The 72,089-nt window shown below is 30.8% G+C and overlaps 1 protein-coding gene across 1 annotated transcript; it reads right to left on the reverse strand.

Annotated features, from left to right (window-relative positions):
- Positions 1–6,167: 6,167 nt before the first annotated feature.
- On the reverse strand, positions 6,168–29,503 carry LOC129976293 (alpha-tocopherol transfer protein-like). The gene is made up of 6 exons (XM_056089785.1): positions 29,374–29,503; positions 23,001–23,184; positions 18,338–18,580; positions 13,698–13,891; positions 10,019–10,129; positions 6,168–6,388 (listed from the first exon to the last, which is right to left on the reverse strand). The coding sequence occupies exons 1-6, from the start codon at positions 29,446–29,448 to the stop codon at positions 6,221–6,223; spliced, it is 975 nt and encodes a 324-aa protein (XP_055945760.1). The 5' UTR covers positions 29,449–29,503; the 3' UTR covers positions 6,168–6,220.
- Between the last annotated feature and the right edge of the window lie 42,586 nt (positions 29,504–72,089).

Consider the following 72,089-nt stretch of genomic DNA (forward strand, 5'->3'; position numbering starts at 1 on the left):
ATGTATCAAATAGAATTAAAAATATTTGTTTTAAAGAATAAATTGTGAAGAAATGAAACTGACATCTAGTCTTTGACTGTTTTTCAAACTCGGTTTTAAAAAAAACATGTGTTTTTTTTAAAGTCAATTTGTCACATTTGAAAACCTGTTTTCCTGAACCCCTGGATTTTCATCTTCTTCAAAAAACAAACAAACAAATATTTTGAATTTTATCGGTTGGGACCAATTTGCCTAGCAGCTGAAGACTTAGGCGACAAGATACCAATTTGTTAGCAAGAAAAAGTATATCTGAATTTCTGCTAAATGAACTAAAAAATTTAATCACTGAAATAAGTTTGAAATTATTATATGCTTTAGAAGAACGAATTCAAGTAAAAAGTAGAATTATCAACTATTTTGCTGTGTTTGCATATTTCTAGTTCAGCGAAGAAATTTAATGTACTTTCTTTAGCTTCAATAACCAAAATTATTAAGTTATCCGAAAAGATACTGTCTAAAATATTTCAGAATTCTTATGTGGAAACCAATTCTGATGAAGAGCAAATTGAAGAAAGTGCTCATTAAAGTAATGCTTTTTTAAAAGAAGCCATGGAAAAATCAATTCAAATGTTTTTTGAAGACCCTGAAGTAAAAAAAAAAAAAAAATACAAAGACGCTGAAAGATGAATTTTCATTATTTGAGTCAGCGAATAAAAGAACAAAAAACTTAGATTTGTTATTTCATGCCATGAAAATTATAAAACCAAGATCAGTAGATAGTGAACGAGTATTTTCAATTTTAGGCAATGTTGTGTCCAAAATAAGAACAAGACTTGGCCACCTTTCAGTGGATATTTTATGTCTTTTAAAATCCTATTTTCTTAGGAGAAATAAAACTTAGTGAAAATAATATAAATATTATTTGTATTTCAAAAAGTCGGTTTTTGTATACACCTTAGTGATATCCTTAAAAAGATCATTTTTAAGACTTTAGATAATACAAAGAGTATTTATATAAGATAAAGTTTACAGAAAATATGAATATCAATTTCTATAGGGAAGTCATAATGATACGGCTGGACTTAAAATTAAAATACGGTCGCCAAAAATTGAAATATTTTGTGGCGATTTTTTGCAATCTCTAAAAGCCATTTAATACCATTTCTGGCTTCCATCCAGAATAGCAATTTTTAGGCGAGTTTCTGGTCAATAGTAACGATTTGATGTGCTTGGCGAGAAACGGCGCATTAATTTTAAGTCTTAAGATGATTAACTATCTGTGAGCCGTTAAGCCCATATTTGCGCTTGATTGAACTTTTCATTTGAAGTCTATTTCTTTAATTAAGTTATATCCTCTTTCCTCAGACTGAATGCAATTTTTTGTTACATAGCGAAACGTCTCCAAAATATTTCTAATAATATTTTGCAGTTCCAATAATTAGCTGAGCAAAGCGGTGAATTTAATGCACTTGCAAAAAACATTCAGTGAATGATCAGTCTGAAATTCGTATGATGGTTTGTTGATATTTGAATTTCGCCATTCTATCGTCTATATACTTATAATAAAGCTCAATGTGTGTGTGTGTGTGTGTGTGTGTTGGCGCTCTACAGGCCAGACCGTTTGACCTACAGCTACCAAATTTGGTACATGTATACCTTGGAGGTTGGGAATGTGCACCTGGGGTTCCTTTTTTCGAATTTTTAATTAGAATATAATTATTAATTAAAAACTATCTTTCCCGAAAAAAAAATCTTCTATTTTCCCCACCGCCAAATAACTAAGGCTTCAGTTTTTTTTTCTCCCAACAGTAATGAGGCTAGGGTTAACATTTTTCGGCGAATTATTTCAAACGATTCTGTTTATTTTCTTAATGTTTGATGCATTTAAAATTAAACATTGTCAATTAATCGATCTTTCAGATTCATTCTGAAGTACTTTTGAATTAAAATAAAGCAGAATAAAGGAAATTAAAAATATATAATCCGTATAGCGTTACCCCAACTGGCGTAGAAAAAATCACGTATTTGCGTTACCATAACTGGCGTTGAAAATTCACACATGCGCATTGTGTTCTGAATTCCGTATTGTGTTGACAATTATTATCAACGGATGCGGACTAGATTTAAATTATTTTTAGGTTCGTTGTATGCTTTTGTAATTAAAATGTATTTATGTTAGTTATATATTTTTTGTATATGCTTATAGTTTTAAGTACATCGTTTTTTAAGTAGTTTTTTTAAATCCTGTTTTCAACCGTTTATTTTAAACGATTCGTTTTATTTTCTTAGTGTTTGATGCATTTAAAATTAACCATTATTAATTAATCTATCTGCTCATAATGAATCTAAGAAAATTTTGTTGACAAATTCTTGAGATTTTAAATAAATTAAAAAAGATATTCTTTAGTGCCCATAAAGTTTAAACGCTGAGTGTCTCTATTTTCAGTAATCAGATTATAAAAAAAAATGCTTTGTTTCAGTAAAAAATATTATTATATTAATTGAAGATTAATTCTTTCCACTTTAATTTAAAGCATAAATTCTACGGGTGATAACAGATAATAAGAGAGATACATATTACGTTATGACTGAAGGCCTTTATAATATTATGAATGAATTATATGACAATCAAAATTTGAAGTTTTAAAATATTTTGATGAAGAAGCTATTAAAGTAGGAATTGCATAAAATATTTAATTATTAAAATTTTAACGAACATTAAGATTGGTGAACCGGCTGGTCGCCAAAGGCGGCTAGTAAGTAATAGGCGCGATTTGTGTGCCATGTTTATTAGTTTTTTATACAGAGTGTTGCCGAATTCGACCGACATATTCAGAGGGGTGATAGTAGGCATCAAGAGAATAAAGAAACACCATACAACATGGGGTCTCAAACGTAATTTAGGGGCTGAAAATCGCAAAAATATAGGAAGTCGGCGAACTTTTGGAAATTGTAAAAAATTAATAAAAAAATAACAAAGGGTGTTTCAACTATGAATTTATTTTTAAGTGAAAGCACATTCTTAAAGGCAATTTTTCATGTAAGCAAATGCTGATTTGGTGAACCCGGGGGTCTTAAATTATTGAAAACGAAAAAGTAGTTTAGAAGCTTTATCTGCACAAATATCAAAACTTTAAGAAAAATAAAAGCTAGAAAATATACTGAATTTTATACTCTTTAATTTGATGTAAGTCTGTAGTGTGAAAAGTCAGGAGGTTTTGAGATATTAAAAAAAAACTAAAATGTTTGTGGGAAACATCGCTGCAACATCGGCACCGATGTTTATAGAAAGTATTGCAAAATTTTACTGAAATATTCTGAGGAGTGATAGTAGGCATCAAGGAGATAAGAATTTTCAAAGAAATATAAAGTAGCAAACGACAGTGAAATTTATTTGCTGGAATACAAATACAGCATAGATTTACAGCACAGACATTTTAACATAAGAAAGGAGATGATGAGAAATTTTTATAAAAAATTGCTCAGTGTTGAGGCCGCGAAGGTCATTACACAACCGGCACCGACGTTTAAGGGACCATCGGACGCGCTCAAACATACCAGATGTGCTTGCGAATTCTCCAGCAGCTACGACAATCCGTGCAACGAGATCTTTCAATGTATCCAAAGGTGTCTGATAAACAAGAGATTTCATATGGCCCCAGAAGAAGAAATCCAAGGGATTGGGGTCCGGGAAACGTGGAGGCCAATCAACAGGTCCGCCACGTTCTAACAATGTCCCAGGATATGTATCATCTAGGTAGTTACGTACAGAATTAAAAAAAAAAATGCGCTGGTGCACCAACATGCATTGACCACATGTTCTGGCGTGCAATGGCTGATATTTCCTACAGTAAATCCGGAAGGACGTGCTGCAAGAAAACAAGGTACTTTGCGCCACTGAGGCGCTCTGCTCCTGCACTTGGCCTTGTTATTTTAAAGGATGCTGTCTCCAGCAACCGTCTATTAATATTTGCAAAGGTGCTGTGACGAGGACAACACCTACTTGGATATTGCTATTGGTATATTCTTTGTTTTAGCCGTCCATTACCATTCGCTCGGTCGTAAACTAAATGCATATCCGCATATTTGTCATTCGTGATATCTGACATGTTGTTTGCGAATAAAACTTATCGACAATTAATTATGCACTGCTCTTTAATGAATGTTTTTATGTTCCTCGAACCATCAATTCTGCAATGCTCGCTGATTTTTATATTCCTCGAACGCATGGAAAATTTAGATAGGAGAAAACATCTTCTCGACTACCTTGTTCCAAATCCTTGCATTCTTCGGGCCATTCTCTTCGCCAGGCCAATTGTCTCTTCGATGTCTGTTTTTGCGATTTTCACAGAATAAACGTCTCTTGTGACCCTATGTTTTATGAAAATTTTTCATCTCCTTAATGCCTACTATCACTTCTCTAAATTTACCTTCCGAATTTGGCAACACCCTCTGTAAACATCGGTACCAATTTGCAGCAATGTTTCCTGGCAAACATTTTAGTTTTTCTTGAATATCTTAAAACCTCCTCAGTTTTCACACTACAAACTTATATCAAATTGAAGGGTCTAAAATTCCTTATATTTGCAAGTTTTTATTTTTCTTAAAATTTTAATATATTTACAGTTAAGGTTTCTAAACAACTTTTTCGTTTTCAATAATTTTCGACCTCCTGGTTCATCAAATCGGCATGAAAAATTGCCTTCAAGAATGTGCTTTCACTTTTAAAAAAATTCATAGTTGAAACCCCTTTTGTTATTTTTTATTAATTTTTTACAGTTTCCAAAAGTTTACCGACTGTTTATATTTTTGCGATTATTACCCCCTAAACGTCGTTTGGGACCCCATGTTGTATGGTGATTCTTTATCCTCTTGATGTCTCCTATCACCCTTCTGAATTTGTCAGTCGAATTCGGCAACACCCTGTATGTATGGATAGCTTACTTTCCCCCTATTTTACTTGTTTTAGAGATTAAATATATCGGCAAAAGTAGAAAATGTTCACTGATTTTTTCCGGTTACTTGACATTGACTTGGCCGTAATTTTGAATAAGTCTTTTCCTCTTTAGAAACTATCAATCCAAAAAGCAATCATTATGGAATTCCATTAAAAAAATATTTCCTGAGTCAAACTAATAAAAACTACATTGTATTTAGAGAGCGCTAATGTTGCTACAAATGAACTTAACGAAATTAAAAATAAATATTAATAAATAAATATTGTTTAATGCAAAAAAGGAACCAAAAAGAAATAAATAATGAATTCTGTTTGAAGACTTTCTCAAGGACCAATCTCAGGTAGGAATTCAAAACAGGGATTGTTTCTGTGAGGGGTCTGACTTTTGTCCAAAAGTGTTGACCCCTCGTGATCCGAAAATCCCAAGAAATTGAGATTTTGGAGATAAAATTAGCATCACAAAATTAAGACAATAAATTACACAATAACAAAGAAAATATTATTTCCAAATTTTTTTAATCTAAGAAAGACCACAGCAAAATATAGAAGTTTTAATAAGAGAGGGTTTATCTATTTTCTAGTTCATTCCATTTTTTTCAGAACAAAAGATAATCTTTCTAGTTTATTCACTTTGATTTTTTATCTCAATAGATGGCGCTGAGATCTTCAATTATTTCTTATGATGGTACGGCAATTTGAACAAGCTTGGTAGGTGTATGCAGCTTTAAACGCGGGAAAATGAAATTTAGTTTAACGTGATGCACCTGCACTGATAGGTTTACTTTCTTCACATAGTTTTTTGGAGTTTTACATTCAACTGGTATGTGCTTTGCTTTGAATTTTAAGGATACTTTTTTAATTTTATGATTAAACAATCTTTGAGTAGTTTGGTTTTATTCAATTTTGCTGTGGTTTTGCTTAGATTTAGAAAATACGGGAATAATATTTCATTTGTTATTGTGTAATTTAATGTCTTTAATTTTGTGATACTAATTTTTTCCCCAAACCCTCATTTTCTTGGGATTTTTGGTCACATGGTGTCAATATGTTTAGACAAAAGTCAAAAGTCAGAATCCTCACAGAAAAATTCCTGGTTTGAAACCCTGTCTGAAGGTGACCCTTCAGAAAAACTTCAGGCCGGATTCATCATTTCTTTCTTTTTGGTTCCTTGTTTGCATTAAAATTAATATTTATTTCTAATTTGGTTTTTTCTTTTTAGTCATTTAAAAGATGAGTGACAAAACATATTCCTTTATTTATAAATATAAATTACAAATAATTACATTAAAAAATATTCTTTAAGCCACCTAGCGGAAAATTTCCATGTTCCTTATTCGCATTCCTAATCCAATCGTCCGGGTAATAATCTGTGAGATTTCCACCGTATTCAACAGGTAGCATTGAAACGGGATAATAATTAAGTAGTTCCTTCAGCGAAGAATGGGTATAAAACTGAAATGATAAAAAGAATAAATTATTGAAATGCACAATTTTTAAGAAATGGTTAAAATATCTTACAATTTTTTATGAATTTTTATACACAGTATCCTTTCTCAACACGTCGCCCAGTAGTTAATTTTCCTACGATTAGAGATAGAAATATAATATCGAGCTCAAAATATTAATTATAAAATTATAATTAATAATTTTATAATGTTAAATGATTATATTTCAACTAATTATAAAATTATAATTAATAATTTTTTATAATTTTAAACAATTATATTTGAACTAATTATAAAATTATAATTAATAATTTTATAAAAAAAATTTATTTTATTTTAAAAATGATTTTATATAATTTGAATTACATAAAATTATTAATTATAATTATATAAAATTATAATGAATAATTTTTTTTTTTATAATTTTAAATAATTATATTTGAACTAATTATAAAATTAGAATAAATAATTTTATATAAAAATTTTATTTTATTTTAAAAATAATTTTATATAATTTGAATTATATAAAATTATTATTAATTATAATTATATAAAATTATAATTAATAATTTTAAATAATTATAAATTTAAGTAATTATAAATAATAATTTTATATAATTTATAATTTTTGATGATTATAAAATATAAAATTAAATTTTATATTTTTGAGTTTAATAAATATATTTCTCAAAAAAAAAACAAAAAAAAAACAAAAAAAAAACGACACTTCTTTACCATTTCTTGGTTGTATTAATCGCATTTAGCAAAATATTTTTGTATCATTTGCCAAAAAAAAGTTAAATTACTTATCGATGACAAAACTGATAAACACCAATTTGTAAATTTCTATCATATTTTGAGTGAAATCCGTTAAGTGAAAGTTTATGACCACAATTTTTAGTTTATGCAAATGTTATAGCTAAAACAACCATTCATTTCCAAATTTTAATTATACTTTGTTGTTTTATTGCTTGAAGCCTTTAATTTATCTAATAATTATATGCGAAATTATTTCAGCTGCTTTGGTAATATTTTTAACATATAATTATATTTAACCAATTTTTTATCTTATTTTTACTTTCTTGTATATGAAGTATAGAAATCGTCAAAAAATTCGAAATAGATAAATCTCCATATTTTAGAACTCCCTGAGTTCGAAAAACGCATTTTTGAAAAATGTCCGTCTGTCTATCTTCCTACAAAAAAGATAACTCAAAAATGCTTCGAGCTAGGAGGCTGAAATTTGGTATATCGTCTTTGCACCAATTTGTAAATTTCTATCATATTTTGTGTGAAATCCGTTAAATGAAAGATGTCTGTCCAATGTTTGAATGTAAATTAAGGTGACTATAACAAAACTAGAGTGCTAGATTTATAAGATTTGGTACACATATTTAACATCTTTAGTGTAGACACCTATCAAATTTTGATTTAATCCAACCAGATATTGATTGTCTATAGATCTGTATTTCCAAAAACATGTAAACGGGATAGCTCAAAAACACACTGGTTTAATTATATCAATTTTGGTATGGGATTTTGTATCTACAAGTGCAGTTTTTCGTCAATTTTTGGCTTCAATCGGTTAGAAAAATTCCGCGTCTAAAACACAAATTCGATTTTTTGGCAATATTTATTGCAAGGGACAGAGATTAATCGCCAAATAACTCGCTAAGGATGACGCGATAGATTCAGTAAAAATGCTAAATTCTCGCCAAAAGTAAATGTTTCGTAATTATTAAACCCCAATGTCATGCAGGGCATCCTCAGGGTAAACACTGTTTTCGGAGAGTATGCGAGGAGTTTTAGGATTACCAACTCCACTAGTGAGTCCAATTTTTAGCCGTTTTAGAATGCTACAGTGAGGTGAAGAAGTTGGCATATGGAGTGCTGACGATCTTCGGGTCGACATGTTCGTATGAGCAAGTATTCTCTTGCATGAATATAATAAAAAGTAAATTTAGAAGTCAAGTAACAAATAAAACTCTAGAGTGGTGCTTGAAACTTAAAACAACAAGATAAAAGCCAGATTTAATAAAACTTTCAAAAAGCATGCAAAGCTAATGCTCCCATTGATGTAACTATCGATATTTGTATTTTATATGAATAAAGATTATTCCGTATTTAAAGCCGTTTATTTTAAATCAAAAATCAAATATATATATGCAAATATTATAATATTAAATCGAAAATGTTTAATGGCTCTTTAAAAACTGGAATATTTTGTAAATATTTGCTTTTGGCTCTTCCATTTCAATAGGTTGCCGACCCCTAGTCTAAATCAAAGCGTTTTTCAGTTTTCTTTGTCAAGAACAGACAAACGAGAATTTTCCAAAAAATGTTTTTCGAACATAAAGAGGTATAAAAAGTGGATACTCATCTAAATCTGGTGTTTAAATTCTTTGACGTTTACTAATGTTACGAATCTGTGATGCGGCTTCCCAGTATAGTCGGTTCCATAGGAGGTCCTAGAGCTTGGCAACAAACTTGGCGACCATTTGGCGATGAATTTGGCGCCAAAATAGATTATACCCGAAACATCGAGAATTTTCCCGATCCGTCCAGTAGGAACGGAGATACGCCTCGAACGTTCCTGATTGGTTGAGAGGCTTCTAGCCCCGCCTCCTAAGACCTATAAAAGGAGCTGCAGCTGACGGTGAATTGAGTCGTGGACCAGTGGAGTCGAAGAGTAGTAGGAAGCGACGGTGAAGAACTCGTCTTCCAGGGATTAGCGGAGCAGCGACGGAGTAGAGCTGCTGTGCATACTGTTGTATGCTGTACGTCTCGGCTGAAGATAATAGTCTTCTGTGCTGTATATAGTTGTCGTCTTTGTGCTGCCCTGTCTGTGTTCGTGTAAATAAACGTCGTTGTTTCATTTTCTACTGCCACCTGGTGATTGAGCGTTCTTCATACCATATAACCCCCACTATCCAAACGAACCCCGGAAATTCCGTAACACTATGCTTTCTTTATACTGCATATTCGGGAAAGTAAAAAGCGGATCTTTAATGGATTGATTATATTTGAATTATAAAGACATCTGTGCGCCAACAATTTTTTCTAGTTATTTACACTTTACATCCACGACTGCTTACACGGTAATTACAAAACTTAAATGGTCTGCAGTGTAAGTATCTTTTAAATACTAAAGAAACTGTCACTTTATGCCTTCATAGTCGTTAACTAGAATCGCATTTAAATGTTACTTTATTGTGTAATAAAAACGGTATATTTAGCCTTTCATAATGTTCTTTTTCTACTTAATATGTTATATTATGTTCATTTTTTCTATTTATGTTAAAGTTGAATATCTATTGTAAACTTTTCTGTTTAATTCTTTCAATACTGAACCGTCTTAACCGTCCGTGCAAACTTCATCCTGCAGGAACGGTTTCTCTTTCATATAAAGAATGCAAGACTTAAACCAGATTGGTTACAGTACATTCGATATTTGTCCCATAATTTTTAAATGCATTTACAGAAAATATCAATGACTAATATTTCTTTTATCTTAAAATATCGCTTAATTTCTTTCTTCTTTAATTTTATATGAATGGTATTTTTTTTCATTATATAACCGCTACAGCTGCTAAATAATAATGATTAAAGATGATTAAATGTTTGAATATATACTTACGATTTTTTCTACGTATTGTGGTAAAAATGGTCTTGCCAATGCCAGGAGGATTCTTCCAATAGAGTTGATATTGATCATATGGAACCCAAGAAACCTTGCTGGAAGAGCTTCCTATTGGAGTATAATTTCTTTATTAGAATGTTTTGATAATAATAGTATTGAAAAAAAACATACATTTAATGAATAATAAAATCAGATAGTTTTTATGTTGTATTATTTTTGGTTTGTAACTATATTGTTATGAATATAAAACACTTCATTGTATGTTTAGTTTAGTTTAGTTATATTAACGTCCCGTTTGAAGTAACACAAGGGCTATTTTGGGACTGACCTCGTAATTTTAAACTGCGGTCAGATGACGAGGACGACACCTGAGCTAGCACCCCCTTTTCCACACCACACCAGCGGGAGGACGTTTGGTCATGACGGATTTAACGTGCAACAGACCCCCTTACACGACGGTTCTTCGGTGGAACAGGGTCTCGAAAATGAAACCCTCCGGCTTCGAGCCGAAACCTTACCACCAGGCCACCACGGCCCACTTCATTGTATGATCACACTTGTAGTGTAGGGGAATTGTTTTTGATAGGGAAAGTATACATAATTATATTTATTTTAATAGGTTATGTGTTTTGAGTTTCGATCTGGATATGAAAGAAAAAATAACAGCTTTTAAATAAATAACTATTGATCCAGTCTTAATCTTAAATAATAACTATTTCTAACAAATTTCATAATTTCTTAATAAAATTATTGAGGTATTAATAATAAATAAAATGTATTGTCAAACATTATAATAGTAAATTCTATAAATAAAAAATTTGAAAAAAATATGTTTTAATCTTATTTTTTTATTGGGACGAAATGTTTGGAATTCAAATTAATTTTGTAGTTATGGTTTACAACGAGATAAAAAAAATATTTTAATAGAATTTAAATTTGATATAATTGGAAAATAATACAATAAATATAAAAAAATTAGTTTTTGTTTCTAAAATAACTCAGGAAAATTACAATATTTTAATAGGCGTGTACACCTAATTTACAATTAAATTAGTTAAACTTATTTCTTAACATAATTATATAAGAGTAAATGCATTTTTAATTATTTGTGGAATACCTATTTTTTTTCCAATGGTTCAAACAAATTCGAGGGGTTGTTTCCGAATTAGTAAAAAAAATATTTTATTATTTTTTATTATTAAATAAATTAGACATCTTATGAGAAATTAATAAGTGCCATTTTGAGATTTAAAATGTACTTTTTATCTGTAAAGTCACTTATAGCATGAAGCATTTAGAAACAACCCATCTACACTGATTAAAGGAACGAGTGATTTTATCCAAATAAAAAAAATCATTTCATTCTTCTGTTTATTTTTTCTTCCATTAAATAATACCTTTTTTGGTATGGAAAATTAATAAATATCATTCAGATAGAAGAATACACTCATTATATTCTTCAGTTTAATTATTTTTCAATTCCTATTATTAGTTCGCATTCTCCCTATATATATACATTCATGTCCAAAATTAAGGTCACAAACATAAAATCTGCGAAACATGAAAAACTCTTCACTGTGTTGCCACGAAATTTGGCACAGAGGTACACTACAATGGAAGAAAGAACATAGACATATAAGAACGTGGAAAAGATTTCAATTGGGAGTTAAGAAACAGGATATATCAAAAAGTGTTACATTATGAATCAGAGATAAAGCATTTATCTCGGGGAAAGTCTGTCTAATATGGAGTATGACCACCGTGCACAGCTATACAGGCTTCACAACGAGCTTTCATACTGTTTATGAGGGTGTCAATAAATGCTTGGGGAAACAAAGCCCATTCTTCCAAAAGCGCGGTTTTTAACTCTTGGAGGGTATTAGGAAGGGGGTTACGTTGTGCAATGGGTCTTCCGAGACCATCCCAACTAGGATTGTGATCCGGAGACTTCGAGGGCCAGTCCATACGTCGAATATCCTCTTCCTCAAGAAAATCATCAACGATCTGGGCTCTGTGTGGAAGCGCGTTTTCATCCATAAACATGAAGTCTGGGTCAAACGCACCCCGGAACAACCTCACATGGGCTTTAAGGATCTCATCCCTATAGCGATGTGCATTGACAGTACCCGCATCGAAGACGTGCAGTGGGGTACGTCTGCACAACATTATGCCACCCCAGATAAGGATTTCTCTGCCACCAAATCTGTCGATTTTTTTTTTACGTAGGAGGGATGATAGCGAGCTCCTCGCTCTCTCCAGATGAATATTCGGCGAGTGTCACTCTGTGTGGTAAATCGCGACTCATCACTGAAAAGAACACGCCCCTAATCTTGCTGTGCCCAAGACTGATGTGTTTGGCACCACAACAGCCGGGCCTTTCTGTTGGATGCAGTCAAAAGGACGAACTCAACTGGCCGCCGGGCATAAAGAGCCCTTTCAGCTAGACGTCTGTATACGTTTTGTCTGGAAATTCTTATTCCAGACGCAGCAGCAAGAGCATGAGCAAGTTGAGTAGCCGTTGTCAGCGTATGCCGTCGTGCGCTTAATGCCAAATAGCGATCCTGTGGAGGCGTCTTTGCTCTGAGACGGCCTTGGCCAGCTTTCCTGGTTACAGTACCACTTGTTTAGAATTGATTCCACAACCTGGATATCACATTCGGTGCCACTTGTAACCATCTAGCCACCTCCGCTTGAGACTGCCCAGCTTCAAGCCTACCAACGGTTCTCCATCTCAAGACATCGTCTAAACGATTATGAGAACTCATTCTCACTGGAAACAGGTTAAAAGTTTTGTTTTAATGCAATATTCTCAAAATTGCAGGCAAAAATCCCAAATGCATAAACTAATTTCATTAAATTTTACTGGTAGCCATTTAGAATTACTTTGAAAAACATTTTTGTGACCTTAATTTTGTGGACATGAGTGTGTGTATATATATATATATATATATATATATATATATATATATATATATATATATTGTTCTAATTTTCAATCGCTAATAAAATACTTTTCATTCATCCATTCAAGTTCAAATATATTTTTAAAAACTTGTAGTGGATGACACTTGATGTTAATAAAGTTTTTTAAAATATTAATTAATTAATTAAATTTAGTTTTATATGGGAGAAAATAAATAGACCAATAGATGGCAGTACGATGGTGTCATATTGACTAATAAATCATTTTTGTTGTTAACTTTATTTTAAAACTAATAATAATAATAAAAAAACTTGCATCAAGGAAGGACATATCACTGGCTATGATCTTTTTATGGACTTCTGATATGATTTATTCAGTTCAAAAAATTTCTCTTATATAAGATATTTAGCAGGATATAAATTTAGGAATAAATACTGTCAGTGTCGAAGCTTGTAGATCGCTGGAAAAAATTATATAAAATATTAAAGGGTAATTATTTAATAAAAAGTAACTAAAATAAAAATGTTTTTTTGTTGAAGTAGAATTGACTTAAATTTTATATATATATATATATATATATATTACTTGTTTCTTCAGTTAAATAAACCCTGCTCCGTATGGGAAATTAATAAATATCATTCAGATAAATAAATGCACAACTTCAAAATAAAACGAAAAAAATTATAGTAAAAATGGTCTTATCATTATTTTTATGCGTCTCGAAACAAACAAGGAAAAATGAATGAAACTTACGAAAGAGACGTCATGTATCAGACGTAGATTATAAGGAGTGCCGTACTTGAGATGTCGAAATCCAGAATCTTTAAAGTCGTAAATTATATTGAAACCACTCGCTTGAGTCATAGGATTACGTAATTCCTGTACGTGTACCATGAATATTATTTGCTTCAGAATCTCCAACGGAACTATGTCTGGGTTCCATTTCCCTAAAATATGAAAAGCACCTTTTATTATTGGAACCCTAGATACAGTAGCGGACTTGCGACTAGGAGGATTAAGCAGGACTTTCAGGACTCTAGGCTAAAGGAAATCCCAAAGATTTAGATAAAATAAAGATGATATTAGCTTAGTTGCGAATTAAATAAATCCCCATGAAATGCACATTTTAGAATAGAATAGAAAATGGACTGATTGCCAACCCACGGAAATCATGGGATACGCAGCTGGAGAGTTTAACCGCCATTCAAATGGGAAAATCCATAAAATTGTCAAAGCAATATGTATTTCGGGGAGACAATATTATAGATTATTGATAGTTAAGTAAAACAAAATAGTTTGGCACAATTGCGAAGCTTCAGTAAAATTTACACGATTGTTAAATTTGAATTGTTAAAAGCATATTTTAATAAAATTTGAAACCACCTAAAATTCACTTTTATTTAATACTAGCCGCCTTTGGTGACCAGCCGGTTCGCCAATCTTAATGTTCGTTAAAATTTTAATAATTAAATATTTTACGCAATTCCAACTTTAATAGATTCTTCAGCAAAATATTTTAAAACTTCAAATTTTGATAGTCATATAATTCACTCATAATATTATAAAGGCCTTTAGTCATAACGTGATATGTATCTCTCTAATTTTCTGTTACCCCTCGTAGAATGTATGCTTTAAATTAAAGTGTAAATGATTAATCTGCAATTAATATAATAATATTTTTTACTGAAACAAAGCATTTTTTTAATAATATGATTACTGATAATAGAGTCACAGAGCGTTTAAACTTTATGGGCACTAAAGAATATCTTTCTTAATTTATGTAATATCTTAAGAATTTGTCAACAAAAATTTCTCAGATTCATCATGAACGGATCGATTCATTAACAATGTTTCATTTTAAATGCATCAAACACTAAGAAAATAAAATGAATCGTTTAAAATAATCGGTCTAAAACAGGTTTAAAAAAACTACTTAAAAAACGATGTACTTAAAACTATAAGCATATACAAAAAATATATAAGTAACATAAATACAATTTACTTACAAAAGCATGCAACTAACCTAAAAATAATTTAAATCATCCGTTCATAACGGTTGTCATGGCAACAATCAGAACACTGCGCATGTGTGAATTTTCTTCGCCAGTTACGTTAACGCAAATGCATGAATTTTTCTACGCCAGTTGGGGTAACGCTATGCAGATTATACATTTTTAATTTCCTTTATCTTGTGTTATTTTAATTCAAAAGTACTTCAGAATGAATCTGAAACATGGATTAATTAAAAATGTTTCATTTTAAATGCATAAAACATTAAGAAAATAAACAGAATCGTTTGAAATAATCCGACGAAAAATATTAACCCTAGCCTCATTACTGTTGGGAGAAAAAAAAAACGGAAGCCTTAGTCATTTGGCGGTGGAGAAAATTGAAGATTTTTTTGGCGGAAAAGTTGGCGGTGGGGAAAATGGAAGATTTTTTTGGCGGGAAAGTTAGTTTTTAATTAATAAATAAAATTCTAATTAAAAATTCGAAAAAAGGAACCCCAGGTGCACATTTCCGACCTCCAAGGTATACATGTACCAAATTTGGTAGCTGTATGTCAAACGGTCTGGCCTGTAGAGCGCCAACACACACACACATTGAGCTTTATTATAAGTATAGATTTTCGAAAATTATTCCGAGAAAGGGCAATTATTTAAAATTCTAATCAAAATTAGAGAAGCGCATTTCCACATCCCAAAGCATGTAAAGAGTAATTATTGGAGATGCCATGTTATGTAGAGAATAAACACACACACACACACACACACACACACACACACACACACACACACACACACACACACACACACACACACACACACACACATATATATATATATATATATATATCACATACATATATATATATGTGTGTGTGTGTGTGTCGTGTATATGTGTGTGTAGTGTAATAAATCACTACCTTAGCATATTTTTTGTGACTGTGCAATTTGTCTTCTATGACTACACATTACACTACAATACACACACACACGTATATATATATATATATATTTGTGTGTGTGTGTATCGTATATATGTGTGTGTAGTGTAATAAATGTGTGTATAGTGTAATAAATTACTACCTTTGCATATTTTTTGTGACTGTGCAATTTGTCTTCTATGTTTTTTTACATACACACTACACACTACACTACAATGCCTACACACACACACACACACACACACATATATATATCACATACATATATATATATATGTGTGTGTGTGTGTGTGTGTGTGTGTCGTGTATATGTGTGTGTAGTGTAATAAATCACTACCTTAGCATATTTTTCGTGAATGTGAAATTTGTCTTCTATGTTTTTTTTTTACATACACACACTTTTTACATACATGGTTATATAAATACGTCTTAGAAATTTTTCAAAATATATTCGTAAATATATTTTTTTAAAAGTAATTGCGTTGGAAAATACAGTTTCTTCTCAAATTACATGTTATAAAAATAATACTCATGAAAAAACATATTACTTATTATTTTTTAAAACGTATTTATTTTTCCAGTATACAAAGGTATATAGAAAACCATATAAGGGAAAATACAACAATTATACGAAAAAAAAACTGACAATGGGTAAAATTGGCCGTTTTTTTAATTGGCAACATCGGTTTTCGAAGGCGTTTTAAATATATAGGTTAAGTACAAATATAAAAATTAGTCTATAAATTCTGTAGATATTTCTCCTGATATATTAATATATTTGAGAATTTTTTTCAAAATACATTATCTCTAGAAAAATTAATTATATTTGAATATACACATCAGAAACAGCCGAATAAGAACATTCATAGAAAAAAAGTTCTGTGCAATTATCCTCATCACTAAAATCAATTTCTGTTTCATTCAAAAGTCTCTGAAATTCTGTTTTATAACGAGGATCAGTAAGTTGGATCAAACACCCTGTTTAAGAGCCATCTTCTAAGTCTTGTATAAAACCGGAACACTAAACGGGAGGCGCGATCTCACAGACATATAGCAAAGAAATAGTTGTAATATTTAAAAACGCATCCGCATGAAACCGGTTGAAAAAGTGCACTTGTAGTGAAGGTCACAAAACAGGAAGCTACAGATTCAATCCATTTGATTGAGTTAAAAATAGATAAGGGATGACCGAAAGTACAGACGGTCTGACAGACCCCACCTCCCCAGTCAAGGGATATAAATATATGTGTTTCTCATACTCTCTGTCTCTCTCTCTCTCTCCTTGTGCGTGTAAAATATACTTTGAATAAATAGTCTGGTGTTCTTCTTTAATTAATGCAACTATTAATGTTGTTTAATTAATTAATTTTAATTAATATATATATATATATATATATATATATATAGTGAAATTATGTGTACAGCATCTTTTGATAGCGTTAAGACATACAGTGATGACATAGCTACTTCTTACAAAAATGTATTCCGATAATGACAAGTAAAATGTTATCGCTCTTTTATCTAACTTCGAAACAAATATATGTTTTGATGCATATAATTTAACTAAAATCCATTAATAATTCATGTCAAGGCGTTCTCTTAAAAACGTTAACTCACTCCGGGATTGAGAATTATGAATCAGTGAAATATGTTCATGGACTCTATCCAGTTACTTTTTTATTAATCAGTGATATTGAAAACTTTTATGACAAGTGAAAAATTGTAGTATAGATTCATTGTGTCGATCGCACCGTCTCTTGTATTCTTTTTCCGGTCTTTCTTCAAATGAAACAGAGCTTCCTATTGCCTTGTAATAATATATCAGTTTCAGAATTAGTGGATTTCATGTATGGAAAGCGATTCCATCACAGATTAATTTTGTATGAGGGTCTAGTGCATGAGAATTCTGGTATGTTGAATCAAAAATTTTCCTTGATGTGGTGAGAAAGTTTGAAAATTAAACCCCAAAGTCAAGTAACTCTCCCATCTTCTGACAATGGCTCAAAATTACAAGATCCTCCAAAAACTACGGCTAAAAAATTGTAATATCTCTAAATGAATCCAAATAAAAGTTGACTGCTAGTTAATTTTCCTAAAGAATATTTCAAGACGGCTACCTACTTTTAAAAAAGTTTGTTCCTTACTTGAAGCCATTATTCGTTTTCGAATATACCGTTAAAAAATCCTCGACTAGAACAGTCCTCAGTAAATTTTAACAAGACACATCGACTGCAATATATGTACATATATCTATATATCTACACATATACACGCATATTTGATGCATATATATATATATATATATATATATATAGAGAGAGAGAGAGAGAGAGAGAGAGAGATGGTAAAAAATAAATATAAATGATATTATATTAACTGAAAAATAAGTTTAAAATATTTATTGACTGTACATTTAAATGCAAGGTATTATGAAACAATGACTTACCCAATTGAAAAACCATAGTTACAGAACCATCCTTTAATCGATGAGGCAATTTAGAGACAAATCTGTAGTCTTCGTATTGGGTGAAGTCAAAACTTACGTTACGGAAGAAATATTCGTGATTTTCTCTCAATCGCAAAAAGTTTAGAATCTTCCAAAATGCTATATCGATTTCATAATCAGTACTTATGAGATATGCTCTTAAGAAATCTTCCTCAAATTTTATACCTCTAGAAAGATCGTCACCTGTTTGAAAATAAAAAGACGGAAGCCAAATTATTATAACGGTGTAAAAGATTTCTAATACACACACACACACTATATGTATATATATATATATATATATATATATATATATATATATATAATTGTCTTGCATATATGTGTGCATACACAGGGTTAGCAAGAAATAAGTTACACACTTCAGAGGGTTCCAAAATGCGTTTAATTGGTCCAAATAAGATAAAATTTCAACTGCAGATTATTTAGATGATACGCTTTACATTTATTAATTAAAAACATTTAGTACAAAAATTGACCAATAGATGGCACTGTAACAAAAATGGCATTTGTTTGCATATATTGAAAATGTGAAACGTAATTTGCATTAAAGCGCATGTCATTAGCGCCTTATATTTCCTTGGATAAAAAGAAGGCAGATTCTACACGAACATTAATTTCTACTTTGTTCGATATGCCTTCATTGCAAGAAAAAGAGCAAATGGTGAACTTGTTCTACCAGAACCAACAAAACTCCGTTGCTGCTATAAAGGAATTTCATCGTATGAAGCAGATACGAAGAAGTCCAATGTCTCCTGGTGCCCTATGCAAGATGATGCAGAAATTTGAAAAAAACTGGGCAACTTGGCATTCCTTCAGGTAGTGGACGAAGAAAAAAAATCCCCCAGTCTTCCAGGGCGAAAATGTTGCGACCGCGCTCGTTGAAGACAGCAGTTAGTAGCAGCATAATAGTGTGAGTTTGCCAGTTATTTCCCATGTACTTTATATGCCGTATTCAACTGTACGAAATATCGTAAGGCAGATTTGACATTTTTATCCATATAAAATTAAGTCTGTGCACCTGTTGCAGGACAGGGACTTAAAGGTCCGTAAAACTTTTGCACTTCACTTCTTTGCTCGAAAGATGGTCGACACAACTTGGCCATGGTACATTCTGTGGAGTGATAGGCCCATTTTTGCCTCAATGTTCAAGTTAACTCCAACAACTGTTGAATTTCGGCAAAGGAAAACCCTCACGTTATCCAGAAACTACCCTTGCATCCTGAAAAAGTCACAGTATAGTGTGTTTTAAAGCTATTTTTATCATTTGAACGAATTTATTTGAAAAGATAACTTCTAATGGAATCCAAACATGTTCCGACACAGGAAAACGGTACCATGATATGGTGAGTCATTTTGTAATCCCGGCACTTCTACAACGTGGATGCCTTCAAGACATCATTTTCATGCAGGATGGTGCACCACCTCATATTGATCGTCGTGTAAAGCGATTGTTTATGCAGCATTTCACAGAAGCACGAGTTATCAGCCGTCATTTCCCGGATAGCATGGCCTCCTCGCTCTCGGGACATTACCCCTTGCGTCTTTTGGTAATGGGGTTCTTTGAAGGATAATATCTACCGTCAAAAGCCATCTATCTACCAGATCTGAAGGACAGCATTCGGCGCTATATTCCTAATATTCTGGCGGACTCACTCTGGTCATCTATAGAAAATATGGTTCTCCGATTAAAGCATACTGTTAAAAATGAAGGCGGACATATTGAGCGATTTTAATTTTACTCCATTTAACAATTATAAACCATATTAAATGTTTTTTTTGTGTATTACAAAGCCACCTAACTGTGCATCTTTGTACTTTTTCTTTATTTAATGAATGCAAAGCGCATCATCTCAATAATGTGTAGTTCAAACTTTATTTCATTTGGATGAATAGAACGCATTTTAGAGCCCTCTGAAATGGGTAACTTATTTCTTGCCAACCCTGTATATATATATATATATATGTGTGTGTGTGTGTGTGTGTGTGTGTGTAAAATGTTGCAGTAATTGCTGCATACTTTACATAGAAAGAAAAGTGGCGAGAAATACTTCAATCGACATCGCTGCCCACCAACAGAAGATACCAACATTTTTACTACGAGATTTTGACAGGGATTTCTTTGACGTGTGTAGATTTAAGAAAGAGAATCTGATGTATCTTTGAACGAATATTGTATGAATAAAGGATTTATATCTTTTCACTAAGAGTGGGAGAAAAGAAAATTGCGAGATCAGCCATTTTATAGAGCTCGCGTAGAAGTAAGTAGAAGTAATTAAATAAAAAATGTGGGAATTGGATCAGGAAATAAGACAACATTTTAGAGTGTAAAATAGTCGGCTAAATTCAGATAAAAATTAGGAAATGAATAAGATTAAGATTAAGATTAAGCGATATCATTGAACACTCACATACACATGTATGTCAGCATTCTTAAAATTAATTATATTAATTATTTTCCAATCATTTGAATTCAAACATCACTTAAATATTAACCTCGTCCGTGTGTGAGTTTTTATTTAATACATTCACACTCTGTGATCGTCAAAACAGATATATTTTATAGACAAAAATGAAAGGAAATTGCCTTTAGATTCTATAGAATCTCTGGATATGTTCTGTATTGTTATGTAATTCCTATCGCTCTCTTTTATTACTTTCTGGGATAGAGCATTTTAGTTTCAAATCATGAATTAAATGAAAGATTAACGTTGAAAGAAGCTGAAAATTTAGTCTGCTGCCTGATAAAAAATGATGATAATAATCAATGAAATCTTATGTTTCGAAGGTTTTTTAAAGTGGAAATAGACTTCTCAAAACCATTAATACTATGGTTATGATATGTTCACAATATGGTATGGAATTCAGAAAATCGAAAAAAATCCTAGAAATATCATCCAATATCTATCTATTAGAATGGGATTCATTAACATGGGTTTTTTTAAAAAATAGTTTTCTATATCTAAAGCGGAACAAGGATAGATAATATTTATAAGAATATCATTATGTAAACAATTTTTTATTGCAATTGGCTCAAATATAAACTTTAAAAAAAACTACGCCGAACCGTGCAGCCATCGCTAGAGAGATTCTTTGTAGAAGATATCGCAAGAGTAACATTCATTTTTCCCAATTTGGATTGGGAAGAATAAATGCTGCTCTCCCAATTCTAATTGTGTCAATGTCTTGTTGATTGTATTGTAGTACAAGTCAAAATTACAACATTTAACCCGTAACAAGAGACATGGAGTCAAAATGACTCTTTGTTATCTTTCCTTTTTTTTTTTGGAGGAGGGTTGTTAACAGTTACCAAAAATATTACAAAAGTCAAATTTTATAAAATTAATTGTTAGAAAGATGTTATAAGAGAACTCTCAATAATCTTTTATTGAGTATTTAAGTCACTTAAATATTACGGAATGACACTAATGCTAATAACTATTAGAAATATCAAAAAAAATCAAAATGAAAATATTTAAATATTATTTTAAGAATATTTCTTTATTCTTTTTGCACCATTCAAATTAAAAGTGGTTTCAGAGATATGGATTCAATGACTCCACAGATAACAACGAAAACTTTGAAAAAGAATAACCCGGTTTTACGTACGTGTTTATACTTTGACTTCTGCCAACATACTGCTGTAAGAACACCATGAAGGTACTGACGAGATGATTGAATTCAAGGACAAAATACCACGTGATAATGAACAACGTGAGGGCATTTTGACTCCCATCTAAAGTTACGGGTTGATATTGTAAAACACAGTACAATATTATTTCACTTGTTCATACATACATTTTCTTTCCGTTTTATGAGGCATTTTACATACTCCATTAAATATTGCTACAAACCAATTTCGCTTTTTATTCTGTAACTAATTTATATGAAATATATATTATATTTCACATTATTGTACATCTGTTGTTGTTTATTATGGCACTTGTCATAGAGACGCCCGCTGACTAAGTCACCGATTTTAAGGCGAGAGAGCGTTTCTTGTATTCAATAGAGCCCTCGAGGTCCAAGAGTACGTCTTAGCTACTAGCCAAGGGGCGGACTTCATTCATGCATTTCATTCCCTTATCTATACATCGTAAATTAGGCCTGAATCAGAGAACGATTACCTCTTAACCTGTACCCCCAGTGGTGTTGTCTCAACATGGAGGACTTTGTGGCCACGACAGATTTATACGTGCACCAGCCACCACATATACAGAGAGTCTTCACCCGTCGGAGTTTGTGCTCGCAACGTCATTGAAGCAAACTCAACTCCCTACCAACCAGGCTATCCAGGCCCTAGTTGTACAGCTTAATTAATGTACATTTTGTGTTATTAATGCGCATTAACATACAAAATATTATTAATGTACAGATTAAATTAATCTTGTTATCTTTGGACATCATTAATATACAAAGATGACAATCAAAGATGCACATTAATTATATATCTTTGATTGTCTTCTTTGTAAATGTCAACTTTGCATCATCTTCGATTCCATCGTTGTGTTATTTTTCAATTAATTCATTGAAATGGTCAATAGTTTAAGCTTATGGATGCAATTGTAAGGATAAAATAAAATAATTAATTAAGATCAAATATTACCCTTTAACTTTTCCTTAAGCTCTTTTAGATATTTCCAATCCTTTTTATGTGCTTGATGTGAAACTTCATCGGCGTTTTCATAAATGGATGCAGAAATATGTTCAATATATAGTGGATAAATTTCATTTTTCTTGATATCCTTTGATATTTCTATTACTTGCTCTTGTAAGATAATTTTATTTTTCTGCAAAAAATGGAAGCGTGTATGAATTATTTTGATTAAGATAACAAAACACATAGAGAGAAAAAAAATGGCTTTAAGACTAATTTGTGTTGATAAAATTGAAATAAATTGTTTGTTAGTATATATATTTAAGCATTATGCAATTCCACATCCCTTAACGATTAAAATGAAATTTGATAAACATGTTCCTTAAATCTTAAATGGATTCATTGTGCATTTAAAAGCTACTACGACCCATAAGGTGGTGAAATAATAATTGAAAGATTTTAATTTACTTTGCCATAGTTTCTAAACAATTATTGCATTAAAATTATTTTTACATTATCTTAAAAATTGTTAAAAATTAGCCTCTCAATGACATAAATTTCATTTTTAAAATTTACTGCTATTGTTTAAAATTAATTTAAACTTATTTTATAACAATATCATTTTTAACATTTTAACACAAGACATTTTAACATTTTTCTAGTTTTAATATAAAAAAAAGGGCTTAAATGGAAACAATTTTCCAAACCACGGTTTTATAATTTATTGAAAAATGGAATTGTCTTGATTATTTGACTTAGATTTTTCATTTGTAATTTTTACTACAGTTATTATTAAAGGATTTTAAAACCAGTTTTTCTGAATTCCAATAATAGATGCCGCCCTTCATTAACTTAATATTTATTAAAGATATTTACTTAAGTAATTTATATCTATATGCAATAAACAGAACTGTTTAAGGCCTAGGTAATAGTATGATTGAAATAAAAATATTAAAATCAGAAGCTTAGAAATATTTTGCAGAAAAAGGTATTAAGAGACTAATTTACATAAAATATTTAATTGAAATTTTAACGATAATTAATACTGGTGAACCGGTTGGTCGCCAGAAGCTGTTAGTACTTATAATAAAGTTCAATGTGTGTGTGTGTTGGTGCTCTACAGGCCATACCATTCGACCTATAGTTACTAAATTTGGCACTTGTATATCTTGGAAACCGGGAATGTGCACCTCGAAAAGATTTTTTTTCAATTTTTAATTACAATTTTAATTAATTAAATTTAAACGAAATTTCTGCGTTCTATCGCAATAATTTCCGAAAATATTACAACACAAAATCGATATCATCATATTGAAGTTCAAAAATAATTCTTTCAATGATACAAATATTTTGACATATAAATTAAATTTCTGTTTTTAATAAATTTAAAAAAAATAATTTAATCAAATTTACCAACAATTTATTTCGCACAAAATAAAAATAAAATTTAAGTTAATGGGAAAAATTAAGCTTTTATCAATGCGTTGCCATCACATTGGCAAAAGCTCAAATTATAAAATAAGTTAACTATCATTCCAAATTAAGCAAAATTAAGCAAATTTTCAGCACGTGTATGTATGAAATGAAATAAATATGAAAGATGATATTTTCTGAAAAGTAAACGCAAGGAAACGCTTTCTATGATCTTTTACAATACCTATTTTACTGATTCAATGAAACAGTTTTATATAAGTATAATTTAATATGTGCATCTACTCTAATAGGAGCATAACAGCTAATTTTTAAACTTTTAGTAATGGACAAACATCTGCTAATAAACGGTCTGAGTGAAATAAATAATTATATTTTATGTAAATTGAGTCAATAAATGTTAATGAATTACGAATTTTAAAATTTTACTTAATCCTATGCCCTGTCAATCATATTTAACAAATTATTCTTGAGAACTTGCACTTCAGTCAACTAAATCAATCAGTAAAGCTGCCTGATTTATGAAAACTTGAATATCACTATTCTATAAAAACAAACGATTGTAGATTCTTTATCGACCGTCTCAAAGAAGCCAATCATCTCTCAAAATTTCTCAAGAGCAGTTCTCCTAGATTATGAAAATGCCGATTGTTTTAAATTTGTAATATACCAAACTTAATAAATCGGTTAAATTTGATCGCAGAAAGTAGAAACATTTATTTATTTATTTAAAAGTTGGAGTGTCAAGAACTTTTTGCAGAATATGATTTCTTAGGATCCAAAGATTGTCTGAAATTTAAATTTTATAATTTTATGAAGTATATTTGTAGCCGTGAAAATAAGATATTATTATTGAAATCATTGAATCATTTAAAAAAAAAAAGAAAACTAAAAACTAAATTTTTTATTCAATCCCCGAAATTTTTATTGCATAATTCTTTGAGATATTATAAATTATGAAAAGTATTCTGTAGTGCACATAAGATTTCAATGCCGAACGAATCTGGTTTTATTTTCATAAAAAAAAAATGCTTGGCTTCAGCAAAAAAATATTTTTATATCAATTTAGGTTTCATCATTTCCACTTTAACTTAAAATGAAATTTCACTGGCAATGATAGAAAATTAGAGAGAGATCTGTAGTACAATGAGCATAATGGTTTAAGGCCTACATAATAGCACAAATGTATACGATTATCAAAATTTGAAGTTTAAAAATATTTTGCTGAAACACCTGTTATGAGATCAAGTTAAATAAAATATTAACTGAACATTTTAGAGAGCATTAATACTGACGAACAGGCTGGTCGCCAAAGGCGGATAGTGAAAATAATCAAAACCTGTTGCATGAAATACACTCTCGCTTATATATAATTAAATTAAAAGAAATGCTAACAAATTCTATCATCGCCATTCAATTAAATAATTCTTTTTGAAAAAAATATTCTATAAAATATTTTATTTATAATTTCTTTTATATTATATTATAATTGTTATTTTTTGTTCTTTAAAATGCTGAGCAAATTGACTGATTTTTAATCCGTGACTGGAGACATTGTCAAAATGACTGATTATCACGAGGTATTTTGTCTCCGAATACAATCATCTCCTCAATACCTCCAAATTGTGATCCTCGGGGGGGCACCTCGAAATGAGGTTGAGATGCTTCCGGCATGGTGGTTGGATCTCGCCACCCTGGAGGGTACACTAATAGGTGGGGGATCTGGCTCCTGCCATCGATGACGGGACGTACTTCCTTCGGGGAGGGTTGTACCGTGACCGGTGACGGCCCTTAGGACTCAACCACAGTTCCCGCCAATTGCTGTTGCGGCGGTCCGGTCATTCAGTTTTATGGTTTAAATCCGTGTGCCTTAGGGCGGGTCGGAGAGTTAGATCGTTGATACCTCCAACTTGTTGTTTTAGCAGTGCGTTGGCAAAAGTCTAAGTATGAACCAGTGCTCATAACCGAGTTATTTTTTTTCAAACTTTTTGTTGTTATTTATGGGGTTATGTCCCCAAGTCTATGAAACTGCTTTTAATTTAAATAATGCAAAAATAATTAAGAAATATTCTTAAAATAATATTTTAGAATATTGCATTCTTCATTTTTGCTTGTTAAATTCTAATAGTTATAAACATTAGTGTCATTCCGTAATATCCAAACGAAGCAAATACTTTTTGAAAGATTCTTGAGATTTTTCTTATAACGTCTTTCTAACACTTAACTTTTAACATTTAACATTTTAATATTTTTGGTAACTACATGATTTCCAGAATATATTATGTTTCCAAAATAAATTCCAATGCAGTTTACAAGAACAAAAAAAGAAAAATAACAATGGAATCATTTTGACACCATGTCTCTGATTACGTGAGGAAATTCATGTCTCCAGTTAAGGGGTTAATTGCATTTCAAATGTAATTTAAATTAAAAATGCGAAACGAATCTTTTAAAGCAACAATTGTTTGTTCTTTTCACTGATGTATTGATTTTTACTTTTTCTAATACGTAGTGAAAAAATTTGTCAAAAATTTCGAATTCGCAATTCTGATGAATCTCCACTTTTTGGATCTTTCATGAGTTCGAAAAAACATTTTCGAAAAATGTCTGCCTGTCTGGGACAAAGACAACTCAAAAACGATTTCAACTAGATAGATGAAATTTGGTATAATATTTTTAAACCAGATTTGTAGATTACTGTCAAATTTTAAGTAAAATCTGTTCAGAGATAATCCAACAGACCGGATTTTCGAATTCAAGTTAACATAGTAATAACGAAATGAAGATATCTAGATAGATAAGATTTGTTACACAGATTTAACGTTTATAGTGTATATACTTATCAAATTTCGAGCCAAATCCAACAAAGAGTTGAACTGTCTGTTGGTCTGTATTTTCAGAAACATGTAAACGCAACAGATCAAAAACTGGCATAAATATATCAAATTAGGTATGGAATTTTGTGACTAAAATTGCGGTTTTGTGCCAAATTTTTGTCTTAATCGGTTGAAAAAAACGTGTCTAAAGCACAATGTCGATTTTCGGGTACTATTAATTTCGGGTACTATGCCAGGAATTTATCGCCAAAAGACTCGCCAAGAATGATATGAAAGATTCAGTAGAAATGCTATTTTCGGGTACTATTAACCGCATGCCAAGAATTTATCGCCAAAAGACTCGCCAAGAATGATATGAAAGATTCAGTGGAAATGCTAAATTCATGCCAAAAGTAAATATTTTAAAACTATTGCCCTTTATTGCCATACAAAGCGTTTTTTGGCATGACCAATTTTTTAGATGGCATGCGAGCAAATTTTGGGGAAATCACCTCTGCTAGTTTTCTACACTATTCGATATGCTACTTCGAACAAAGGCGTGGGAACAAGTATCTAAAATAATATAAAAATTAAATTAAAAGCATTAATATAAAATTTTATATCTGAGAATCCCGAGTGCGTTTCTTACCTATTAGCATTATCTATGATCCGGATTTCATTGTTGTAAGAACTACAGATTTGTGTGAACATTCAAAGCATGCGCACAAACACACACTAATAACTAAATGTTTTCTTTTATAAGTATAAATTCATTAATAAAATTTAAGAAATCTGAGAAAAAAATAATAAATACTAATTTACTTTTCCAAAAACAGCATTGTTTAAAACTTAATGATCCAAACACTATAAAAAGTTAAAATTTCGCTAAAAATTACATTATTTTTATAAAAAAATTCTTTTATTGGATATACTAGTCTTTGAGCTATCCAAAACAGGCTTACTTTTGTCTCTACTTTAATTATAAGTCAAGATATTAATATATTTGTAATGATCGGTAAACATTTTAATAACCGGAAACACCAATTTAAAGGGACAAAAACATGATAAAAATTTCTATAAACACAAATTAAGTTTTGAATACGGAAAAGTTTTTGAACGGAAAAGCGCAAAATGTCAATGCGACGACGTTTTGTGGGAATTTGTACCTAAAAATGTTTTTGTTGAGCTCCGAACCCTCAGATTAGCTGCATTTATGCCTGTAGTACATTTTAACGAACGTTTTATACTGAATGTTCTTAAGTTTATTGGAGTGTATCCTACTGCAAATGCCGTTAGACATTTGCTGAGCTTGATAAAGACAGAATAAATGAATCTAAGCGGCATTCGCTGCCAAATGCAAAAATTGGCAGATAAAAATTAAAATGATTAAAAAAGGAAAATCACTAAAAGCCGAGGAAAAAGAAGGTATAACCTATAAATGTGGTCAATTTTAAGTATGAACGCAATTTATTATTAAAACACGTTAATGTATACTTTAAATGCATTTTTCTCAAACTGGTATTTTGCTTATTTTTAATCACTTGAAATCAAATAACTCAAAATATAATAATCATATTACTATGAAATTTAGTGGACATTGCCTTTATACTATTTTCTACGGAATTAACTAAAAGAATTGAGATTGAGTGAATATTTTTTTTTTAAATTTACAACCTATAGTCTGAATAATTATGCTATAAATTTACTAAAAATTTTAAACGCTTGTAGTTCGTTCCCTAGAGAAAATTATGCAGTTTATTTTGTTATAAATTTTGTTCGGATGAGAGTAATAGTTTTTGGTGTTGCCAATTTGCAGCTTTTTAAGAATTACCTTAATTTATGCAATTAAATACCAATTTTCGGAAATTATTATTGTTTATTTCAAATATTGACATTCTATTGCTACTCTTTAATAGCCTTAAACTCAGAAATATAGTGAAAGAATGTCTACACCATGTGTTTCTAAAAAAGTGCTCCAAACGTGTTCCAATACATTAAAAATGGCAAAACAAAAATAAAACCCTGTTGCTATAAATTAAAAAAAATATTTAACATGTATTCGAATATTTTTATATTATTAAATTGAAAAAAAAATCATTTATGCTATTCAAATTGAATGAATCATAATATCTTACCAAATATACACAACAACTTCCTGCTAGAAACAACACAATCAGAAGGAACAACCTTTTATGTAATCTACGTTTCATGTCGCGGCTGTGAAATGGGTGAAACAAAATTACGCGTGCAGTACATTTGTGTAGAGGAACTAAATGAGGTTCTTCAAACGTTTTCTCTCACCTGTTTGAGATATCTGCGCAAATCAAAAATGCAGTTTCATCATAAAAGGGGAAAAATTAATTTCGTGTATACAAGAAATACTAAACATTATTTTTCAGTTTTTTTTAAATCAAAGTATTAGGTGTAAAACAATATAAATGACAATTATACAAAAAATATATTTAATAAATAAATAAATAAAGATAAAAGAAAGGATATATTTTATAAATACATTTAAAAGATAGAAGAAAAGATATATTTTATAAATAAATTAAAACGATAATTGAAAATATATATTTTATGAATAAATTCAAAAGATAAAAGAAAAGGTATATTTTATAAATAAATTAAAAAGATAAAAGAAAATATTTAATTTATGAATAAATTAAAGTTAAATGAAAAGATATATTTTATAAATAAATTAAAAAGATGAAAGAAAAGATAAATTTTATAAATAAATTGAAAAGATAAAGGAAGAGATATATTTTATAAATATATTAAAAAGATAAAAGAAAATATACATTTTATAAATAAATTAAACAGATAAAAGCAAGGTTATATTTTATCAATAAATTTGAAAATATAAAATAAAAGATTTATTTTATAAATAAACTAAATATACATTTTCGACATTTTGGCAATCTGTTAGTTCGCACGGTTTAATGGTTGTTAAAAATTCCAATTAAATATTTTTTGAAATTTGGTCATAATGATATCTTCCAGGAAAATAATTTAAAATTCCTGAAAAATCAGCACAATAATTCCAATTTACTTTTTTAACTAATTTAAATTAATTTAAACAACAAAATTTATTTTTGTGGATGTGTAAGTCACACTAATTTAGAAGCATAGCATCGTTCTTTTTATTGTATTATACATTTTCCCAAATATCTGTCTATATACGGGATGTCCCATAAATTTGTAAATATTTTAAAAATTCATAAAAATTGAAGGAATGAGTATATTTTAATGCGGTTTGCGAAACTGTTATTCTCATGACGGAGGATTTTTTTTTTCATACAAAAAAAAAAAGTTCAAAAATTTGTCGATAGAGGGCGCTAAACACAAGCAAAACATACAATTCTACGGAAAAAAATGCTTTTATTTGCATGCAAGCAATTGTTTACATGCGTATCACACCAGTACTACAGTACTTGTTCTATGTGTCCGCCATCACCACAAATAACAGTTTGGAAGCGGGAGACAGCACTGGTAACTGCATCATACAGCATGCATCATGAATGCATGAGATTTCGTGGCGAATGGCTTCCTTTAGCTGCACTAACGAAGTTGGCCTATGGCGGTACACCCGAGACTTAAGGTAACCCCATAGCCAAAAATCAAGGTGTGTTAAATCTGGTGAGCTGGGGGGTCATTCATGTGTAAAGTGACGGCTGATTATCCGTTCTTCAGTAAAAGTTCATCTCAAAAATGCCTTCATTTCGGTGTCGATGTGAGGAGGTGCCCCGTCTTGCATGAATGTCACTGTGTCAAGGACATCGTGTTCCAATAAGGACGGTATCACTTCCTTCTGTAACATTTCCAAGTAACTTGTTCCATTAACTGAACATGTCTTCCATCCTGCTTTTTTACAGGGCTTTTCAAAGAAAAAAGGGCATACAATAATGGATGCAGTGAAACCACAAGAAACAGTAAAACCGTGGTGAATGCAGGGGCTTCTCAGTGTAAGCATGTGGATTCTCATGTGCCCATATTCTACAGTTATGGGTATTAACTGCTCCATGCAAAGCAAAATGAGCCTCATCTGTCCACAATATTTTCAGCAGCCATCGCGGATCCTCTTCAATTTTCGCCAAAGCCCAATTTGAGAATTCCGATCTCTCAGCTGTATCATTTGGTAAGAGCTGATGTAGCGATTGCAATTTGTATGGGTACGATTGCAATACACCATGAAGGATACGGTACACCGAAGTCTTTGGTATACCAGTTATTCGTGCCACTTCTCGTGCGCTACTGACTGCACTTGTAGACTGTTCCCTTAGCGTGTTCATTTGCGAAGAGACATCGGGGGTACGGACTGTTGTTAAACGAGGTGCACCACTGCTTGGCCGATGACGCAAACTTTTAGTTTCTTCGAAACAGCGTACTAGGGAAACAAGTCCAGCAGGATTGATCGGACCTGAACCTTTCTTCAATCTTTTCTGGGTCCTAAACTTTCGTAAGGTTTCAGCCGCCGATTCGTTGCTGACATAAAACAACTTTACCAATAGTACTTTATCTACCAGTGTCAACATCTTAATACAAACCTTATGCAAACCTTTAGAAATTATGTGTCAATCGCTCACTCTGCCTTTCATAAGACTTTAATTTGCATATTCCCACTGATTTGCTTGTATGTAGCGCCCTCTATTGAGAAATTTTTAAGTTATTTTTTTTTTCTGTATCAAAAAAAATGAGAATAATAGTTTCGCAAACCGCATTCAAATATACCCAGTTCTTCAATTTTTATGAATTTTTAAAGTATTTACAAATTGATGGAACACTTGGTATTTACATATATAATTGTATCAAAGATAGAGAATGATTATTTAAAAATTGATGCATGTTTGAAAAATTTTGTTACTGCTTATTATCATTTTGAGATTTAAAAAAAAATCGCTTTTCTAAAAATTCACGATTGAGCAATACAATAGTCATGTGATCATTCAGTTTAAACCGAATTTTTGCAAAAAAATTTCGAGAAAAGATTTTGGAACTCCCCGATTTTGGGATGAAAATGAACCCATCGTTTTTCAAAATATCGATGTACTCTGATATGCGTAATAAAAACCAGATAATCACGTGTTTGCTTATAACCGTTTTAAACTGGGCAATGACTTAAATTGATTATGACAAACAATGACTTAAAAAAATAATAGTGTTTTTACATGATAACTTGAAATTTGCGATAGCAGATTCGAATCTTATATTTTTATGGATTTACTAAAATCTTGATTTTGAATTTAAGCCTAAAAATGCAGCAACAACAAAAAATAATTCTACGCTCTATACTGGAATCAATAAAATTTGGAAAAATAGGAGAAATCTTCATACCCAGAATATCAACATTAAACAAAAATTCAGAAAAAAAAATATTAATGGCATCTAAAAAAAGACATTTTCAAAACAATTTGAAAGATAATTTTTTAAAATGTAAAAATGTTTTATTTCAATAATGAAATGCATTGTTTCAAAATAGGCTTAAAGTACTGGGTGATCAAGAAATAACAGGAGGTGATCGGAGCCCTGTAAAATGTTATATACTGGACGAAATATAAAAAAAATTGGCCACCATACACATTAAAGTATGCGGTTTCGATTTATCAAGAAAAAAAAATTAGCACCAAATGCTTGTGACATGCGATCGAAAACTTTATTATGTAATTTGCTTATACAGGTACCTTGTGACATGACATAAAAGAAAGGGTTGAGGGAAATTATGTCATTTTGCAAGAATTCCCCGTCGATTGCGTTGCCACTACGTGAACGCGCCTTATTAGTCAAACTGTTTTATTAACGGGATGAAAATGTCAGAGCTGCTCTTCGTAAACACAGGTGGTTAAAATAGTTACGTAGAAGACCGATGACCATAACTAACTTGCGAAGAATGGTTGAAAGGTTTGGATCAACAGGAATTCCTGGTGTGTAAGCAGGCCGAGAACGTAATCAAGCAGGAACAAGTTGAAGAAGTTTCAACTGCCGTTATGAATCAGACAATAGCTAGTAAGCAAGTTATCAGCAATGCACGTTCAATATCTCGAGAAACAGATACCCCATTCTCGTGGATGCGAAAGATATTGCGTAAGATCCGGAAATTTTATCCGTATAAGATAACACACATTAACTGATGACAGTGATCTGAATCTTGGCAATTTCTGGTTGTGAGGCGGTTCTGGTTCACTTGAAAGGCGTTTTGTATCAAGGACATGCTCCAGACATTCTTACTTCAAAAGATCAAGTAACGTTACATGCCAGACTGCTACAATGCCGATATGCTGCCAGCCACCGTCGAAAACCTCGTTTACCACATGCAGTTATTGGAACACCAAGTTGGTGGTCATCTAGAGCCAGATTTGTAAGTTGCTATAATAAATGTTTTTCATTGGTATTTGGTGTGTTGCTTTTTACTGTTTCCTCGAGTTTGGCACAGCTTGGCCAGTATTGGCCCTTGCGCCATAAAAAAACAATCAAACAAACAAACAAACTGTTTCCATTGCCATTTATGTATTCTTTTTCCACATATAAGCGCATGCAGCGCCGGGATTTCTCCTATCGGCATTTTTGGTACTAATTTTCTTTCTTGATCAATCAAACCCGCAAATTTTAATTTGTGTGGTGGCCAAATTTTGTGATATTTCGCCTCATACATAACACGTTACAGGGCTCCGAACACCTCCTGTTATTTCTTGATTACACTATATTTTTAAAAATTAGCATAGTAAATCTAGTATTCGTAGCTTATCTATCATGCGAATAAATATATTTTGTACGTCTTTTTACCGGCTGATTGACCCCAACATTTCATATGGAACTACAGTTGTAGTCACAAGATAACTTACTCAATATCATTGTTTTATACCATTGTGTCATCCCTCATACGGTGAGCAGTCTTTTCACAGATTTTATATCATTTCACAAGTATCTATATTTTAGATTATAAACTTGTGTACCAATTTCAACAACCTAGGTCATTGCGTGTTGTAGATAATGAGTTTGTAGCAGCTATATCTTTATATTATTATCTTTGTTTTCGCAAGTTTGTCCTTTAAAAATTGGCAACAGGAGTTGCTTGTTTTAGAATTAGAGATATGTCGGCATGATATAATTTCTCATCATTTTAATTTGAAATATAATTTGAGTTAATCATACCGGAAATATAATCCCTTGTAATAGCCGATCCTCATGAGCTGTACATAACTGCGCTACTACTTCTACTGGAACAAATAGGCAAAGACATTCAGTGAATTGATTTCTTTAAAATATTGTCTAAAAAATGATTCAAGATCTATCTACCAAATTCAATCTGTGTTGTTATTACTTATGGCACTTATCATAGACAAGCCTGCTGACGAAGACAGCGATTTAAAGCCAGTTGCATAGTATCTTCTGAGGGTAAAAGCCCCTGAGCACCCGATGGCAGAAGTCTGACTTCTTCTTCTTCTAATCATATGAAGATAACACTCACGTGCGCAATCCCTTTTTACAAGGGGGCTCTTGTCATGTCAGAACCATGTCACCATGTCAGAACCAGAACTCGAACCCGGTACGCCTAGACCACGTGGAAGACACGCTACCCCTAGGCCAGTTCGCCGACAGTCTATCTGTTCTAGCTTAAAACATTTTAAGCCATCGTGTTTAAAGACAGAATGACAGGCACATGTGTCTTTTTTTAAACTTAGGGAGGTCTGAACCGTGGAGAGATTTCAAAATCATAAGTTCGAATTTTTTGACGATCCCAATAATTGATAAATATTTCGTGACGAGAAAGTAAAAAAATAGATGTTGCCATTTGAACTTTTCAAACCGTAATTGTTAGAATTTAATGGTTTCTTTCCATATATTTCTTCAGCGCCTACCTCGAAACACATTCATTTGAATTGTATTCAGTTTTTGTATATAGTTTTATAACTAGGGACTGGTATGATACAGTATATTAATTAGGGACTAGTACAGTTTGATAATTAGGGACTATATGGAAAGTATTCCTGTTCTTACCTTTAGGAAGAAGGGATTTTCCAACCAACTCAACACATTATTTTATGCCTTACTAATTTAAAGCGTCATTACGCGGTCAATATTTGTTGGAAAAAAGTTGAATTTTTCCGCTTTTATTGCGTCAAGAATATTTAATTAAATATACTTAGTAGGACCAACTAAATAAATAAAATTGACTCCGCATTTTCTTTAGTTGTACACTTACTGTCCGGGAATCCATGTCACATAATTTTGTGCATGATTACGAGTGCATATTCAACTCTAAATGCATCCTGAATTTATTATTGGATCAGAATTAGAGTGGGCACCTGTCTCTTTGTTTGCAATGTGTCTAGGTTACTGGATGATTTTAGTTCTCATGAATAAAATATTTTTATGTAAAGAAAATGTTTTACGCATTTTTCCCTTTCACTACTTTTCCTGCTCAAATGGACAGCAATATTCTATACAAAATAGCAATCTCTATTTTAAACAAGGAATGCAGCATGTAAAGCAAGGCCATTCTTCAATCTGCAAGGCCATCTGCAAGAAATCCTCAGTATAGAATTTGCATGGCTGGTTGAAACAGATGAGTAGCGAAAGGATTATGAAAATTATAATATTCAAATAATATACCAATGTATCAAGCATATTTTTCAAGCGCGTAGTTACATATTTTCAAAAGTAAATGCATTAAAAATTTTGATACATATTACGAAAAATTACGTGGAAATTGAAATTTGCTTAAAAACTAAGTTCAAACAATCTAACATTATAGAGATATCTATAAAAACCAAGTAATATTAATTTAAAATAACTAAATAATGCTTAGATTAACAATTTTTGTATATAAATTTAAATGCATTTATTCTTTACTGAGTTATCAAATTATTTATACAATACAAAAAAATTCTTTTTGCTAATTATGTTCAAAATCTAGAAGGAAATTATTTGCATGCAAATAAGAGCAATAATTGAACCCTCAAAAGGTGTGATAAAAATTTTATCAGTGAAGAACCGCTTGTTTGTATATGGTGGTAAAATGAATTAAAATGCTTCTGCAGTGGTTCTCAAGAGATTTATCACCTGAATATCTTGCTAGTTAAATGAAACTATTTGACTCATTAGAATCTTTTTTACTTAAATAAAACTAAAAAGAAAAAAATCTAAATCTCAAAAATCTAAATTTGGCGTGAGCTTTCGTGAATATAGAACATTAGAAAATTTTAAAAGGGACAAAAATATTGTAATTTAGAATAATATTTTTATAAAGGAAAGAAAATAATAATATGTATAAATAAAAATATTTATTAATAAATTATAATACTGGAAGAAGCAAATAAAAAAGAAAATAATACAATTTATAACAAGTCTAGGAATATTAATGAAGTTATCTTCTGTAAATAGCATAACTTTTATATTTTTTTAAAATTTTCTATACATATAATATATACTAAATAGCATAACTCATATTTTAAAAATTTGAATCTAAAATATGTATACATATTTTTGCGATGTATGCATAATTAACAATACTCCTACTCAATAATACACAACAATTTTACTTAAAATACATAACAATTAATACTTATAATTCATTAAAAGCATCAATTTTATGTTTGAAAGAAAAAGAAAAGAACAAAAATATTGTAATTTAAAATAATAATTTTGTAGATAAAATAATGGCAATAAAAATAATAAATAAAATAAATCTATCAATAAAAATAATGTTTATATAAATGAAAATACTTTGTTTATAAAGTGTAACATGGAAAGAAGTAAATAAATAAGAAAATTAAAAAAAATTATAACAAGTCTAAGAATATATTTGGACATATCTTTGATAAATAGGATCAATTTTACATTATTTTGAATTTAAAATTCCATTACTTATTTTTGCAATTTCAGCGTATACTTACCATACATAATAATAATAATAATAAAATAATAATAATAATAAAGAAAAGGGAAAAACTATTATAATTTAGAATAATATTTTATAGGGATGAAATAATAGTATTATATATGTATAAAAGAAAAATAATAAAGCAATAAAAATAATTTTTATATAAATAATAATAATAAATTAAATTATAATATTAAAAGAAGGAAATAAAAAGAAAATAATACAATTTATAATAAGTCTAACAATATTACTGGAATTATCTTCGATAAACAGCATAAATTTTATATTGTTTTAAATTTAATATTTCATTTATAAAATTTTAAATATTTTTGAATTTAAAAATTAAAATTTCTACATATTTTTGCAATGTATGCATATACTTATAATACATAATGGTAAACGCATCAATTTTATGTTTGAAAGAAAAAAGAAAAGGACACAAATATTGTAACGGTAATCATATATATATAAATAAATATAATTATATAATAAAAATAATGTTTACATAAATAATAATACTTTATTAATAAAGAATAACACGGAAAGAAAGAAATAAAAAAGAAAATAATGAAAATTATTACAAGTCGTAGATTATTATTGGAATTATCTCCTGTAAATAGCATATATTTAATATTATTTTGAATTTAAAATTTCATTTCATTTTATTGCAATGTATGCATACACTTATAATACATACTAATACATAAATAATTTGGACGGCGTTATTTATTTATTTATTTTTTTGAAAACCAAAATAAGAAATTTATTAAAAATCGTTTTGCGAAATCACTTCTATTATTGCTAAATTAAAAAGGCGAAATTCCTTAATATTAAAAACCGTCTGTCATTTTGACAGCAAACGAATTTTAATTATGCATATTTCCTTTATTATTTTTTCGATTACTTTTTTTTTTTGATATTTCCTAGTTATTGATAAAGAGAATATTGAATGAAAAATTATTTCTACTCATTATTAAGGACACTATAAAGGTGCGTATCGAGTGATTGCTATCAGTTCGATCACTAAACAAATATAGCTATCTATTTTGTGTGTTTTTCCTTCTACTTTTTCCTTTTTAAACATTAACCGTCTACCGCTCAGCTGAGATTTCAATAAATTTTATTGAAATTGCTATTAATGACAAAGGTCATTCCATTTGTTCCAAATGAAAACTCAGGGAGAATTTAGTGAAATCATATTTTACTATCATTTGTGATGTTATTTTCATCAAGATTTGATTTAATATAAAACATAAAAATTCCTTCTATTCCACTAAAAGAAAATGTATCACCAAATGATATGCTAAGATCGGAAATACATTCTGGATAAAAATGATTTCACATCTACTTGTAGAAAATAAGTGCAATATTCTAATTGTAAAATATGTTTTGGAATAAAATACTCATAATTACGAAAATCTCTTATTGTCCAAAACTTTAATTTTAATTAAAATAAAAATATTTTTTGCGTCAAACGATTTTTAGATATCACAGATTTTCGAAAAAAATATAGTCCACCAAACGACTTTTAAAAACTGAACGAAAGATAAATTTTAAGCAATTTTTTAAAGAAATGTTTCTTATATTTCTGGTGAGTATATATTGTAATTTTGATGAATAATCTAAAATTTGATTGAACTTAACAATTTAAAGGAAAGTAAATAATTAGAATGTTAATAATAATTTTAATATTAAAATATTAAGTAGTAAATAACATTTATTAAAAGTAATTAAATATTAACAATTAATATTTTTTATTGAGAATAACAAATTTAAGGATAATATACAGTGGCTCAAAAAATTGAGAGTGCACCTTACATTTACTTGATAAATCCGACTTTCGATATAAATAACACATTACCGGGAAGTGCCAACATGTTTTTATTTTTACACATAACAAATGGTTTAATTTAGAGTAAAAATAAAGAAAAATCAACGAAATTCTTCTAAATTCAAAAGTTTCAGAAGCATTTGACATAAACATACGCAGAATTTTGCCTCCAAAAATTGAGAATACACCAATGAAATTTTTGCAATATCACGCATAGAAACAAAGTGTCACTATTAAATTGCATGCATTTTGGCTCTTATAATGGCCTCTAAACGCCGTGGTACCGATTCGACCCATTTTTGGTGGTATCTGAAGATATTTTACCCATTCTTCTTGCACCACTAGTTTTAAATGGGTTTTGTTTCTAATTTTATGGTTTTGAACCACTTTTTCGAGTATGGCCCACGAATATTCAATGGCATTGATGTCGGGGTGCTGTGGTGGCGTGTGTAACTGATGTTTACAATGAAAAAGACACCATATTTTGACGTTACGTGCATTCTGTTTTGGGTCTCTGTCCTACTGAAAAATAAAATTTCCATATAAATCCAAATTTTTAGCACTTTCCTTTAGATTACTGCGACCATATTGTTCATCCAACTTATTGTAATAACTTTTCAAATCATGGCAGAAGTGTAAGTGCGAAATGTCATTAGACAAGCTGGATATAAAAGTCGCATTGTTAGAGAGAAATCGTTCGTCAGCTTGCAAATTCAGCAAAATCATTTGAAATTTTCAAAAACTCATCAATTGAAGACCAATAAACTTTGCAGAAAGCTACATTTAGTTAAGAAAGAAAACTCAACATTTTTGCAGTGACAGCCATCGTACTGTATGGAAAAAGCCGAATACTTCTTCGGATCCAAAAAAGTTACGTCTTACAGTTAAACATGATGATGACTCCGTCATGATTTGAGGTTGCATGGCTACATCCGGAGTCGGAAATTTAATTTTTATAGATGCCGTTAGAAACGAAATTGTTTACTTGGATATATTTCGCAGCAATCTAAAGGAAAGTGCTAAAAATTTGGGTTTAGACGGAAATTTCATTTTCCAGTAGGACAACGACCCCAAAAAGAATGCACGTAACGTCAAAATATGCTGTCTTTTTCACTGTAAACAGCAGTTACACACGCCACCACAGCACCCCGACATCAATGCCATTGAATATTCTTGGACTATACTCAAAAAGTGGTTCAAAAACATAAAATTAGAAATAAAACCCATTTAAAACAAGTGGTGCAAGAAGAATGGGATAAAATATCTTCAGATACCACCAAAAATGGGTCGAATCGGTACCACGACGTTTAGAGGCCATTATAAGAGCCAAAATGCATGCAATTTAATAGTGACACTTTGTTTCTATGCTTGATATTGCAAAAATTTCACTGGTGTATTCTCAATTTTTTCAGGCAAAATTCTGCGTATGTTTATATAAAATGCTTCCGAAACTTTTCAATTTAGAAGATTTTCGTTGATTTTTCTTTATTTTTACTCTAAATTAAATCATTTGTTATGCGTAAAATTAGAAACATGTTTGCGTTTTTCGGCATTGTGTTATTTACGCTGAAAGTCGGATTTATCAAGTAAAAGTAAGGTGTACTCTCAATTTTTTGAGCCACTGTAAATGTCTCTAAATAGGGAAACATAATTTTTAATTAATTAAAGATATTTATTTAGATAACTGCAATATAACTTTCGATAAAAAAATTCTTCGCTTAACTTTAAAGAAACTTTTTTCATTGGTTTTGAATTTTAGTGTGGAATGTGAATTAATTGAGGCTTTCCTTTATATTGATTGCTGTTAAAGGAGAAACATGAAATTTACAAGAGCTTTTATCAGTGATAAATGGAGTTAAAAGCTAAAGATTGATCTGTATTCTATTCATTAAATTATAGTTTCAAATAAGGTGAAAAATTTATATAATAAATAAGATTAATCAGAAGCAAAATCTGATGTCACTTTTGATTGAAAAATGTAATTTATTTCTGAGTGAAAAAATGATGAAAATGCTTTCTATTTTCTTAACAGTTTCTAAAATAAAAAAAATAAAAAAATCTTCTAATATTAGAAGAATAGTGAGTTCTTGTGCCTTAATATCATTATTAAGCATTATTTGGAAAATGTAAACAAAACATATGTGTGTAGATATCGGAAAATTTGTACGAAATAATTTGTGAAGAATTATCTGTTGAAGATGAAAATCAGTCCTTATGCAAAATCTGTCAATGGAGTATTTATTCAATTATGTCTTTATGCAAAACATTTCAATTTGCGCCATCATGCGCAAAACACCTGCGCACATCGGAATGTGAATAAATCTGCGTATAAGCAATTCAGTTAGGTTTCGGACAATCCATGTACGAATGAAAGCTGTGAAATATTAAACAGAACAAATGATGTTACAAAGACGGCAACGAAAGGAAGAATCGTTCAAATCCGTCGAAGAAACTGAAATGTCACAAATTCTAAAAGTACCCCAATCATATGATTATGCTTGCGATCAAGACAATTACAAAGGTTTTAAAGTATGGGAAATGTTAACTCATGACCGAATCCGTCGAACAAACCGAAATGTCACGACTTTTAAACGTGTAAAAATCATATGATTAAGCTTGCGATTAAGACAATGATAAAGGTTTCAAATGCGAAATGTTAATTGACGACCAAATCCGTCGAACAAATCATAGCGTCACGAATTTTAAATATACCGCAATCATATAATTATACTTCCGATCAAGACAATAACAAAGGTTTCAAATGGGAAATGTTAACTGAGGACCGAATCCCTCTAACAAACCGAAGTGTCAAGAATTTTAAACGTACCCAAATCATATTATTATGCTTGCGATCATGAGAATGACAAAGGTTTTACAGTATAGGAAATGTTAACTGAAGACCGAATCCATCGAACGAATCGAACTGTCACGAATTCTAAACGTACCAGAAACATATGATTATGCTTGCGATCAAGATAATGACAAAGGTTTTAAAGTATGGATGATGTTAATTAACGATCAAATCCGTCGAACAAATCGGAGTGTCACGAATTCTAAACGTAACCCAATTACATTATAATGCTTGCGATCAAGACAATGACAAAGGTTTTACAGTATGGAAAATGTTAACTGACGACCGAATCCGTCGAACAAACCGAAGTGTCAAGAATTCTAAACGTAACCCAATTACATTATAATGCTTGCGATCAAGACAATGACAAAGGTTTTACAGTATGGAAAATGTTAACTGACGACCGAATCCGTCGAACAAACCGAAGTGTCAAGAATTCTAAACGTAACCCAATTACATTATAATGCTTGCGATCAAGACAATGACAAAGGTTTTACAGTATGGAAAATGTTAACTGACGACCGAATCCGTCGAACAAACCGAAGTGTCAAGAATTCTAAACGTAACCCAATTACATTATAATGCTTGCGATCAAGACAATGACAAAGGTTTAACAGTAGGGAAAATATTAATTGAAGACCGAATCCGTCGGATAAACCGAAGTGTCAAGAATTCTAAACGTAACCCAATTACATTATAATGCTTGCGATCAAGACAATGACAAAGGTTTAACAGTAGGGAAAATATTAATTGATGACCGAATCCGTCGGACAAACCGAAGTGTCAAGAATTCTAAACGTAACCGAATTACATTATAATGCTTGCGATCAAGACAATGACAAAGGTTTAACAGTAGGGAAAATGTTAACTGACTACCGGATCCACCGAACAAACCGGATTATCACGAATTCTAAACGTACCAAAAGTATATGATTATGCTTGCGATCAAGACAAAAAAAATTTCAAAGTGTGGGAAATGCTAACTGACGGCCGGAAACAGAACCACCAACAGTATGAACCTTTTCGCCATTACCGATATTTGGAAATAATTGTATTAAAGGAACCCTTGCAGCGTCAAAACTAAGCTCAGGCCTCATATTCGCCAAAAATACGATTTCGGAGACAAACTGTTTGCAGGAGATTTAGTCATGATAGTCTCCTAGTTCTGATGAACACGCTTAGTCACGCATAGATCCACACAAGGCGATAAGCAGCTTGCATTGCCAATACGTACGCGCACAGATGCGTTAGTTAAATTAAAGTATTAGTTATTACAGTTTGGAAACGTGGAACAATGCAATATTCAGTGAGGAATCTGATTTTAATTAGAACATGATTTTCATGGTGAGAATGTGAAACTCGTTTTCACCTGGGAAATATTACGGAAAGATTGGCGCAGGTATCCGTCATGCCGAGTGACCGAACGAACTTCTACATCTCTGAGATAGAATTTGTGACTGTCAAAATCTATAGATATGAAGTTTTTTCGATTTATGCTTGGCTGTTTGGATGTGTCTTTGTCCTGGTTTCATAGTTATAAATGATAAGGAACCTTGCCACTGTGCGAGACTGACCGATGATTTTCTCAAATCTGAAAACATACTAAGCATATGGTGGCTTACGCATTCGCTTGATCTGATTGCTATCAAATATGTGTGGGATATGCACAGAAGACAACTAGCAGCCCTTTCATACCCACCAAGCACTGTATTAGAACTGAATAAAGCTCTACTTGGCTTCTGGAATTATTTTTGCCCACAAATCATAAACATGTATTAGCAAGTGTGAGAGATAGTTCATCAACATGTTTGGCTGTCAGAACAAATAACACAGCTGTCTTATTAAACTGCAGCATTAGGTTTTTTTCATTTGATTTTCACTAAATGCTGTATTACTTCTATTCCCAGTTTTATTTCAAAATGTTTTTTATGGATAATAAAATTGATTATTACAGTCTTTCGACTGTTTTTCTCAATTTACATACATTTTCAGTCAGCATATCACATTTCCCTCCATTAAAAATTAGGATTCTTTCACTATTCACATAATTTTAAATTACGCTTGACTTTTGGACAACATTTTCCCCTGTTACTTTTAGCTACGAAAAAGTATTCTTACGAAATTTCCGGGTTCGTTCGGATAGTGGGAGTTATATGGTGTGGAGAACGCTCAATCAGCAGGCGGCAGTGGAAAATAAAACAACGACATTTATTTACACGAAGACACACATGACAGCACAAGGATGACAACTATATACAGCACAGAAGACTATCTTCAGCCGAGACGTGCAGCATACAACAAGACTCTCTACTGCAGATAGTAGCGCACAGCTTAGTTCAGCACTAGCTTCACTCCGTCGCTGCTCCGCTAATCTCTGGAAGGATAGTTCTTTACCGTTTCGACTACTCTCTTCTCTGTCGCTTCGAACAACTCAATTCACCACCGGTTCACGACTACTCGGCAGCGGTAAGGCCTGCTTCCTTTTATAGGTCTCAGGAGGCGGGGCTAGAAGCCTCGCAACCAATCAGAAACGTTCGAGGCTTAACTCGGTTCCTACTGGACGGATCGGGAAAATTCTCGATGTTTCGGGTATAATCTATTTTGGCGCCAAAGTTGCCAAATTCGTCGCCAAGTCGCCAAATGGTCGCCAAGCTCTGGGACCTCCTATGGAACCCTCTATGCTGGGAAGCCGCATCACAGATTCGTAACAGTATTTTTTTGAGCGTATGAGAGATAGCGCAAACTTAAATGCTTTTTCTTCCTTAAAATTTCTTCGGAAAGCAAACTTTCAAAGTTTTTAAACATTAGCATTAATCCCGGTATTAAACTAGTAGAAACAATCAATATCTTCCTCAAGCGGACGTTTTAAATGTCATGCCACTTTAAAGCTAATAAATTAATTATTATAAGAAACAAATTTGCTGATAAGAATTTGTATTTCATGTTTACTGTTCTTAACTCTGAAAAACTTACCATGACGAATTCTATAGAGAACACAAATGTAATAGAAATCTTACTTTCTCGAATAAGAAGTATAGAAAAAATATTGTAATCGTTAAAATATGATTTCAAGATTTTGAGGAATCTTGACGTTTCAATCCTCCTTAGTAAAATCCATTTTTACATTATATCTGTCTGTGTACAAGATAGCTAAAGAATGCTTTAAGAGAAATGGCTGAAATTTAGAATATGGAATTACTTCAAAATGTGTAAATATTTTTCATATTTTAAACGAACCCCAATCACAGAAAGTTTGTCTATCTGTCTGTCTGAGTACAAGTGCACTTTATAAATACAAAACGCAAACAGCTAGGTAAATGTTTCAAGATTTGTTAAACGATTGATCGTCTGTTGCTTTTCACTTTTGCGTACATATGAAAACAATACATGCAAAAGTTAAATCACCACATTCTGTTTATTATCTTTTTGATTACAATTGTATTAAAGGTCACATTTTAATGTCAAACGACCGGCGAAATATTTCCAAAATACATATTCTAGAAATAGATTAAGTAATTTTATAGATTCCACAATTATCTGTCGCGAATCTCATGGCAAGTATTCGGGGCCTTCCCAAAGGTATCAAATTCTAGGTGGAGTAATGGAGATAAAATCTTTATTAGCATTAGAGATGCGATTACGTTTTGGCGAAGCCACTCCACTGTTTCAACTATAGAGATATCCTTATGCATAAGTTATAAGGATATCTATATAGTTAAATATAATAAATTATAAAGATATCGATAATATCTTGGTCCATGCAGATTTTATTTATCCTTATGCAGTGATCAATTTGAATATCGTGATAATCTTTATAAGTGACTGATTTTGGAGGGAGATAACTTATAATGATATTTTATACTTATACTTAACGAGCCGCCGTTGGCGACCAGCCGGTTCACCAATCTTAATGCTCATTAAAATTTTAATAATTAAATATTTTATGTAATTCCTATTTAATAGCTTCTACATCAAAATATTTTAAAGCTACAAATTTTGATAGTCATATAATTCATTCATAATATTATAAAGGCCTTCAACCATATGTATCTCTCTAATTTTCTTTTTGCACCCTCAGAATTTATGCTTTGAATTAAAGTGGAAATGGTTAAATTGCAATTAATATAAAGAAATTTTTTACTGAAAAGAAGCATTTTTTTAAAATATGAGTACTGAAAACAGAGTCGCTGAGTATTTAAAATAAACCTTATGGGTACTAAAGAATATCTTTCTTAATTTATGTAATATCTCAAGAAGTTTTCTACAACATTTTCTCAGATTCATCATAGACAGATCAATTAATTAACAATGTTTAGTTTTAAATGCATGAAACTCTAAGAAAATAAACATAATCGTTTAAAATAATCGGTCGAAAACGGGTTAAGCCTTCAAAACGTTCGTATCCGTTGTCAACAATCAGAACACAATGCGCATGCATGAATTTTCAACGCCTGTTATGGTAACGCAAATGTGTGAATTTTTCTACGCCAGTTGGGGTAACGCTATACAGATTAGAAATTTTTTATTTCCTTTATTCTGTTTAATTTTAATTCAAAAGTACTTCAAAATGAATCTGAAAGATCGATTCATTAACTATTTTTAATTTTAAATGAATCAAACATTAAAAAAATAAACAGAATCGTTTGAAATAATCCGCCGAAAAATATTAAGCCTAGCCTCATTACTGTTCAAAAAAAAAAAAAAAACTGAAGTTTTACTCATTTGGCGGTGAGGAAAATGAAAAGATTTTTTGGCGGGAAAGTTAGTTTTTAATTAATAGTTAAAATTCTAATTAAAAATTTTAAAAAATGGAACCCCAGGTGCACATTCCCGACCTCCAAGGTATACATGTACCAAATTTGGTAGCTGTAGGTCAAACGGTCTGGCCTGTAGAGCGCCAACACACACACACATTGAGCTTCATATATGTACTAGCCGCCTTTGGCGACCAGCCGGTTCGCCAATCTTAATGTTCGTTTAAATTTTAATAATTAAATAGGTTGAACCGGAGTTTAACCCCCTTCTTCGCCAAGTTGCGATAACGCGCCAAAGCTGGAAATCTTTATTATGCACTATAATTGAACATCTGCTCCTTTGCTTTTGAACATTTTGCTAGGCCGTTGTTGGCGATTTTTTAAAAATTGCGCCAAGCAGGGGGTTAAACTCCGGTCGTACCATTAAATATTTTACGCAATTCCAACTTTAATAGATTCTTCAGCAAAATATTTTACAACTTCAAATTTCGAGTCATATAATTCACTCATAATATTATAAAGGCCTTCAGTCATAACATAATATGTATCTCTCTAATTTTCTGTTAGTTCCGGTAGAATTTATACTTAAAATTAAAATGGAAATGACTAAACTGCAATTAATATAATAATATTTTTTACTGAAACAAAGCATTTTTTTAATAATATGATTACTGATAATAGAGTCACTGAGCGTTTAAACTTTATGAGCACTAAAGAATATCTTTCTTCATTTATGTAATATCTCAAGAATTTGTCAAGAATTGTGAGCAGGTCGATTAATTAACAATTTATAATTTTAAATGCATGAAACACTAAGGAACACTAAGAAATGAATCGTTTAAAATAATCGGTCGAAAACAGGTTTAAAAAAACTACTTAAAAAACGATGTGCTTAAAACTATAAGCATATACAAAAAATATATAACTAACATAAATACAATTTAATTACAAAAGCATGCAACTAACCAAAAAATAATTTAAATCATTGAAAACATGTTAAAAAAAACTACAGACAACATGACAACAATCAGAACAATGCGCATGCGTGAATTTTCTTCGCCAGTTAGGTAACGCAAATGCGTGAATTTTTCTACGCCAGTAGGGGTAACGCTACACAGATTATACATTTTTAATTTCCTTTATTCTGTGTTATTTTAATTCAAAAGTACTTCAGAATGAATCTGAAACATGGATTCATTAACAATGTTTAATTTTAAATGCATTAAACATTAAGAAAATAAACAAAATTGTTTGAAATAATTTGCCGAAAAACGTTAACCCTAGCCTCATTACTGTTGGGAGAAAAAAAAAATTGAAGCCTTACTCATTTGGCGGTAGGGAAAATGGAAGATTTTTTTGGCAGGAAAGTTAGTTTTTAATTAATAATTAAAATTCTAATTAAAATTTCAAAAAAGGGACCCCAGGTGCACATTCCCGACCTCTAAGGTATACATGTACCAAATTTGATAGCTGTATGTCAAATGACCTGACCTGTAGAGCGCCAACACACACACACACACACATTGAGCTTTATTATAAGTATAGATAAAAAAACCCGGCCAAAATGAATGAACCGACGAGGCTATGTTTTTCAACGTGACAACCCGAGATTATATATTGATTCGTCGTAAGAGAGAAGCTCTTATAGCTTGATTAGGTTGCTTTGCCGCATCCTGCATACTCAACTGCTGGAACAAAATAAATAATAATAATAAAAATGCCTACTGTTCTTCAATGGATTCTGAGACGACCATATTTCGAAGACTCTATCTCATTAAGGGGTGAATCGCAGAACCATAAGTACATTTCCGGTATTCCCTTTGACCTTGGATTTCCCCTATTAGTAAATGTAAACCTCTCCTCCTTCACCCCTATTTTGACGGATTAAACCCATTCGAACGCATGTGTAAAAACGAGGAGGGTTTTACAATCCTTTTCTGAACAGTAATTCTACAAACGTATTTGCAGTAAAAAAAAAAAAAAAAAAAATACAGCTGTGCATTGTATGAAATACAAATGAAAAAAAAATACAAAAAATACAAATTGTTGCTTTGAATGAAAAATGAGCTTCCGATTTGAACAGTGTATTAATTTCAAAGAATTTTTTTTTTTATTTTATTTTATTTTGCATACTCAATTTGTTAAAAATGCCCTGAAAAAAGAAAGTACCATATCCGCAGATAATGAGTTGCAAAAAAATAATTTCCAAAATGATCTAATTCTTTTAAATCATTTTTTTTCTTATAAAAGGGAAAACTTAATTATTTATAATTAAGGGGAAAAATCTGAAAAAGAAAGGAAAATACACTGAAAAAGGAATAAAAGCTGCGAAACTCCAACAACAACAACAACAAAAAAAATATATATATAGAAATATAAAGTAATTCTTCAGTGCGGTTAAATCATAAAAAGGCGAATAAAGAAAAATTAATCAGTCCTTATGCATTAATCATCCCTTTCAGTCTAGAAAATGCAACCAGCCTACGATTCTAAAATAACCGCCCAGATGATTCAGATTCAATAAATTAATTCAAGTTTTGTTTTTATTCCTACTTTTCCTTCCTCCCTAGGCTTATCCAGGCTATCTATAAAAATAGGACAAAAGCATTTTTCAGACAGAGAAAAAAAAATACATACAACACTATCAATACATATACTATCACTAGAAATATGACGAAAGCCTTTTTCAGAAAAAAAAATACACTCTCGATCACTAGAAATATGCTGAAAGCCGTTTTCAGAAAAAAAAATCACTGTCTAATACTAGAAATATGAAAAAAGCTTTTTTCAGAAAAAAAAAGCATTATCTATCACTAGAAATATGACGAAAGCCTTTTTAAGAAAAATCAAAACTATCTAAATATAAATCGCAAATATATCTATACTTATAACAAAGCTCAATGTGTGTGTGTGTGTTGGCGCTCTACAAGCCAGGTTATTTGACATACAGCTATCACATTTGGTACATGTATACCTTAGAGGTCGGGAATGTGCACCTGGGGTCCCGTTTTTTGAAATTTTAATTAGAATTTTAATTATTAATTAAAAACTAACTTTCCCGCCAAAAAATCTTCCATTTTCCCCACCGCCAACTTTTCCGCCAAAAAAAATCTTCCATTTTTCCCACCGCCAAATGAGTAAGGCTTCAGTTTCTTTTTTCTCCCAACAGTAATGAGGCTAGGGTTAATATTTTTCGGCGGATTATTTTAAACGATTCTGTTTATTTTCTTAATGTTTTATGCATTTAAAATTAAACATTGCTAATTAATCCATGTTTCAGATTCATTCTGAAGTACTTTTGAATTAAAATAACATTGAATAAAGGAAATTAAAAATGTATAATCTGCATAGCGTTACCCCAAATGGCGTAGAAAAATTCACGCATTTGCGTTACCTAACTGGCGAAGAAAATTCAAGCATGCGCATTGTTCTGAGTGTTGTCATGACAACCACTTTCAACGGATGATTTAAATTATTTTTAGGTTAGTTGCATACTTTTGTAATTAAATTGTATTTATGTTAGTTATATATATTTTTTGTATATGCTTATAGTTTTAAGTACATCGTTTTTTAAGTAGTTTTTTAAACCTGTTTTCGACCGATTATTTTAAACGATTCATTTTATTTTCTTAGTGTTTAATGCATTTAAAATGAAACATTGTTCATTAATCGACCTGTTCATGATGAATCTGAGAAAATGTTGTTGACAAATTCTTGAGATATTATATAAATGAAGAAAAATATTCTTTAGTGCCCATAAAGTTTAAACGCTCAGTAAGTCTATTATCAGTAATCATATTATTAAAAAAAATGCGTTGTTTCAGTAAAAAATATTATTATATTAATTGCAGATTAATCCTTTCCACTTTAATTTAAAGCATAAATTCTACGAGGGGTAACAGAAAATTAGAGAGATACATATCACGTTATGACTGAAGGCCTTTATAATATTATGAGTGAATTATATGACTATCAAAATTTGAAGTTTTAAAATTTTTTGCTGAAGAAATCTATTAAAGTTGGAATTGCATAAAATATTTAATTATTAAAATTTTAACGAACATTAAGATTTGTGAACCGGCTGGTCGCCAAACGCGGCAAGTAATAAATAAATTGAATTTCTAAGTTTCATGGGTCGTTCACATAACATTAAGCATGTAATCAAATAATAATAAAATATTGCTCACGAACGATACTTGGTTTAACATGTGCTGTTCTAAGAAGTGCTATACTTATAATGCCGAAGTGCTGCATCTACAATGTAATGAATCACGTTGAATACTCATACTTGAGTCAGAAGATCCCATACTTCTTGAAGATGAGTACTACTATTCATTTCAAATATTCAAACAGATCGTTCTTCTAGATTTTACAAATCTTCTATAATGTGAAAAATTTCTTTTACAAAAATGAAAACTGCTAAAAATATCGATAAAAATAAGGGACAAAATTTCTATAGATGCGTATAGCTTTATTTCAAAAAATAAATTTATAAATAATTCGTTATAGATACTTTTATTCCAAAAAAATTAATTCTTTCATTCGATACATTAAATTTCTTATGTAAGAGTTGCATGCTATAAGTTGAAAATTAAATAAATTACATGAACCAAACGAAACTGAAGAAAAATTTAACAAGCAGAAAAATCTAAAAGATTCTAATCTTTAGTCGAAAACCTTGTTGTTTATGACTAATTAAGTCTTGATTCGTTTATATCTATTATAAATATATAAATAATATATATTATTATACAATTGCAAGCAATACTCCGACCTAACCAGAGGCTAAGCGGGAAACTTCATGGAGTAGCTGATGAGCAACCCCAACTTGCATGAAAGAACAAATGACATTTTTTGACATCGGCATTTACAAACAACAAAGAACCCTCTAGAGAAAACGTATATTGGTACAGAAATTTTTACATTTTAAATTGGTACAGTATTTTTTTTTCGAACAGTAATGAGGCTAGGCTTAATATTTTTCGGCCAATTATTTCAAACGATTCTGTTTATTTTCTTAATGTTTGATTCATTTAAAATTTAAAATTGTTAATGAATCGATCTTTCAGATTCATTTTGAAGTACTTTTGAATTAAAATAAAACAGAATAAAGGAAATTAAAAATTTTTAATCTGTATAGCGTTACCCCAAATGGCGTAGAAAAATTCATGCATTTGCGTTACCATAACAGGAGTTGAAAATTCATGCATGCGCATTGTGTTCTGATTGTTGACAACGGATACGAACGTTTTGAAGGCTTAACCTGTTTTCGACCGATTATTTTAAACGATTCTGTTTATTTTCTTAGAGTTTCATGCATTTAAAACTAAACATTGTTAATTAATTGATCTGTCTATGATGAATCTGAGAAAATGTTGTAGAAAACTTCTTGAGATATTACATAAATTAAGAAAGATATTCTTTAGTGCCCATAGAAAAGAATAGAAAAAACCATTGCACTTTACATTACATATTAAATTGTGAAACATTAGAAATGCATACAATACATTTATACGTTATTTTTTTACTTTAAGTGGGATCTAAAGTGAAGATCTTTGACAAATGTCTCGAATAGAAGATTTCATAGCTGAAATTTTTGAGTTCTTCGACGTTAAGAAACATCCAATTTCTTGGTCTGTATCTGTGTTCTCGTCATAGTGCACAGGCTTTGTTAACATGATTTATAGATCCTTCTTCGGTGCCACACTGACAAGTTTAACCTTTGTCAAAGAAATGATTTGGATGTACAGAAAATCCACTATGTCCTGTGCATATTATTATGTAATAAAATATAAAACATGATTCGTCTATCTTTATTATAATTAATTTTATTTTAAAAAAATATTCTTAAATTCTATAGCAGCTATAGCTTACAAATTAACATAAAACACATTATGATTATTTCCCACTTTCAAAACGCTGTTATAAAAAGAAACACTGGTCAGAATGACATCAAATCTGAAATATATATACTTGAAGGAGGAAGAAACGGTATAGCATAAAATGTTCCAAAATCTATCAATAGATGGCCCTGCAAGCAGTATTCTATGTCAGTTAAAAGACATAAAACGCAATGCATTTAATTTGTCATAAACACGCTTGATACGAGGTATTTTCTTCATATTTCGTCTCAGCAGCTTGTCACGAGTCTCTCAAGGAAAGATCGCAATCTGCTTATGAAGATCTTACAAGTACGACGATTGTGCGGTGACTGCTTTAAAGAAATTCTGGTCATTAAATATATGATAAGAAGCCGATGTCTGCAAAAAGTCTGAAGAAATGGATTAAGAAGTCTGAAGAGACAGTTCTTTTGAGGTGAAATCGGGCCAAGTGAGATAATGAATTGCTTCGATGTCTGTGGAAGATGTGGCCACAACATTACATGAAGGAAACAGCAGTGATATGCAAACAGCAGTGGTTCATAAAATTTTACACAAAAATTTTTTTACATTGTTATCCAAACAAAATTATCCTAATTCAAAACTTGCTTTCAGCTGATCTATAAATAAGACACACTTGACTTTCTTAATAAGACTTTTATTAAACTTAATGAACTAAGTATGTATTTATGACTAAACTTAATATGTCTTTATAACTAAGACATAAGACTTTCTTTCTAGCATGGGAAGTAGAAAACGAATGGCCATGGAACATTTTTTTTGAACAGACGAAGATCATTTCTGTCACCAACGTTTTGTCAATAAAAAATTACGCAAAAATCCTGAATTGCTATTCAAACAAAATGATTCAAATTCAAGACTTGCTTTCAGCTGATCTATAAATAAGACACACTTGACTTTCTTAATAAGACTTTTATTAAACTTAATGAACTAAGTATGTATTTATGACTAAACTTAATATGTCTTTATAACTAAGACATAAGACTTTCTTTCTAGCATGGGAAGTAGAAAACGAATGGACATGGAACATTTTTTTTGAACAGACGAAGATCATTTCTGTCACCAACGTTTTGTCAATAAAAAATTACGCAAAAATCCTGAATTGCTATTCAAACAAAATGATTCAAATTCAAGACTTGCTTTCAGCTGATCTATAAATAAGACACACTTGACTTTCTTAATAAGACTTTTATTAAACTTAATGAACTAAGTATGTATTTATGACTAAACTTAATATGTCTTTATAACTAAGACATAAGACTTTCTTTCTAGCATGGGAAGTAGAAAACGAATGGCCATGGAACATTTTTTTTGAACAGACGAAGATCATTTCTGTCACCAACGTTTTGTCAATAAAAAATTACGCAAAAATCCTGAATTGCTATTCAAACAAAATGATTCAAATTCAAGACTTGCTTTCAGCTGATCTATAAATAAGACACACTTGACTTTCTTAATAAGACTTTTATTAAACTTAATGAACTAAGTATGTATTTATGACTAAACTTAATATGTCTTTATAACTAAGACATAAGACTTTCTTTCTAGCATGGGAAGTAGAAAACGAATGGCCATGGAACATTTTTTTTGAACAGACGAAGATCATTTCTGTCACCAACGTTTTGCCAATAAAAAATTACGCAAAAATCCTGAATTGCTATTCAAACAAAATGATTCAAATTCAAGACTTGCTTTCAGCTGATCTATAAATAAGACACACTTGACTTTCTTAATAAGACTTTTATTAAACTTAATGAACTAAGTATGTATTTATGACTAAACTTAATATGTCTTTATAACTAAGACATAAGACTTTCTTTCTAGCATGGGAAGTAGAAAACGAATGGCCATGGAACATTTTTTTTGAACAGACGAAGATCATTTCTGTCACCAACGTTTTGTCAATAAAAAATTACGCAAAAATTCTGAATTGCTATTCAAACAAAATGATTCAAATTCAAGACTTGCTTTCAGCTGATCTATATATAAGACACACTTGACTTTCTTAATAAGACTTTTATTAAACTTAATGAACTAAGTATGTATTTATGACTAAACTTAATATGTCTTTATAACTAAGACATAAGACTTTCTTTCTAGCATGGGAAGTAGAAAACGAATGGCCATGGAACATTTTTTTTGAACAGACGAAGATCATTTCTGTCACCAACGTTTTGTCAATAAAAAATTACGCAAAAATCCTGAATTGCTATCCAAACAAAATGATTCAAATTCAAGACTTGCTTTCAGCTGATTTATAAGTAAGACACACTTGTGTTCTAGAATTTCTTTCTGGCATGAGAAGTTGACAACGAATGACCATGGAACATTTTTTGAACAGACAAAGATCATTTCTATCGCCAACGCTTTGTCAATAAAATTTTACGCAAAAATCCTGAATTGCTATCCAAACAAAATTATCCAAATTCAAGACTTGCTTTCAGCTGATCTATAAATAAGATACACTTGTGTTATAGAATTTCTTTCTAGTATGGGAAGTAGACAACGAATGGCCATGAAACATTTTTTTTGAACAGACGAAGATCATTTCTGTCGCCAACGCTTTGTTAATAAAATTTTATGCACAAACTCTGAATTGCTATCCAAATAAAATTATCAAAATTCAAGACTTGCTTTCAGTTGATCTATAAATAAGACACATCTTGTGTTCTAGAATTTCTTTCTAGCATGGGAAGTAGACAACGAATGGCAATGGAACATTTTTTGAACAGACGACGATTATTTTTGTCGCCAACGCTTTGTCAATAAATAAAATTGAAGGATACGGACAGCGGAAAATACATTCGCACATGCACCAATAAAGCTGCATTCTGCGGTGGTATCTGAGTGGTACGGGTTGACGGCATCGTTTATTGTAGGGCTATTTTTTCGAAGGAATGGATCCTGCCTGCCCCATTACATGTACTGTTAATAGAAAACGCTGTGACACCCTTTGCGTAACCAGGTCATTCCAAAACTACAACAACGTGCATGTCTGGAGAGAGTCATAGTCATCAAGATGGCACTCCTCCGCATTTTGAAATAGACATTTCGTAAAAATATAAAATTATCAGCCTTCATTTTCCAACAAACTGACCTTGAAGATCATAGAACTACAATCCTTGTGACTTCTGGCTGTTGTATTATTTTATAAATGCTGCGTTTAATGACTCAATTGTAAAGTTAGCTAAATTGAAGTCACAGATTACGCAACACATTCACAACGTGGCCCCTGAGACACTCCGGTTTGTTTTGGAGCATACTATTTATCTGTTTCAACTTGTGACGGAAAATGGCCTGCAGCATATTGAATATGTCTTGCGCAATCTAAAGAAAATTAACAAGCATTTTCATAGTTGCTTTTTATGCATTTTATGGCTAACAGCAATAAAAAAAAAACCCAAATAATTATGAGCTATTTATAGTATTTTTGGTCTAAAGACAGATAAAAAGTGATTTTCTAGTACAGTGAGATAAGACTTTGCCGTAATGCAAGGGCTTTCCACTAACAGTGCCACTACTATTAAATGATTTGAAGTTGTTTATTTCCATAAGAAAATCATGTGCATTGAACACTACAGTTTGTTTAATATGCAACTCACGCAGGTGCCATAGTATTTTGACTAAAATATCACTTATGACTGAATCCACTTTCGTTACACAGCCATCTATTGATAAGTCTGGAACTATTTTTCTAAGACCATACCGTTTCTCCTTTTTTCAAGAATATTCAGTACAAACTTGAAGTCATTCTGAACAGTGGTTCTTTTTTAAAAACATTTTGAAAGTGGGACTTTAATTATAATGGACGACATAGATATACTTTATGTATATTATTACACACATAAAATATATTTATATCGACCAATGAAGGTATATATACATTCAGTGACGGAGATGATGAAAAATAGTGCCCGTAGAATATGATTCTATTTTTTAAAATGTGAAAATTTTTGCTGAATAAGCACTCTATCTATATTAAAGAAAAATAATTTGATTCTGAATTATACAAATAAAAGAGAGCATAATAAACTTTTAAAACGCAAGTTGCAGGAATTCTAATCTTTAACCGGAAATATCGTAATTTCTTCAGATTAAAAGATGATTCATGTATCTTCGTTTTATTTATAAAATTCACTTAAATAACACGGATCAAGCGCAAACAAACTGTTTATTTAAAACAGTCGCAACAAGTCCGTGTATAAATATTGTAAATGAAAGCATGAAAAATGGTATATGAAATTTTACATTAAAATACAGATGATTTCTTGCCCGTGGAATTAATTTTAAAAGTTGGTGCAAGACATTGTAACATTTATTTATTTTATTGGAATGTAAGTGAGCAAATGATGCGATGAAACAGTAATAAGAAATTAAACATAAATGGAGCTACTGGAAAGGAAAGAGAAAGAAATATTTCAGGTAATATAGATTAAGGATATTAAACCAATTATTTGGCCACCGCCATCTCCCGATTTATCCCAGATATATTTCATTTTATGGGGAGATCTAAAGAATCTCTTTTTTCCAGACCCATCTGTCTCAGATGATGATCTCAATGCTCGCATATTTTTGGCTGATCTTATGCGTGAAATACCTGGCATCCTTCCTTGAACATGTACGTACTCGCTTCACCAGTGATGACATGCCTTTAAAAATTATATCATGATTTCGGAATCGCACTGTGCATGTTTTACGATAAGTCATTGAATTTTTTTACAGAAGTTTCAGATATCGGTTCTTGATAAAAAATGTGCCGAAATTCTTGCAATTTCCAAAGCCTAAACGCTTCAAATTTAGAGCTACTAATGGTGTCATTTACTGGGCCCTTCAGTATCCATTATGAATCTGTCTAAAACACTTTTTATCTTCTCTTTACCCACGACAGAAATCTCGCATGGAAACTATATTGTAGATAAAAAACAATATAAATATAAATGAAATTAAAGACCACAGAAGTGGATTCTGAGAGAAATTAGTTAAAATATAATGCATTTCTAATGCGCAAAATTCATTTTTTTTTTCGTTCCAATATATTGGAAGTAATTCGCTTAGAAATCATAAATTTATTTAAACTCAATTTAATGTTTATTATCTTACATGTATCCATCATTTTAATTATGTTATATTGTTCGCCGCATGATTTTTTTCCCTTTCTGTCTATGATTATCATCAATGCAGAAAAAGAATCTGGTTTCAAAATTTATCAAGTGTGTGTGTGTGTGGTGTGTGTGTGTGGTGTGTGTGTGTGTGTGTGTGGTGTGTGGTGTGTGGTGTGTGTGTGGTGTGTGGTGTGTGTGTGTGTGTGTGTGTGTGTGTGTGTGTGTGTTTTAAGAAATGAATTTCCAACTAATGCTAGCAAAATTTATTCTTATGATTTCATTTCTCTGTATCATAATTTAGTCAAAATGTCTAGTTTCTGTTACCATCTTTAAGGCTGATTCTATGCTTTTGTAATGAGATAAACGAGAAAACGTATCAATTTTTAATTCAAGAGATTAGAAAAAATTTCTCCATCGATTTAGAAATTGCAAAGTTTGCTTGGCTCTTAAGGTGTTGACATATGAAAAAGATGTTTTCTCAGCTGAAGGCTATTAAAAGAGATTTGTTGAGGTAATGTGTTGGTTGTTCAATTTTTCAGGAAATATTTCTCCCTAACAATTCCCAAGACTCGTCTGCTTAATCAATCACATTTGGCAAAAAGGTAGAAACTGTCAGGAAATTCGGGCAATTTTTAAATTGGCCTGAATGGGCATTTCAGTATTGAAAGAGTTAGTTATGATAAAGAAATATGCTTATTTGCTTTTATATTGTTATCTGCATTTTTTATCTACTGAACATATTTTTTTAGTGAAAATCTAACAAATTAACCTCAAATTCATATAAGGGAAAAGAAAATTTTCCTCATTTTAAATGAAATATAATTTATTCAAAATTAATAATATCGAATCTGTATATATATATTTATAAAAAATTATTTAATTATTGTAAAGTTTAAACATTGGAAATTTGAAGTACTCATTATATTTTACTTTATATATATATATATATATATATATATATATATATATATATATATATATATATATATATATATATATATATATATATATATATATATATATATATATATGTATATATAAATTATCACAATTTTTATATATATATATATAAATCCTTTCAAAAAGTCTCAAAGATATGAAGCTACATAAATGCTGACATAAACCACTTTTCGATGCCTGGATATGAGTTCGCAGGGAAGAGAAATCACGTCGGATATTCGTGCTCCAGGGGTCGTACACAAATTAGCAAAGAAAGTAATGACTGAATAAATAAGTAATAATTTTGATATTTATTGGTTAAAGTATTAAAAATCTGTAGAAATAATAACTTAAAGGAAAGATTGCATACGTTTTTCGACAAGTTCATTGACTGTGCTATTTTTAAGTAATATGATATAAAATTTTATGATAAAAAATTTTAAAGTATTTTTCAGGATGAATAGATTTTAAAATTTTTATTTAAAACTAAAGATATAAAGCATATTTTATTTTCTTAGGATGCATTCCTGCGTCACGTGATCTGCACTGAAGCTGTAAACATTTGCTTTCTAATTTGTGATTGACCCTTCACCAACTTTATTTTAATGTATCCTTTAGAGTTTTTATGATAATTTTTTTGCATGGGGTCCGTATAAAAATTTAAATTTTGTATTTTTAAAGTTTAATCCCCTGAAACTTTTAATCGATTATCGATTTCATAACATTTGTACCTTTTTTTAAGCAACTTTGTAATTTACAGTATATGTCCGTGATCAATATTTAAGGAATAAAAGCTATGGTCAAGGTTTTTGATACACCCTGTATATATTGTTAAAGGCTTTTCCAATCTACTGTTATGCTGACAATGCCACATAGCGCCATCTCGAATCCCATTTCACTATGGTGAAACTGCATGTAAGTAAAGAACATAAATTATGTTAGATAAACTGTAAAATGAATATTGTAATACAGCTTAATTGTTTCGAATAATATTTCAAATTAATTGTTTTCATGATTTTTTATTTAAATAATCATTTCATATGCAGGTAAGATTGAAGAATATGCATATGTAATCAGTGATTCGTATATAAATATTTTCTATATAAAAAATAAACCCCTCAATTTTTTCAATATTATATGTATACATCCTTAATTGGCCATACCTAGTATCGAATGAACAAGCACTTCGAGAATTCTTTTATAGATAGAGTGTATAAAAAGGTATTTCACCACCATATTTATTAGACTGTGTAGGATGTTTCACTTTTTTTATCCTTATTATCCGTCTTATAAAACTCCTACTCAATATTTTTACTTCGCAGTTAGTCTCGATTGGTTTCTGGCTTAATATAGCACAAAATATTCTTATTTATATATAAGAATAACTTCTATTAGAAGGATTAAACAAGATTAATCGAATATTTAAAGCAAAGTGGCGTATTGTAAAAGAAAACTAGTCAGACGATTTTTATTAAAATACAAAGAAAATTAAAACTCTTTATATGTGGAGATAAATGAAATTTAGAAATCAAATTTCTCTTTAAAACTATTCTTTTTTTTAACTTCTCTTTTTTTATTATTTGAAATTATATTTAAAAATGAGTTTTATTTCTAAAATAATTAAACGTTAAATCTTTTCAGTTTACAGTTACAAAACTTTTTTTTTTCTTTTGAAAATGTTACACATCACAACAACAAAAATAATTAGGATTACGAAATACGAGTTCGTAAATTCGTAATCTAGTTCAAAGGGGATGGAAAGTGTGAGGGTTGATATTTTCATTTCATTGTTACTTTCTTAATATTCCAGGAATATCCAGAGTAAGATTAGTTTTTTTAGGAGAAATTTTGATCAATATTTTCTTTATGCTTATTTTTATATTTATCAGCATTTCGCTTATCCTTTACGTACAATGCAAAAAGAAAGTCTAGGTTAAAGTACAGCGTGGTAATATTACTCCTGTTAAATATATATGTTACGGCCAAAGCCCGAAATCGGCCAGATCGCGAATTGGCCGGCCAATTCGCGATCTGGCCAACGTTGCTGTAAACTTACCGGCCAATGTCCGATCTTTTCTTGATTTCGGGCTTTGGCCGGCCAGTTCGCGAAATGGCTGGGGACGATCGGCCAAAGTAGAAAGAAAGGAATCAAGAGCACATTGTTTTACACCCTGTTAAAAATGAAGTATTTAAAAATGAGTACTTCAGTGTACTGTTTTTTTTTTAAGTACAATTGTTTCAGAAACAAGTTCAAATATAAGTGACGCCTCTGAGTTAAAAATAAGCTTGTAATATATAAAAATATGATCTCGTGTTATTCTGTTCTCATATTAAAGCCATAATAGAAATTATTCAGTGAACGTGTATACTTTAACAACGTGATAGCGTGAAGATTAGATTTGCGCCCTTCAAAATGAAATAATTATATCTTGAGCAAAAGCGTTGCGTATCGTGTATGAATACAAAGGCAAATTGAGTATTCAGTTTTTAATTACCTTTATAGGTGATCCTTAGTCTTTTTCTGCTCCATGGACCTAATGTTAAAGATCCCAGACCACATTGTCTCCCAAAATGTCGCTTCAAAAAATATGAAATGTTTTGCAAAGGCAAATAACAAAAATAAGGGCTAATTAAAACAAATATGAAGGACAAATAGTTTTGTTATTAATATCATTTAAAGACATTTCTTTGTTGGCGCTATCTGTCGAATTTCACCTACAACATGTCCTTATTTATATTCTATACATGAATGTCATTATATTTATTTACCACTAGTCGCCTTTGGCGACCAGCCGGTTCACCAGTATTAAGGATCGCTAAAATTTTCAATTAATGTAAATTGCTCTCTTAGTAGCTTTTTCTGCAAAATATTTTTGAGCTTCATATTTTCGTAGTTATATGATTCAGTCGTACTTTTATGTAGGTCTTAAACAGTTCTGTTTCATTGTACTACTTTCCCTAATGTTCTGTCAGTATCCATAAAATTTCTACTTTAAACTAAAGTGGAAATGTTAAACTGCAATCAATATAAAAGCTTTTTATATTAAAGCTAACCATGTCTTTTTTTTAAATATGAAAATTGAAATCAGAGGCGTTCAGGAGTGAAATCTGACCGATTTATGAAGTTTTTATGCATCATTTTTATAATCACAGGCCAATCACTGTCTAGAAGCCCTGCAGAGGATTAGCGTATCTTCATTGAGACAGTCGGTGAAGTGGTCTAAAATCACCAGTTTTTATAGAAGTGAGATATTGAAATTTCATAAATCAGTCAGTTTTAGTGATTGATTTAGTTGGTTGGAGTTCAACAATTTTTATTAAAAATATTGGTGTCTCAAGAATATTTTGTTAAATATAATTCAAAGGGCAGAGGACCTATGTAAAAATTTAAAATTCCTGATTCATCGGAGCATTTATTGACTAAAGTTATATTAAATATAATTATTTAGTTAATTTAGACCATTTTGTTAGCAAGTGTATGCCCCAAATTAGCTGATGGTCGCTGATTAGAATGATTATCCTAAGTATATTAAACTATGTTTGCCTTAAATTAAATTGTTTTATTGAATTAATAATATAGGTATTGTCAAAGCTCATAGAAAACTTTTCCTCCTTTTACTTTTCAGAAAATATCTTATTTTACTTTTTTTTTTCATTTTATACAGACACCTGCAGAAAATTACAATTTTGTTTATTAAATTTGCAATAATAGTTGATTTATTTTTTAATTTAAACTTCTATCAATGCGATGGTAACACGTTGATAAAAGATATTTTTTTTTAATTTGACGTGCTCGTTCAGATTAAATTTTAGCATAATTTAATCTAAGCATAATTTATAAATTAAATTTTAAGCTTTAATTAAAAAAAAGCTTTAATTTGATGCAAAAATCGATTTTGTGCTGTAATATTTTCTGGTTATAGCGACAAAACGCCGAAATTACGCTTAATTTCTAATTAAAATTCTAATTAAAAATTTTAAAAAATCGCTGCAGGGTGCACATTTTTGACCTCCAAGGTATATATATGCCATATTTGATAACTGTTTGTCAAACGGTTTGGACTGTAGAGCGCCAACACACACACACACAAGCGCGCGCGCGCGCACACACAAACATACATTGAGCTGTATTTATACGTATAGATTATCACATCGGGCTTTGGCCAAGGATGCCCGGCCACTTCGCGAAATGGCCAGCCAAAGTTGAAAATACAACATTAATTGCAAGTATTTCGGACTTTGGCCAAACCTCTTGGCCAGTTCGCGAATTGGCCGGCCAATTCGCGAACTGGCCGCATTTCGGGCTTTGGCCGTAACATATACATTCTCAGAAAACATTATCAAAAAATTGATTAAAAAAAGTCTTATTTTTTATAAAAAATAGTTTTGAAAATTTAAACTGTAAATAAAATTTGATACTACCTTAGTATTATATCAAAAACTGCGTTAGAAATCACATATATTTTTCGATTCAGTACAAAGATTAAGAAAACAGTGGTCTAATACAGATTTTGAGAAAAGCGTCGACAGCGAAAACCAGATCTCATATGTCGATTATAAAAGGAAAAATATGAAAAATCATTACTGACGACATCACTAGAAAACAGAAATATATTTTTTCACTATATTGAATTAAATATATTTCATGAAGCCTTTATAAATTATCAGTAAATATCTATATCATTTTTAATTGTATTTGCGTTGACATAAACTGTAAGAAAATTTTCCAATAGTTTTGGAAAGTTTTCTAGTTCAAATCTGACCAATTAAATATTTTAATATTCAGCTTAATTTCCTGTTTTAACTTACAATAAACATGGCAGCTTAACAATAATATCGAATGTAGATAAGCCAAAGTTCCATTATAAAATTGTGATGTTCTATTATAAAATTTTGAATATTTTATATCGTTAAGCAATAGTGGAATATGACAATAAAAATAACATTTGTGTGCGTTTCGAATCTATATTTGCTTTATGTTTGTTCCATGTATACACATAATCACACTTCCATTTGTTGTTTCTGATGGCACTTGTCACAGAGAAGCCCGCTTTTTATTAAGTTAGCGAACTAAGCCGAAATTTCTGTCTCTTTTTTTTTCAGTAGCGCCATCTAGGGCCAGAAGTACGATTTAGCTACTCACGCGTCACAACCCTTTTTACGGGGCGGACTTCATTCATGCAATTCATTCATTCAAACGCATATTATAATTTAGATCTGAACCAGAGAACAATCACCCCTGATCCAATACCCTCAATGGTATTACTATCTGCATGGAGAACTTTGTGACCGCGACAGATTTATACGTGTGCCAGCCACCACCACAGGCGGAGAGTCTTCGGCTGATGAGTTAGAAACCAAGGGATGCGAATCCAACGCCCTACCAACCAAGCTATCCCGACCAAACACGTCCATTTATTTCTAGATATTATTCCACGTATGAAATTTTCAGCAAATATAAGCTTTCCATGCTCTCATGTTTATTTTATTATTTCAAAACTTTAAGATCTATTATTGATTAATTTTAATTAAATTTTGATTCAATATGAGTGGTATCATCTGGGGATGAATCCGAGGAAAATATATATCATACCATTACGATTATAATGATGAATGAAGAGTTATATTAAGGAGTGAATGACAGAAAAAATAAAAAGGGATAGTCAGAAATTATTCGGATTTGAGTACAGGATTTAAGTTTGAAATGATTGTAAAAAGAGAAACTTATAAACGTGAATAATTATGAATTACTTATTATGAATTTATATGAATTATTTAATTATAATTTATTAAAAACCAGTCTGAAACGCATTTTATATTAGCCGACTTTTCTGATCAGTTGATTTACTAAAATGAGTAATCTTGAATTTTTTAATTAAAACTTTTGTGCTATTATTTTTAATGACCTCTTTAGTAAAATATGATTTGAACAAATTTGGATAAGCATGCTATTATAGAAGTTTTTCGTTTGCATCATTCTGTTCTGTGTGCAATTAATTTATTTAATTTCCTATCTATATTCATGCATATCTTTTACAAAAATGATCAACAGTGAAAGAAATCGGAAAATTCAACTACAGTTTTATTTTGAAACTAGCCGCCTTTGGCGACCAGACGGTTCGCCAAATCTTAAAGTTCGTTGAAATTTTAATAATTAAATATTTTATGCAATTCTTACTTTAATAGCTTCTTCATCAAAATATTTTAAAACTTCAAATTTTGATTGTCATATAATTTATTCATAATATTATAAAGGCCTTCAGTTATAACGTAATATGTATCTCTCTCATTTTCTGTTAGCACCCGTAGAATTTATGCTTTAAATTAAAGTGGAAAGAATTAATCTTCAATTAATATAATAACATTTTTTACTGAAACAAAGTATTTTTTTTTAATAATCTGATTACTGAAAATAGAGTCACTCAGCGTTTAAACTTTATGGACACTAAAGAATACCTTTTTTAATTTACGTAATATCTCAAGAATTTGTCAACAAAATTTTCTTAGATTCATCATGAATAGATCGATTCATTAACTCTTTAACATCCAAGCACTTTTCAAGTGGCACTCCCTTTAACATCCAGACTTTCTCAGCGTGTCTCTGAAAGACATGGACTCGTCCTAGCTGAGGGGCAGTTACCCCCCGCACTCTGAAGTAATAAAACTGCCGACGCTCTACCTTGAATAATTGCCTTGCGGTTTTCGACAACGAGATTCATTTTCCATCCGCTTAAGAGTTTTATTCTAATGTATTTATATTTTTTAGTGTGAAGTGTTTCGCTCACCATCTTTGCGGGGCAATTTTCTTTTTACAAAAAATTTGAAATTTATTCTATAATTTAAAAAATAGTTGTTTTTTTTTTTTCGTAAGTTTCATGTTAGGCTTCCAAACCATTTAAATAAAAACTGGCTTTACTAGCAATTTCAAAAACATCTTTATAATTCATTTAATTCTCAATAGGGTTTTATATTTTTTTGTTGCCAAAATTAAATAATATGTCATAGATTACCATGTAAAAAAAATTTACATAGTAATGTAAAACATACATTATACATATATCAATGCAATTACTACATTTTTTTTTACATAGTATAGATGTCAATGCTTTTCAGTGATAAACAAGATAATGTTTTAAATCTTCATTTAATACCGAAATAAAAACAATCGTTGGATAAAAAAAATGTTATTACTCTTTTTGAAAGATGTTTCGAAAATAATATGTTCTTTCAACACTCAGCAAAGATTTTTTTTTTTTTTTTATTGTCTTTAGCATTTTTTTTTTAGTATAAACGATTATCTTTATTGAATTTTTAAATATAAAATATTATTTTGCATTTTCGATAGTGATACTAAGAGAAAAATTTTAGAACTTTAATTAAATTTTTAAAGAAGTTTTCACATTTTTTTCCTCCAAAACCGTATTCTTGCCAACCAAAATTCTTGCTTTTACATTAAATAATCGAAAAAGAATGTAGAGTAAAGATAAATTCCAAAAATATCTGTATTTTGCCACTCATTTTTACTAATCTTTTAAAATATAACTATTAAAATTTTTTTCTAACCAAGGGAATATATTACATCAAACGTTATATATCTCATCTATCGAATTGTTTCGATAGATGAGATAACATATTTTTAAAACTTCATTTAATACTGAAACACAAAAATTTATGAAATAAAATTCGGGGGGAAAATTACTCAACGAAATATATTTCAAAAATACATTCCTTCAGTTTTCAGCCTGAACATTTTATTAAAACATTACATTCTTCATAAACTAAATATGAAGATTTAACATATTTAAAATTACATTAATCATAAATATTACTTTTTTAGTATGAACTGTCATATTGAATTTTTCAAGCTGAATTTCTGATTTTAAAATGTTATGTGAAGTTTTCTATAATATTGTTAAGACAAGATAAATTTTTGAACAAAAGCTTCATATTAAATTTCCACAAATTTACACACGAGGGAATAATTTGCAAATTTTTGATAATATGTATATTATATAACATTTCTTGACTCCTCATCTCTATCTCTCTCGTTCACCTGACCCTCGTTAATTTCATCTCCTGCTTATTTGCTTAGAATAAACGAGAGATCAGCTAAAGTATCATTTTTTGGCCAACCATCATCTTCGCTGATAGATCACTGTCACTTTCATCAGAATCAAGTAAAATTGCTTTAATTTCTTCTTCAGTGTGTTCACGATTTCTTTTACTCATAATGAAGAAATAATAAGCGTTTCAATAGAAAAATTACTCTGATAATCCAAACACCCGATTCACAGTACATAAAATAAAGAGTAGAAATTCACAACTGAATAGAAATTTTCAGAATGGCATTCTAAAAAGGAACTCAGTATTTATATAAATTATCTCACTCTTTGAAGAGGGCGATAAAGAATACTCCAAATCTTTTTTTTTTTTTTTCTCTTTAATTCTATTTTAAAAGCGGTAATTTGTACACGGTCTCAGAATTTCCGACAGTCCTTTGATGAAAGAATAAGATGCAGTGTAAAACGACTTCCTACCATAGTAACAAGTATCGCTACCCATTTTGTGAGAAAACTGCGATGTGAATAGGCCGCATTGACAATGCAATGGTTTGTCTTTATATCATTACAATAGTCTTACTACTGGAAAGGTCTTCTGATGCTTGTCCGAAAAATAAACAACGTGTCGGTATCCTTATATATCATTCATCGTTACCAGAGAACTTCAGTGGAAAATTTCTTTTATAAATGGCCATAAAATCTTTCCAATTTTGAGCTAACAACACGTGAAAATAGAAACTAAAACCCTTTTAAAATACAAAATAAACGCCAATAACCTATTTAGTGAATTCCTCCTCAACCCCTACCGCCCGAAGGCACAGGGGAAACTACTGTGAAAAAGCTGCGATTGTCGAAGATAAAGAGGACCTCCTGGAGTGTTCAGTAGAATAGCCACTTTTAATACCCATCTCCCCTAAAACGGCTAGCAGCCGCCCCAAACCGCCCCACGTGAATGTTATAGGGTAAATTCTCAAACCGCCCCGCTGGAATCGAGAGGGTTAACAATGTTTCATTTTAAATGCATCAAACACTAAGAAAATAAAACGAATCGTTTAAAATAAACGGTTGAAAACAGGTTTTAAAAAAACTACTTAAAAAACGATGTACTTAAAACTATAAGCATATACAAAAAATATATAACTAACATAAATACATTTTAATTACAAAAGCATACAACGAACCTGAAAATAATTTAAATCCAGTCCGCATCTGTTGATAATAATTGTCAACACAGTGCGAAATTCAAAACTCGAGTGAATTTTCAACGCCAGTTACGTGATTTTTTCTACGCCAGTTGGGGTAACGCTATGCGGATTAGAAATTTTTAATTTCCTTTATTCTGTTTCATTTTAATTCAAAAGTACTTCAGAATAAATCTGAAAGATCGATTCATTAACAATGTTTCATTTTAAATGCATCAAACATTAAGAAAATAAACAGAATCGTTTGAAATAATCCGCCGAAAAATATTAACCCTAGCCTCATTACTGTTGGGAGAAAAAAAAAACTGAAGCCTTACTCATTTGGCGGTGGGGAAAATGAGATTTTTTTGGCAGAAAAGTTGGCGGTGGGGAAAATGGAAGATTCTTTTGGCGGGAAAGTTAGTTTTTAATTAATAATCAAAATTCTAATTACAATTCGAAAAAAGGAACCCCAGGTGCACATTCCCAACCTCCAAGGTATACATGTACCAAATTTGGTAGCTGTAGGTCAAACGGTCTGGCCTGTAGAGCGCCAACACACACACACACACACACACACACACACACACACACACACATTGAGCTTTATTATAAGCATAGATTAAAATTTATTTCTTTGTACAATCTTCCAATTTTCAAACATTTTAATAGAAGTATGCCTTATAATGGAACTTGGTCAAAAAATAACCTAAATCATTATATATTAATAAATGTCCGGATATTCATTTTTCATTGAATGGATTTCTTTATAGAAGTATGAATGTATTGATTTTTAAAAATGAAAAGAAGAAAAGGATGCAATTTTAGTACCAACAATGAAATCCGTTTGAATTTCTCTTCAGTAACAAAATATATTTCAATTTATTATAAGATCCACCAAGGAAATATGTTGCCTAAAATACACAAAAAGAACTTTTTGAAAATTCATTTAATAATAAAACAGGATAAATATTAATAGTAATATTGAGGCCAATAGTACATATTTATAATAAAGCTCAATGTGTGTATGTTAACGCTCTACAGGCCAGATAGTTCAACTTACAGCTACCAAATTTGGCACATTCATACCTTGAAGGTCGGGAATGTGCACCTGGTGTCCCTTTTATTGAATTTCTAATTAGAATTTTAATTGTTAATTAAAAAATAAATTTCCCGCCAAAAATCTTTTCATTTCCCCACCACCAAATGTGTAAGGCTTCAGTTTTTTTTCCCAAGCTAACAAGGATAGGTTTAACATATTTTCGACCGATTATTTCAAACGATTCTGTTTATTTTCTTAGTGTTTGATACATTAAAAATTAAACATTGTTAATGAATCGATCTTTCAGATTTATTCTGAAGTGCTTTTGAATTAAAATAACACAGAATAAAGGAAATTAAAAATTTCTAATCTGTGTAGTGTTACCCCAACTGGCGTAGAAAATTCACGCATTTGTGTTAACATAATTGCCGTGTTGAAAATTCATGCATGCGCATTGTGTTCTAATTGTAGACAACTCTATTTTCAATGGATACTGACTGAGTTTTGAAGGCTTAACATGTTTCCGACCAATTATTTCAAACGATTCTCTTTATTTTCTCAGAGTTCCATGCATTTAAAACTAAATATTGTTAATTAATTGATCTGTTCATGATGAATCTGAGAAAATTTTGTAGAAAACTTCTTGAGATGTTACATAAATTAAGAAAGACATTCTTCAGTGCCCATCAGGTTTAAATACTCAACGACTCTGTTTCAAGAACTGATATTAAAAAAAATGCTTCGTTTCAGTAAAAAATGTTCTTATATTTATTGCAATTTAACCATTTTTCCACTTTAATTTAAAGCATCAATTCTACGGGAGCTAACAGAAAATTAAAGAGATACAGATTACGTTATGGCTGAAGGCCTTTATAATATGAATGAATTATATGACTATCAAAATTTGTAGCTTTAAAATATTTTGATGAAGAAGCTATTAAAATAGGAGTTACATAAAATAATAAATTATTAAAATTTTAACGAGCATTGAGATTGGCGAACCGGCTGGTCGCTAAAGGCGTCTAGTATGTATATATAACAGATGCCAGTTTATTGATTCTCAGTCTGGACTACAAATCTAATGACAATCCCAGGCTTCGCAATTTTCGCTACAATACTCCGATACCCTGTCTTAGGAGCTATAAAAACAGAGGAGCAGGGAAGAGAGCCAATCAGTAATCGAGTTGATATATAGCAATAGAGAGAATCCTTTCATTTGAATGTAGTTTTTAAGAGAGTTCCTTTTCGAGCATTTTATAATGTTGACGTTGATTAATAACGATTTGTATGCGTCATTTGAGAATGCTGTCTGTATTCCCTATAAAATAAACCTTTGTTATTCGTTATTGTGACTATTGGATTTCTCGTACTGCATATAGTGGACAGATCCTTTGCAGCATTGTTGTGATCTGCAAAGGATTTCTGCTTAGTAAATAAATATTTTCCTATTATATTTTTGTTAGCAATTATTTTTAAAATTCTGGAATGTAATTATGTTTCGCTATCAGTTATATATGGTAGTGGTATTACCTAAACATTTGACAAAGAAATTATATCTTTTCCTCACAGTTATAAAATTGGAAAATTTTATATTTTAGTCACGTAGTCATTTTAAACGCTACATAAAATATCCATGCTTTCTAAGAGGCGTTTCAAGGACGAATAGGCAAAAATAAACCTCTAAAACTAATCATCTATAATATAACCGTCTGGCCTCATCTGCAATGATGGGAGGTGTTAAAAAATACATCATTTGGCCTGCGTCATTGAGGAATGTATAATTTCCAATTTCTGTATTAGCGCCAAATAACACAGACACTGTATTTTTTTAAATGTTTAATTAATTCATGATTTTCGAACAAATCTCAATATAGATATAAAAATAATCTGTTGTACCATAAACTCCATGTTTTATTTGCATGTTTTTATTCTGGATTGCAACAAATGTCAATTAGCTGAGGTTCGAAATTCTCATAATGCTAATTAAAAGAAAGTTATTCCTAGTATTTTCTTTCAATAACATTTTTATTTTGAATATGTCTGACATTTTTTTTTTCTGTCAGAGGGTCATTATTTGTTTTCATTGAATTTTATTGATTCGTTCTGATCTCTGATTTTATGTTCATCAGAATCTGTCCATCAATATGTCTGAAATTTAATACTATAACTGTCGCTTGTTATTCCATGGTAATTCGCACTCAGATATATGAGGCCATGGTGGCCTGGTGGTAAGGTCTCGGCTTCGGAACCGCAGGGTGTCAGGTTCGAGACCCGATTCCACCGAAGAAACGTCGTGTAAAGGGGTCTGTTGCACGTTAAATCCGTCCTGACCAAACGTCCTCCCGCTGGTGTGGTGTGGAGAGGGGGCTGCCAGCTCAGGTGTCGTCCTCGTCATCTGACCGTTTTTCAAAATTACGATGTCCGTCCCAAAATAGCCCTAGTGTTGCTTCAAAAGCGACGTTAATATAACTAAACTAAACTCGCACTCAGATATAGTTAAAAGGATAAAAATTCACCTAAATGAATATATCTTCTAATTCAGATAGACGTATCTTCATAAGACCCGATGCCTCCATCAATATTCGTTTTTCAATTTAATTTTTTATATCAAATTAACATGCGGGAAAAAAAGAAGCTTACATTCATAATTATGAAATGTATTCCAGATACAGCGTAGTGTCGCCATTAATGTTTATCCTCAGTATTATGATTGTAAGCCAAATTTAATCTACAGGACGTAGTCCGAAACGAAATAATTGCATTAGTTAATAGCTTGGATTAGTGACGTATTACACAAATTTTAGGTCCTATATTAAATAAAACAAGATGTCCCACAAGGTGCGCAGCATCTAATATTTACAGGTTCGGCCAGAACACGTCAAGACGAGCATTTTGAAGTACAAAGTGTGGGGTCCCCGAATGTAGCATTATAGTAATTCAGGTGAGAAAATTGTGCTATTAAATGAGAAAGAAGTAAAAGTTGAAAATCAATATTTATTGGGAACTTTCAGTACAGGAGATTTTCGAAATATCGGCCATTCGAACAAATGACATGCCGCAGTCTGGAATCCAAATTCGCAATTTTTTTCTGCAAAACTTCTGTTCCAAATTCTTTGACTTCTGTTTGAATTGCGGCTCTCAAGTCGTCCAATTTTGAGGGCTGCGTGAGATGCACTGTGTCTTTCAGATGTCCCCATAAAAAGTCCCATGGGTTGAGTTTCCAGGGAGGTAGATGGCCACTCTATACCATTGCCTATTTTCGCAATGGAATCCAACCCGATCAGTCCATCATGAAAATGTTCCGTTAAGAG

Source organism: Argiope bruennichi, chromosome 7 (genome assembly GCF_947563725.1).
Source record: "Argiope bruennichi chromosome 7, qqArgBrue1.1, whole genome shotgun sequence".
Taxonomy (NCBI): domain Eukaryota; kingdom Metazoa; phylum Arthropoda; class Arachnida; order Araneae; family Araneidae; genus Argiope; species Argiope bruennichi.

Coding starts and splice junctions, on each gene's coding strand:
- LOC129976293 (XM_056089785.1), bottom strand. CDS start 29,448: ATGAAACGTAGATTACATAAAAGGTTGTTCCTTCTGATTGTGTTGTTT. Junction 13,892..18,337: donor AACTATGGTTTTTCAATTGG/GTAAGTCATTGT, acceptor TTCATATTTTAG/GGAAATGGAACCCAGACATA. Junction 6,389..10,018: donor CACAATACGTAGAAAAAATC/GTAAGTATATAT, acceptor TTATCATTTCAG/TTTTATACCCATTCTTCGCT.